General features: G+C 37.1%; 1 long non-coding RNA gene across 1 annotated transcript; it reads right to left on the reverse strand.

Annotated features, from left to right (window-relative positions):
- Positions 1 to 36149: 36149 nt before the first annotated feature.
- Positions 36150 to 39146, reverse strand: LOC107974630 (uncharacterized). Its single transcript, XR_008548309.2, has 3 exons — positions 38424 to 39146; positions 36752 to 36933; positions 36150 to 36603 (listed from the first exon to the last, which is right to left on the reverse strand). It is a non-coding gene; the product is annotated as an uncharacterized LOC107974630 (long non-coding RNA).
- Between the last annotated feature and the right edge of the window lie 32943 nt (positions 39147 to 72089).

Raw genomic sequence — 72089 nt, forward strand, 5'->3', positions numbered from 1 at the left:
TGCTGAAATCCAGAATGCATCATAGTCAGTTGGTCTAGGGGAGAATATGAGGAAAGATTCATTGAAAAATATAACATAGTGGGTGTTTGAGATGTAATGCTATTTCATAAGTACATGGACACACACATACATATATATACTTATATACATAGACACCCACATATATGATATATACATTTGATATATATACATATAACATATATATACACACATACATACATAATTATAATCAACTACTATAGCCCCTGATTCACTTGGACATTTTCAATTAAAACATAGGTAAACATCATTTTATGTTTTCTCATACATCCTAAAGGTCTTAAAAGGCACAGAAGTGATGAACATGAGTTAGTCAATTAAGATCATGACTAATTATGTAAATTGTCATTAATTTCCCTTCAAATTCTTAAGTAAAGTCACTTATTTTACTTGCTATATGTTTCTTAGTCCTAATCAGACTCACTTAGCTGCTAGTAAAATTTAAAACACATCTTAAAGACTAAGAGTGCCTACATGAACTTTAGATTGATTTACTCATTCACTTACAGATGTCAGAATATTGATTACACTTCTACCATGTACTAGATCCTCAAGAAATAGAAGTGGAAAAGGTAGATGAGGTTTCTACTTTCACAAATATTATACTGTAATCTGAAATAATCAGATAAATACTGGGTAAACTAGCAGTAGTATCTTTTGGGTTTTCCACTGGAAAGTAGTGTTTAAAAAGTATTTATTTTTAAAAGTTAATATAAACCTACTATGTGCTAGGCACAAGAGATAAAAGTACTTATAAGCCAGGGAGTATTCTGTCTCTTACATTGCTTGGTGTGTTTAATTACTATAGAGTTGCCTCTCAGTTGTAGCTTTGATCAGAAGATTGGCACATATGACAAAAAATCAAAGAAAGTCACATTACCTTAAAAATTCATCCGTAAGGGACCACATTAGCAATCACCATACCATTGCTCTATAAATCTATCAGAGACAGTCCCACAGCCCCTCAGCCCTGGCATTGCAACAGATCACAGTTTGGACTTAAAACCAGATGAAGTAATTTGTTGGCTCTGTTGTAAACCTTCCCTCCCCCAAAGTATACCTTTAAAAGTTAGTATCCTACTTAGCTTAGGTGAGGGCTTTCTATGTGATGAGAGGTCTGTAGGAACTGAGACTCTATGTGGTAAAAATTGAATCACATTTGCCATCTCATCCATTCCAGGGCATTATGAAGAATGGTGATTAGCAACACCTAATCTATTTAACTTCTCAATCTCTTTCTCTCCACTCTATGCTCCTCAAAAATATATAGATGATTTTGGCAGAAGTTAAATGAGACTGAAGCAATTCTACTATCTCAGCTATATAGAGTACAATTATTAGTTAACAAATAATTTTGAATACTACTAAATAATTTTTGCAAGTAAATATTGCCACAATGTTCACCATGCTTCTCCCTAACCACCACAGAATTTAGTGAACATAATTAAATCTTTTCTTAGTGTCGCAATATAAATTATAGGTCAGTAATTGTGCTTGGCTATAATATAGTGATTCTCTAAGTACAAAAAACAAAAACAGATTCAGCAAAATGATTTTATACAAGTCTCTTTACCCTGCCTAATTATTAATATTTATTTTTCAATTATCTCAATTTACCTACCAGCTGGCCTGTAGCATTTTTCTCCCTCCTTTATGATCTTCTGGGAAACCAGAGAGTCAAATTTGATAATATTTATGTAAAACAAGATTAAATAGACTTTAAGTGAGGGCCTGAAGTATTTTTTGAGAATGAAATATATGTGCATTAACATATAAACCTGTTAAGTTCCGATTTAGCTGCTCTAAATATGTCTACCACCACACTTCTGGGTTAGACTGCCGCATTACCAACATGAAACTATAACTGGTTGATTCATTTCAAACATTTAAATTGGTTGTGAGTAGAGATGGCCTATAGTAAATAAAATTATCTACAGCATAAAGAACCCACTTTCTCAGGAGATGTTCACAGGCTTATCTGCATCTGTGAACATTTATTTAGAGAATAGTGTAGTTGGAAATCTACTCTAGGAATGACCTAACCCTCTCTTGGCTTTTACTCAATCTGGTTTCCATACCACTTGTAGATCTATAGCTGCATTAACTGAAACCAATTAAAGCCATTGGCTTCAAAAGAGGGGAATATTTATTATTTATTTAAGAATATGTTTATTAAGTCACAAGTATTGTGTACTGTTACAGTTTGAATGTTTGTCCCCTGCAAAACTCATATTGAAATTGGGTTGCTGTTGTGGCAGTGTTAGGAGCTGAGACCATCAAGAGATGATAGGACCATAAGGGCTTCATCTTCACTGGTGGGATTAAGGCCATTAAAAAGGATGAGTTTGGCGCCCTTTTATATCTTGGCTTTTCTGCCCTGTGAGGATCCAGCCTTCCTCCCCTTCAGAGGAAACACCATGGATGTGGAAGAATCAAACATAGGGTTGAAGGTGGGGAATGGCATCACCAGACACCAAACCTGCTGATGCTCTGACCATAGACTTCAGCCTCCAAAATTATGAGTCAATAAATTTGTTTACTATATATTATCCAGTCTCAGATTTCTGTTTTAGAAGCACAAAGACATATACTGTTTTAGATTTTAAATATATAAAGATGCTAAGATATGTCCATACCTTCAGGGGATCAACACGTGGCAGAAAAGCCAAGGCAGATGTCTTTTTAAAATGACATTATAAGTCTGCACTTGGAGGTACCCCTTCTGTTCTAAACACAACAATATCAGAGAAAACACCAAAAAATGAGAATAATGTCTCTGTGATCCAGAAATTGGACAGAAATACACAGCCATGATCAGGGCTGGAGTTATTGTTTTGATAGACTTCAGGTGCTGAAGCAGGTAGAGATCACTGGGAGTTTGGCCCCTGTAGAGTCAGAGATTAAACATGTTCCATACTATGAGGTACTAGACCTTTCTCACTAATGGGATGAGTTACCCTGCTCACAAAAGGAGTATGAACAAATATGCTGCAGACAATCTCCCGAGTCTACAGCTTGGTTAACATTCTAACTTAGAAAGGTGACAGAATACAGACACAGTCTGTTGATCAGGAAGCAAACTAAATTGCCTGCAGATAGGGGGACAGGATTTATGACATCTAATGTATAACTCAGGAAGAAGTCCCATCTCTCAATATAAGACTGAGTAAAGATTAGTGTCCTCAAGGGCCTGAGTGGAGTCGATCACAGGTTTGAAGAGTAAGGGCAAAATAAAAATAAAAATTAAAAAAACCCAGAACTTCCCATTCAAATGAGTCTGCAATCCAAAATTCCAAAGAAAAATACTCTTGTGCTAATTGAGCGATGTTGTGTATTCAACAGTGTTGAAGAGTAAGGAAAAAAAAAAAGAACTTCCCATTTAACGTTTAATGAGTCTTCAATCCAAAATTCCAAAGAAAAACACTCTTGTGCAAATCCTTGATTTGATTTTGATGGCATTAAAATAACACAGGACATTGCTCAATTAGCACAATCTAAGAGGAAACTAGTGAATTGGGTGAGGATTTCACCAGAATTCTTATCCAATTCACCAATTTGCTAGTGAGATAAAGAGATAAAAGGGGAAGACATATGGAAGATAGACTGAGACACCTCTGAAATTTCAGAGGAAAACAGAGAAAATAGTGGAGATGCTGCATTTGCACACTCAAGAGCAGAATATTCTCCAGAACTGAAGAAAGATACGAGTCCTTAAATTGAAAATATACTTCAAAGTACCAAGCAGAATACCATTAAATCCACACCAAGACCCATAATAGTGAAGCTATAGACTATCAAGAATAAAGAAAATACTGCTTGAAATAGAGAAAAAGACATAACTCAAATATATTCCAGCTAACTGTTTATTAGCAAAAATAGATGCCAGGACATAATAGAACAATAGCTTCAAAATGCTGAGGAAAAATAACTGTCAGCATAGAATTTTATATCAACCCAATGACTATTCAAGAGTTTGAAAAAATGAGGATTTTTTTTTATCCAAGACAAAGAGAGTTTACACCCACAGAACTTCATAGCAAAGCATTTATTCAGTGAGAACAACAAAAACAAAAAGAGTTAGATGCAAGAAACAAGAGGAAGAGAAAGTAGGCTAGAACTACACCGCAGCAATTTTTAAAAAACTGAACACTGTACAGTATCTTTATTTTTATATAATTAACATAGTATCAAATGTGTCTTTAGACAGCCCTGTCCTTAATTTTTTTTTCTTTTTTTGTGTCTTTTCACTTTCTTTTATTGATACATAATGATTGTACAAACGTCTGAGGTATATATGATATTTTGATACGTGCATATAACATGTAATAATCAAATTAGGGTAACTGGAATATCTATCACCTCAAACATTTATTACTTTGTGTGGGTAATATTCCAAATCTTCTCTTTTATATAGCTATTTTGAAATATACAACAAATTGTTAGCTATAGTCATCCTACTATGCTATCAAACACTAGAACTGATTTCTTCTGTCTAACCGTATTTTTGTACCCATTAACCAAGTTCTCTTCATCTCCTACCCCACTCCTATAGTTCCCAACCTCTGGTAACTACCATTCTACTCTCTACCTACATGAGACTGTTTTCTAGCTCCCACATGAGTGAGAACGTGGTATTTGTGTGGTATTTATCTTTCTGTGCCTGGCTTATTTCACTTAATATAATGTCCTCCAATTCTATCCATATTGCTGCAAATGACAGGATTTTGTCATTTTGTATGACTGAATAATATTCCACTGTGTATATGTACCATATTTTCTTTATCCTTTTATCTGTTGACAGACACTTAGACTGACTCTGTGGCTTGGCTATTGTGACTAGTGGTGCAATAAGCATGGAAAAGCAGATATCTTTTCAATGTGCTGCTTTTCTTTCTTTTGGATGTATAATGAGAAGTAGGATTGCTGAATCATATGGTAGTTCCATTTTTAGTTGTTTGAGGAGCCTCCATATTGATTTTCATAATGGCTATCCTAATTTATGTTCCCGTAACAATGTATTAACAGTCCCCCTTTCTCCATATCCTTGCCAATACTTACCTTTTGTCTTTTTGAGACAGTCATTCTAGCTAGGGTGAGATATCTCATTATGATTTTGATTTGCATTTCCCCAATTATTTGTAATGTTGAGTACTTCTTTATATGCCTGTTGGCCATTTATATGTCTTCTTTTAGGAAATGTCTATTCAGGGCCAGGCTAGGTGGCTCACGCCTGTAATCCCAGCACTTTGGGAAGTCAAGGCAGGTGGATCACTTGAGGTCAGGAGTTCAAGACCAGCCTGGCCAACATGGTGAAATCCCATCTGTACTAAAAATACAAAATTAGCCAGGCATGGTGGTGGGCACTTGTAATTCCAGCTACTCAGGAGGCTGAGGCAGGAGAATCACTTGAACCTGGGAGGTGGAGGTTGCAGTGGACAGAGATGGCACCACTACACTCCAGTGTGGGCAACAGAGGGAGAGTCTATCTCAAAAAAATAAAATAAAATAAAAATAAATAAATAGAAATGTCTGCTTGGGTAACTTGTCCATTTTTAAATCAGATTTATAGATGACATCATCTTATAGTTAGAAAAACCTAAAGATTGGACCAAAAAACTGTTAGCACCAATAAATGAATTCAGTGAAGTTGTAGGATACAAAGTCAACATAAAAAATCAGTAACATTTCTATATGCCAACAGCAAACAATTAGACAAAAAAATCAAGCAATTCCACTTTCAATAGCTACTAAAATAAAATACCTAGAAATAAATTTAACCACAGAAGTGAAAGATCTCTATAAGGAAAAGCATAAAATGCTTATGAAAGACTTTGAGGAGGAGATCAAAAAAAAAAAAAAGAAAAGAAAACCAACAACAACACATGCTCATAGATTGGAAGAATTTATATTGTTAAAATGTCTATACTCTCCAAAGCAATCTACAGATTCAATGAAATCCCTACCAAAATACCAATGCTATTCTTCACAGGAATAGAAAAAACAAGTCTAAAATATGTATGGAACCACAGAAGAGCCCAAAGAGCTAAAGCAATCCTGAGCAAAATGAACAAAGCTGGAGGGATCTCACTACCTGACTTCATATTATGCTACAAAGCTACAGAAACCAAAACAGCATGCCATTGGCTTAAAAGCAGACACATAAACCAATGGAACAGAATAGAGAACCCAGAAATAAATCCAGGCATTTAGGCAACACATTTTTGACAAAGGCACCAAGAATATATACTGGGGAAAGGGTAGTTTCTTTAATAATTGGTGTTGGGAAAACTGGATAATCATATATGGGAAAATCAAGCTACACCCCTATCACTCACCATATACAAACATCAAATCAAACTGGATTAATAACTGAAAGGTAAGACCTGACCACTGAAACCACTAGAAGAAAATATTGGAGAAATGTTTCAGGACATTTGTTTGGGCAAGAATTTTTTAGATAAGTCCCCAAAAACACAGGCAACAAAAGCAAAAATACACAAGTAGGATTACGTCAAGCCAAAAAGCTTCTGCACATCAAAATAAACAATCAACAAAGTGAAAAGACAACATATAGAATGGGAGAAAGTATTTGCATACTATTTGACAAGGGATTTATAATCAGAATATATAAGGAACTTAAACAACTGAACAGCAAATAATCAAATATATATATATATACATATATATGTATATATATATATATACACATATATATGTATATATATATATACATATATATATGTATATATATATATATACATATATATGTATATATATATATATATAAAGGAAATTCTTTAACTGTTCAATACAGTAGCCACTAACTATATGTGGCTATTTAAGTTTAAACTGATTAAAATAAAATAAAATTAAAATGTATTTTTTTCTTTCATAGTAATCACCTTTTAAGTTCTCAGTACCACCTGTGGCTAACACTTATTTTACTGGAGCATGTGCAGATAGAAAACATTTCCCTCATTGCAGAAAGTTCTAGTAGAAGGCACTACTGAGAGTTTAGGCAACGCCAGAAAGCTATGTATTTTACATGCTGACAGTACCTAGGAAAGAGTATAAATAGTATAACAGATGATACATCCACTGAATTTAAGAATATCAGCTCAAGTCATTTTATAAAATCCTGTTTAAGATATAGTTTAATCAGTATGTAGTTTTATCGACTATATTTTGTGTGGCAATCAGTAGATGGAACAAACTAGTTTCAAGTGGCATATACAAATCATCTAATATTCTGTAAATTCTTATTATTCTTAGCAAATCAGCTTCAATTATAAAAATCTTTGCAAGATGGCCAAATAGGAACAACTCCAGGCTGCAGCTCCCAGTGAGATTGATGCAGAAGACCGGTGATTTCTGCATTTCCAACTGAGGTACCTGGTTTATCTCACTGGGACTGGTTGAACAGGGCTTGCAGCCCACTGAGGGCAAGCCAAAGCAGGGTGGGGAGCGCCTCACTCGGGAAGTACAAGGGGTTGGGGGATTTCCCTTTCCTAGCCAAGGAAAGCCATGAGAGACTGTACTAGGAGGAACAGTACACTTCTGCCCAGATACTATGCTTTTCCCATGGTCTTCACAACTGGCAGACCAGGAGATTCCCTCCGGTGCCTGGCTCAGTGGGTCCCACGCCCACAGAGCCCAGCAAGCTAAGATCCATTGGCTTGAAATTCTCGCTGCTAGCGCAGCAGTCTGAGAGCAACCTGGGACGCTGGAGCTTGGTGGTAGGAGGGGCGTCTGCCATTGCTGAGGCTTGAGTAGGCGGTTTTATGCTCACAGTGTAAACAAAGCTGCCAGGAAGTTCGAACTGGGAGGAGCGCACCACAGCTCAGCAAGGCCGACTGCCTTTCTAGATTCCTCTGTGGGCAGGGCATCTCTGAACAAAAGGCAGAAGCCCCAGTCAGGGACTTATTGATAAATCCCCCATCTCCTTGGGACAGAGCACCTGGGGGAAGCGGCAGCCATGGGCACAGCTTCAGCAGACTTAAATGTCCCTGCCTGACAGCTCTGAAGAGAAAAGTGGTTCTCCCAGCACAGCGTTTGAGCTCTGATTATGGACAGACTGCCTCCTCAAGTGGGTCCCTGACCCCTGTGTAGCCTGACTGGGAGACATCTCCCAGTAGGGGCCTATAGACACCTCATACAGGAGAGCACTGGCTGGCATCTAGCAGGTGCCCCTCTGGGATGAAGCTTCCAGAGGAAAGATCAGGCAGCAATATTTGCTGTTCTGCAGCCTCCACTGGTGGTACCCAGGCAAACATGGTCTGGAGTGGACCTCCAGCAAACTCCAACAGACCTGCAGCTGAGGGACCTGACTGTTAGAAGAAAAACTAACAAACGGAAAAGAATAGCATCAACATCGACAAAAAGGAGGTCCACTCCAAAACCCCATCCGTAGGTCACCAACATAAAAGACCAAAGGTAGATAATACCACAGAGATGGGGAGAAACAAGCACAGAAAGGCTGAAAATTTAAAAAATCATAACACCTCTTCTCCTCCAAAGGATCACAACTCCTCACAAGCAATGGAACAAAACTGGATGGAGAATGAGTTTGATGAATTCACAGAAGTAGGCTTCAGAAGTTGGGTAATAACAAAGTCCTCTGAGCTAAAGGAGCATATTCTAACACAATGCAAGACAGCTAAGAATCTTGAAAAAAGGTTAGACAAATTGCTAACTAGAATAACCAGTGTAGACAAGAACATAAATGACCTGATGGATCTGAAAAGTGCAGCATGAGAACTTCATGAAGCATACACAAGCTTCAATAGCGGAACCAATCAAGTTGAAGAAAGGATATCAGTGATTGAAGATTAACTTAATGAAATAAAGTGAGAAGACAAGATTAGAGAAAAAAGAGTGAAAAGAAATGAACGAAGCCTCCAAGAAATATGGGACTTTGCGAAAAGACCAAATCTATGTTTGATTGGTGTACCTGAAAGTGATGGGGAGAAAGGAACCAAGTTGGCAAACACTCTGCAGGATATTATCCAGGAGAACTTCTCCAACCTAGCAAGGCAGGACAACATTCAAACTCAGGAAATACAGAGACCACCCACCACAAAGATATTCCTCAAGAAGAGGAACCCCAAGACACATAACTGTCAGATTCAGCAAGGTTGAAATGAAGGAAAAAATGTTTAGGGCAACCAGAGAGAACGTTCGGGTTACCCATAAAGGGAACCCCATGAGTCTAACAGCTGATCTCTCAGCAGAAACCCTACAAGCTAGAAGAGAGTGAGGGCCAATATTCAACATTCTTAAAGAAAATAATTTTCAACCCAGAATTTCATATCCAGCCAAACCAAGCTTCATAAATGAAGGAGAAATAAAATCCTTAACAGACAACCAAATGCTGAGAAATTTTGTCACCACCAGGCCAGCATTACAAGAACTCCTGAAGGAAGCACTAAACATGGAAAGAAACAACCAGTACCAGCTACTGCAAAAACATACCAAATTGTAAAGACCATTGACACTATGAAAAACTGCATCAATTAACAGGCAAAATAATCAGCTAACATCATAATGACAGGATCAAATTCACATATAACAATATTAACCTTAAATGTTAATGGGCTAAATGCCCCAATTAAAAGACACAGATTGGCAAATTGGATAAAGAGTCAAGACACATCAGTGTGCTGTATTCAGGAGACCCACCTCACGTGCAAAGACACACATAGGCTCAAAATAAAGGGATGGAGGAGGATCTACCAAGCAAATGGAAAGCAGAAAAAAGCAAGGGTTGCAATCTTGCCTGGTCTCTGACAAAACAGACTTTAAACCAACAAAGACTAAAAGAGACAAAGAAGGCCATTACATAATGGTAAAGGGATCGATGCAACAAGAAGAGCTAACTATCCTAAATATATATCCAGCCAATACAGGAGCAGCCAGATTTATAAAGCAAGTTCTTAGAGACCTACAAAGAGACTTAGACTCCCACACAATAACAGTGGGAGACTTTAATACCCCACTGTCAGTATTAGACAGATCAACAAGACAGAGAATTAACAAGGATATCCAGGACTTGAACTCAGCTCTGGACCAAGCAGTCCTAATAGACATTTACAGAACTCTACACCCCAAATCAACAGAATATACATTCTTCTCAGCACCACATTACACTTATTCTAAAATTGACCACATAATTGGAAGTAAAACTCTCCTTAGCAAAAGTAAAAGAACAGAAATCACAACACACTGTCCATCAGATCATAGTGCATTCAAATTAGAACTCAGGATTAGGAAATGCACTCAAAACTGCACAACTACATGCAAACTGAACAACCTGCTCCTGAATGACTATTGGGTAAATAAAGAAATGAAGGCAGAAATAAAGACGTTCTTTGAAACCAATGAGAACAAAGACACAACATATCAGAATCTCATATAAAGCAGTGAGTAGAGGGAAATTTATAGCACTAAATGCCCAAAAGAGAAAGCAGGAAAGACCTCAAATTGACACCCTACCATCAAAATTGAAAGAACCAGAGAAGCAAGAGCAAACAAATTCAAAAGCTAGCAGAAGACAAGAAATAACTAAGATCAGAGCAGAACTTAAGGAGATAGAGACACAAAAAAACCCTTCAAAAAATCAGTGAACCCAGGAGCTTTTTTTTGAAAAGATAAACAAAATAGACTGCTAGCCAGACTAATAAAGAAGAAAAAACAGAAGAATCAAATAGACGCAATAAAAAATGATAAAGGGTGTATCACCACTGATTCCACAGAAATACAAACTACCATCAGAGAATGCTATAAACACCTCTATGCAAATCAACTAGAAAATTGAGAAGAAAGGGATACATTCCTGAACATATACACCCTCCCAAGACTAAACCAGGAAGAAGTCAAATCTCTGAATAGACCAATAACAGGTTCTGAAATTGAGGCAATAATTAATAGCCTACAAACCAAAAAGTCCAGGACAAGACAAATTCACAGCAGAATTCTACCAGAGGTACAAAGAGGAGCTGGTACCATTCCTTCTGAAAATATTCCAATCAATAGGAAAAGACAGAATCCTCCCTAACTCATTCTATGAGGCCAGCATCATCCTGATATCAAAACCTAGCAGACAAACACACACACAGACACACACTCACACACAAAATTTTAGGCCAATACCCTTGATGAACATCGATGCAAAAATCCTCAATATAATACTGGCAAACTGAATCCAGCAGCACATCAGAAAGCTTATCCACTATGATGAAAACAGCTTCATCCCTGGGATGCAAGGCTGGTTCAACATACACAAATCAATAAACGTAACCCATCACATAAACAGAACCAACAACAAAAACCACATTATCTCAATAGATGCAGAAAAGGCCTTCAACAAAATTCAACAGCCCTTCATGCTAAAAACTCTCAATAAACTAGGTATTGATGCAATATATCTCCAAATAATAAGAACTATTTATGACAAACCCACAGCCAATATCACACTGAATGGGCCAAAACTGGAAACATTCCCTTTGAAAACTGGCAAAAAGCAAGGATGCCCTCTCTTACCACTCCTATTCAACATACTATTGGAATTTCTGGTTAGGGTAATCAGGCAAGAGAAAGAAATAAAGGGTATTCAATTAGGAAAAGAGGAAGCCAAATTGTCTCTGTTTGCAGATGACATGATTGTATATTAGAAAACCTCATCGTCTTAGCCAAAAATCTCCTTATGCTGATAAGCAACTTCAGCAAAGTCTCGGGATACAAAATCAATATGCAAAAATCACAAGCATTCCTATAGACCAAGAGCAGACACACAGAGAGCCAAATCATGAGTGAACTCCCATTCACAATTGCTACAAAGAGTATACAGTACCTAGGAATCCAACTCACAAGGGATGTGAAGACCTCTTCAAGAACTACAAACCACTGCTTAAGGAAATAAAAGGGGACACAAACAAATGGAAGAACATTCCATGCTCATGGATAGGAAGAATCAATATCGTGAAAATGGCCATACTGCCCAAAGTAATTCTTAGATTCAATGCTATCCCCATCAAACTACCAATGACTTTCTTCACAGAATTAGAAAAAACTACTTTAAATTTCATATGGAACCAAAAAAGAGCCAGCATAGCCAAGACAATCCTAAGCAAAAAGAACAAAGCTGGAGGCATCATGCTACCTGACTTCAAACTATACTTCAAGGCTACAGTAACCTAAACAGCATGGTACTGGTACCAAAAGAGATATATAGACCAATGGAACAGAAAAGAGGCCTCAGAAATAACACCACACATCTACATCAATCTGATCTTTGACAAACCTGACAAAAACAAGCAATGGGGAAAGGATTCCCTATTTAATAACTGGTGATGGGAAAATTGGCTAGCCATATGCAGAAAGCTGAAGCTGGACCCTTTCCTTACACCTTACACAAAAATTAACTCAAGATGGATTAAAGACTTAAATGTTAGACCTAAAACCATAAAAACCCTAAAAGAAAACCTAGGCAATACCATTCAGGACATAGGCATGGGCAAGGACTTCATGTCTAAAACACGAAAAGCAACGACAACAAAAGCCAAAATTGACAAATAGGATCTAATTAAACTAAAGAGCTTCTGCACAGCAAAAGAAACTATCAGCAGAGTGAATAGGCAACCTACAGAATGGGAGAAAATTTTTGCAATCTATCCATCTGACAAAGGGCTATTATCCAGAATCTACAAAGAACTTAAACAAATTTACAAGAAAAATACAAGCTACCCCATCAAAATTGGGTGAAGGATATGAACAGACATTTCTCAAAGGAAGACATTTATGCAAGCAACAAAATTATGAAAAAATTCTCATCATCAAAGAAATGCAAGTCAAAACCACAATGAGATACTATCTCATGCCAGTTAGAATGGCGATCATTAAAAAGTCAGGAAATGACAGATGCTGGAGAGGATGTGGAGAAATAGAAAGGCTTTTACACTGTTGGTGGGAGTGTAAATTTGTTCAATCATTGTGGAAGACAGTGTGGTGACTTCTCAAGGATCTAGAACTAGAAATACCATTTGACCCAGCAATCCCATTACTTGGTATATACCCAAAGGATTATAAATCATTCTACTATAAAGACACATGCACACGTATGTTTATTGCAGCACTGTTCACAATAGCAGATTCTTGGAACCAACCCAACTGTCCATCAGTGATAGACTGGATAAAGAAAATGTGGCATATATACACCATGGAATACTATGCAGCCATAAAAAAGGATGAGTTCATGTCCTTTGCCAGGACATGGATGAAACTGGAAACCATCATTCTCAGCAAAGCAACACAAGAAGAGAAAACCAAACACCACATGTTCTCACTCATAAGTTGGAGTTGAACAATGAGAACACATGGACACAGGGAGGGGAACATCACACACTGGGGCCTGTTGGGGGGTGGGGGGGCTGGTGGAGGGATAACATTAGGAGAAACATCTAATATAAATGACAAGTCAATGGGTGCATCAAACCAGCATGGCACATGTATACCTATGTAACAAACCTGCACATTTTGCACATGTATCCCAGAACTTAAAGTATAATAAAAAAAATCTTAAAAAGAATTTATTTTATAATGAGTAAATTTAAGAAGTCATCTATTTATGTTAAAATAAGTCATATGTGTTTGTATTACAAATAACCAAATAAAAAGAAACCAAACAGAAAAACAACAGTAAATCCTCCCATTGATTTCATATGCATCTAGGCCTTATTTTTATTTTTTAATAGTATATAAAAATTGCATATGAAAATGTTTTGTTTTGAACCCTCTATATAGTTTCTATCTTAAATGAAGTTATAGCTTTGGATAAGTAGAGGACAAACTAATGGGATAGTTTTCAGTAGATTAATTAGACTTCACATTTTTCATAATGTGTAAGAAATTATCTGTTGCTCATTCATTTGCCCATCTATTTCATTTGTTCATTTACATAAAAATATGTTGAATGTCTATTATATTCCAGGCACTATGCTAAATCCTGAGAATTTATTAGTAATCAAGAAACAATCTTTGCCTTTGAGGGTTTATTACCTACAGTAAGAAACAAACAATATTGAATCATATGGAAAAGTTGCACTTACAGCTAAAAACTGGTTTTATATTGGTATGTTTAATTTAATGCATAGGCAATTTTAATGCAGAGTAAGAAATGTTATAAATATAGGGGTACACCGCTGTGAGATTATATATACTTCCCTATGTTATCCAGGAGGACTTCTTGAAATGAGGTCCAAGCTTCAATCTGTAGGGAAAGCAATGAATCTGAACTTCAAACCCTGGTGTAAGCCAAAGACTACACTTTGCTCTTTTCTCTCACTCTTGTTTTGTTAACTTTTCCCTCTCCATTCTTTCCTTCCTTCTTTTCTTTTTCTGGTTATAAGCTTAAATCTGTGGGGAAAGTAAGTTAGGTGAAGATGAAATAGTGCTCTAGGTAGAGAAGTCAACCTGTCAGTGGAGAGACTTACAAATTAATCTGTTCTGACCTACATGTGGAATTTGGAGATCCTCCTGCTAATAGTTATTAAGCACTTTAGAATTTTGTTAAATTTAAACTGGAAGTCACTAGCCTGAGGCTGTCTCTGAGTTCCTGTGTAACAAACTACAACTGAACCTGGTAATAAACAAAGCAAAACTTAACTAGCAGTATAGTCTTTGTAACAAATAGCCAGGTTTCACCCAATCACACTTGGCTGAGTTTTAGCCAATCATAGGCATCCAACTGATAAGATCATACCTAAATAAGGCAAATACCTTGTCACACCATGCCCACATAAGGTAGATACCTAGTCCATTGGGTGATTTCTCTATTTTGCTTCCATGTGTGAACTATAAATGCTTACCACTCACACTTATGGGCAGAGCCTTCTGAACTTCTTCAGGTTCTGAGTGCTGCCCAATTCATTAATTATTCTTTGTTCAAATAAACTGTCAAATATATTGCATCTAAAGCTTTACTTTTAATAATATACAGAATAATGCAGGTGTTTAAGTTTCCATGTATTTGCTATATACATTAAGAATTAATAATCAGTAAAATTAAAGAAGGAAGAAAGAAAAGAGGGAAGAAAAGAAGGGAGAGAAAAAAAAAGCAGCCGGTCGTGGTGACTCATACCCGTAATCCCAGCACTTTGGGAGGCCAAGGCAGGTGGATCACAAGGTCAGGAGTCTGAGCCCATCCTGGCCAGCATGGTGAAACCCCATGTCTACTAAAAATATAAAAAATTAGCTGGATGTGGTGGCACATGCCTGTACTCCCAACTACTCTGGAGGTTGGGTCAGGAGAATCGCTTGAACCCAGGAGGCAGAGGTTGCAGTGAGCAGAGATTGTGCCACTGCACTCCAGCCTGGTAACAGAGTGAGACTCTATCTCAAAAAAAAAAAAAAAAAAACCCAACAACAACAAAAACAGCAACAAAACAAGTGAGAGAAAAGAGCAAAATGCAGTTTTTGATATTAAACCAGAGTATGAATTCCAGTTTCATCATTTGTTGGCTTGTCACTTTGAGCAATTTACTTAATATATCTGAATTTCAGTTTGTCATGTTTAAAAAGGCATTGATTATTGCAACCCTTTTACCCTGTATTGGGAATGGAAAACAGTATGAAGATTCACCAAAAAATTAAAAGTGGAATAACCTACCATATGATCCAACAAACCTATTTCTAGGTTTTTATTTAAAAAATTAAAACCAAGATCTTGAAGAGATATTTACACTCCTATTTTCATTGCAGTACTTTTCACCATAGTCAAGATATGGAAATAACCTATATGTCCACTGATGTTGACATGGCTTGAATCTGTGTCCCCACCCAAATTTCATGTTGAAATGTAATCCTCAATTTTGGAAGTGGGTCCTGGTGGGATGTGATTGGATCATATGGGTAGAGTTCTCATGAATGATTTAGCATCATCCCCTTGGTGCTGTTCTCATGATAGTGAGTTATTCTGAGATTTGGTTGTTTAAAAGTGCATAGCACCTCTCCCCTGTCTTTTCCTCCTGCTCCAGCCATGTAAGATATGCCTGCCTTCCTTTTGCCTTCTGCCACGATTGTAAGTTTTTGGCAGAAACAGAAGCTACTATGAAACAGAAGCTACTCCCCAGAAACAGAAGCTACTATGCTTCCTAGACAGCCTGCAGAACCGTGAGCCAATTAAACTTCTTCTCTTTATAAATTACCTAGTCTCAGCTCTTTCTTTTTAGCAGTGCTAGAATGAACTAATACAGAAAATTGGTACTGAGGAGTGGGGCACTGCTATAAAGGTATCTGAAAATGTGAAAGCTACTTTGGAACTGGGTAATGGTCAGAGGTTGGAACTTTCTAGAGACTTCCTGAATGGTGACAACTAAAATGCTGATAGTGATATCGACAGTGAAGTCCAGGCTGAGGAGGTCTCTGATGGAGGTGAGGAACTTATTGGTAGCTGGAGCAAAGGTGACTTTTGTTATGCCTTAGCAAAGAGGCTGGGTGCATTGTACCCCTGCCTTAGGAATCTGTGGAACTTTGAACTGGAGAATGATTATTTAGGGTATCTGGTAGAAGAAATGTCTAAGCAGCAAAGCATTCAAGATGTGAACTGGCTGGTTCTAACAACCTATGTTCATATGCATGAGCAAAGAAGTCTCCTAAAATTGGAACTTATATTTAAAGGGAAAGGAGAGTATAGAAGTTTGGAAAAATGCAGCCTGGCTATGTGGTAAAAAACAAAACCTATTTTAAGGTGAGGAATTTAAGCAGGCTGCAGAAATTTACATAAGGAAAGAGGAGCCAATTGGTAATAGTCAAGACAATGGGGAAAAGGCCTCAAAGGAATTTTGGCGATCTTTACAGTAGCCTCTTCCATCATAGGCCCAGAGGACTAGGAGGACAGAATGGTTTTGTGCGCCAGGCCCAGTGTCCCAATGCCCTGTGCAGCCTCAGGACACTGCTCCCTGCATCCCAGCTGCTCGAGCTCCAGCTTCAGCTCAAAGGCCCCAGATACAGCTCAGGCTACTGCTCTAGAGGGTGCAAGCTATAAACCTTGGTGGCTTCCATGTGGTTTTAAGCCTGTGGGCTCACAGAATGCAAGAGTTGAGTCTCGGGAGCCTCCATTTAGATTTGAGAGGATGTATGGAAAATCCTGGATGTCCAGGCAGAAGCTTAATTTGATATATATGAAACAACTAAAACTTTGACTAATGGACTTCAATATATCCCCAATATGAAATTGCCACTTAGTAATATTTTAAAGGTACTTACTATGGAGATGAAGAGATAAATCATTAAACATCTAACCATAATATTTGGTTCTTACCACTTTCACAAGAAAAAGCAACATAAATAAATGTGTAAATAAAATGTATCCAGGATAAATTCTAAATGATGTCTAAAGTTGTAGGCATATTTCTTAATTCCCACCTACCAAGTCTTATCTCTCCCACTTTCTCCCACTGTTTAACACTTTCTTCAAATTTTGAGGGCTTTTTAAAAGCAATAAATGCAAAAATAGATATTTTTTGTTTTACATAAATGTGGCATGCTATACACAAAGTTCTTTTTGTTCAGTAAATATATGCTGAATATCTTTATATATTATGTATATAGATTTTCTCATTCTATTTACCTACCAGAAAATATTTACTATCTGAATAAAAATCTTAAGCCCTTACATAACTTAATTTTCTATTTGAAAAATCTGATGACATAATATAAAGTGACTAACTGTAAAATTTATCTTCAATTAATGGAGACAATTGTTAATAGCTATCATGCTTAAATATGAAAAGAAATACATTAAAATGACAAATTAATTTAGAACAAGAGTTAGTAATGTCAATGAAAAGTCTTATCACTGTTTTGTCTTTAGGCACAAACTTCTTAAGGATCTAGTAAGTCTAAAATAGGTGCTGATAGTTTTTCAGCAAATTTGTATCTTCTGATTTGCATTGGTCAGTGATATTGCTATTGCTCCCACAGTAGATAATAAATGTCAAAAATGTTTTGTGCATATTACATTTTCTTCATTAACCTTCTGCAAAAATGAAAATTAAGTACTTAGTTTTTTATTTAACATGTATTTTATTTTTTTATAGTTTGTTACTGAGTTTATTGGAAAAACATTTTTAATAAGATTATCAATAATACAATAAGTGATCAAACTACAAAGTAAAAGCTTTCAGATTACTCTCTCCACTCTGTATCTAATGACTATTCAGCTTTTATTTCATACACATATTTTACTTACACCTGCTCTTTAATTTCTCTTGTATCCCATCTTATGTGCAGCCAGGCAATCTTGCAGCTGTTGTATCTCACAGACCTCTGCACAGGTCTCAGCATAAATGGTTAAATGCCAAAATCTAGGCAAGGGGCAGCTGTTTCCCATACTTTTACTAAGATTGAATCTGAAGGAGTTAGCTGTCCCTAGTTGCTCTTGTTCTAATAGTCTTTATTTTATTAGTGGGCAGTCAAGGTGCTGTTTTTGAGAAGAAAGTGTTAGTTACTTTGGATCCAGAAAAGCTTGAGAAAAGAGAAAAAGATTACACATTAAAGCAAGAATTACATTCACTGCATTGCCCATGATGTTGACTCTCTCTCAATCATGCCATATGAGTAGGCTTTATAATGCTATCATGAAGGTTTTAGGCATTTCTTGCTGACTTATTGATTCTGTAGTACCGAGACACTTCAGTTCATTTGCTTCAGCTTGCAATGCAGTATTCAAGAGGCAAGAAGCTAGTGCCATGTTGATAATAGTTCAGAGCTCCACCACCCTGCTTCACCACCTGCAGTTTATGTATCTGTATAGCTCTTAGAGAAGGTGCCTCAAATGAGAGAATCCCTTTCTTCAGTCATCGAGTTTAACTCGACAACTAAAGAAGCAGGAGTGGTCAAAATAGATGTTGAGATATGTAATTCAATGAGTAATTCTGAGAGGGGTGAAGAAGACTCTGATGTTTTCCATGCTGGGAAAAGTATGTGCAATATTAGCAAACTCAAAGGAGTATTAAAAATTCCATTCATATTCACATTTTTAAAAACACTGAGCTGGATAAATAAAAATCTATACTGGCTAAATTCTACATAGGGACAATAAGTCAATGACTTATGAATTCAATCTTTAATTCCACAAATGAGGAGGTAGAATCCAAACAATTTTAAATGGCATGGCTAGAGGATATGATTAAACAGTGGCCATGCTAGGATTAGAAGGTGTACAGTCTTCCTATAATTGACTGCAAAATTAATGCTAACCCATATGTATCCCTGGCACTAATAAATGCTTCCAACTATATCTTACTGCATTTATATTTTTTGAGTAAGACCTCTTTTGGAGTAATATGTTCTATAAATTAATCCCTCTCCTTATAAAATACTACATTAATCCCAAATTGGCAAGAAACTATAGCCCCTCTTCAATAGTACATTTCACCAAGATTTTAAAAAAGTGGCCCTGTGGGTTTTCTCAAAAGCTCTTGATCTTGTTCTTGTAAACATAGCCCTTCTAAATATACTTCAGCACAAGGACAGTGCGTGAACTGATTATGCAAATGAATTCACCATTTTCTAGGTCACAGCAGGTCTTTTACATAGAATGCACCAACAGGAATATCAGGGGGTGCTTGTTGCCAGAATGTAAATGACTTCTACTGACAAAATTTACTGGAGATGAAAGATGTTATGTAACTCTTATCTTCCCACTCACTTAAATGAACTGTGATCTGAGACAATGTTCTGCCACTCCAGAAATAATAGTCATGTTGGTTTCCAGGCTAGGTGAGTTACAAAATTTGGGCCTAAAATTTATTCCTTCCATTCTGTCATTAACTCTGCAGGATCTTGTAAACTGCTTGGGTCTCAGATTCCTCATCTGAATAATCATGTTTATTTTTAAATGGGGGTAGGGAATAGATATTTAAATACTATAGCTAACACCTTGTTAACATACCCAGAGAGGACTTGGCAAATAACTGGTTGTTAGGTTTCCTTAGACGTAAAACAAACACCAGCATTGTTATTATTTAAGATCTTCAGGAGGGTTGCTCATATGTTCTCAAATGTTAAGAAAATTCACTAGAATTGTAATGCAAAGCATTTTATTATTCCCAATTTTTCTTCCACTGTGGATTAAAATATATCCTCTGCATATATAGATTTCCACGTATACTGAAAGGAATACATCAGTTTGGTTCAATGAAAATTGAAACTGCCTTTGCAAATATTATAACAGTGAGAAAATTATGGCAGTAAAAGATATCTAATCTAACCTCTCCCCCATCTTGTCTTTAGCCTTCAAACTGCCCTGAATTATTCCTGGGCTTGGGCCAAGCTAACTTTGGGAGAAATTTAGTTTATAGGTTAAATGATAATAGCTCTTTCCCAAAATTCAACTGCCTTTGTAAAGCTAATGAGAGACCACCAGGTTAAGAGGGTAAGAGAAGCCTGAATTCTGCTAAGGTGCAGACATAAATGATTACCTGCTATTATTGTGGAAGTCACAAGATATGCAATTGTCCCACATACTCCTGCAGATAATGTCACTCTTGTAGAACCTAAGATTAGCCTTTTGCGATGTCTTTTCAGATTTTTTGCATGTTTGACCACTAATGGCTCCACCTGGACACACCAGCCTCTCTTGTGGCCCCACCCAAAAGTGATTCAGCATACATGAGGATCATTTACCATATCCCTATAATTGCACCCTCAACCAATCAGCAGCAAGTTCCTATTGTCTAGTGACCGCTCTTTCTTCCCCCCAACTATCCTTGAAAAATTCCAGCCTCTGAATTTGCATTTTCTAGGAGACTGATGTGAGTAATAACAAAACTGGTCTCCCGTTCAGCTGACTGTGTGAATTAAGCTCCTTCTCTATTGCAATTCTCCTGTCTTGATAAATCAGCTTTATCCAGGGAGCGGGCAAAATGAACCCACTGTGTGGTTACAAAACACTGGACATGGACTAGGACAAGTAGGAAAAGGTGCTAGTTCCACTACTTACACCTGTGGGACCCTGGACATGCTGTTAACTTCACTGAGCCTCAATTATGTCCATAAAATGATCATTATTCCATGAAAAGATGCTGCTATACCAAAAAAAGGCATTGTTATTATGGTGTCATGTACAGTCATTTAAGAGCACTGAGGTTACATAAACATATTTTGTTGCTTCTTGCTGGCCTTTTATCTGCTGTCTAACTTTGATAAAATTTTGGAAGAAAATAATTAGTCCCCTTTCTGGAGAGCTTTGCATTTAGAGCACAGTCAACATATATTAAACAAACTTGCAGTTATGAGATGAATAAGTTCTGGATAGACCGTGTACAACATGGTGAATATAGTTAATAATAATAATTTATTGCCTACTTGAAATGTGCAGAGAGTACATCTTAAGTATTCACATCACATCTCTAGAGTTAATCTCCAGACTCATTTTAATGACAATAACAGTTTTGACCCCTGACTGAAATATCTGAAGTTTGACATCAGCTGCAGATGAAAGTTATGAGGAAAACAACAGACCCTTTTTCAGATAGGATGTAACAATCTTCTATTCAAGGTGAATCACTGACAAATCTCTACAGGAGACAAACTCTGCAAAGCATTATCTGTGGCTGAGCCCATCACAATTCAACAAAGATTACGCTTTGGTTTATTTTTCATTTCAAAGTGTGTGCATATATGTGTTTTTCCCCCTTCTACCCACACATTCCCCTGCCTGTAAACTCCTTTTTACCAGAAGGGTTTTGGCAGAACAAAGGTGTCAAAAGAAATTCAGGCAGCCAGACACAATGTTAGCTGAACACATAATGGGTGTTAGCTGCATGACTCAGGAAAAGAGAGTGTAGTTATTAAATCCCAGAAACTTTCTTTGATGAGAAAAATAAGTAGGAAACAAGGTAAAACAATGAAAATAGGATTTCAAAATTCATAAACCATAGGATTCCTTGGTTCAGAGACACTTTTGTCACTTGGGACTTGAGTTCATTGAAAATACTTATATTCACAACTGACCATCAAGCCAAAGACATGGAATGGGTATAGCAGGTACCTTTGTATCTGTGAAGTCTACTGATACCATTAAAAAATAATAATGCAATGAATGTTGATAGAGTACCTGCTATGTGCCAGGTAACAATCTCTAAGTAAGAGATTGTATTAGAGATTATGGTGGAATCAATATGTTCACATTTCCAGATTCAATTCTTGTGAGGTGGGATTACTTTTCCAGGTATTTCTACTTCATTAGTCCCTAATAACTCTGCTTCTTGCCATCTCTTACAACCAGAAATAAAAACCAGGAATTAGGCAGAAGTTGTGCAGGTGCTGCTTATTGTTGGGCTAATGGAAGAAGGCTTTGGAATATAAATGGGGTGTGTGTATGGGGTGGAATTGGTGAGGGTATGTGTTTTAGCATAATCAAGTCTAAGATAAGTTAACAGAAAGAATGGAAATCTTTTATGCAATCCTGGTCAAGTTTTTCTGGCAGGTTATCTAATCCTCACAGTGTGATCTCTTGTTTCATTTTTGTTTTTCTTTGGAGGAAAGACTAGGTAACAGCTAAGAATAGGGAATTTTCAAATTCCTTTTTTCTCCACCCACCAGGTCCCAAGAAGCATTCTTCCCTTTAGCAAGTAACAGACATTTAAATATGCAATTTATAAGAGATAAGACAGATATTGGTAGGTGACAATTTCCAAGGAAAGGAAGTTGTGACTTTACAAACACATAGGGTTGTGGTGAAAGAAGATATGGGAGAGTTGGGAATATTGACAGTCACGAAATTCTTATTCAAGAGATGAACTTTGGGAAAAAATAGGTGGTAAAATTAGGAAATGAAGCTGTATTCATGTGAGAATCTCCAGAGGCTAAGGACTGTCTTAGTCAACACCCAAAATATCTCTGTGGTGAGGCTTTATTTCTGTAGGGTAAAAAGATATTGATTAGTTTGCAGTAAATTTCTGAAAAAATAAAATAAGGACTCATGCAAATGTAAAACAAAAGCGCATTAAAGATTTCAACTAATTTATTTTCTTTCCCCTCCTTTTTAAAAAATGGAGGCAGGGTCCTGCTCTGTCACCCAGGCTGGAGTGCAGTTGCAAGATCTTGACTTACTGTAGCCTCAACTTACTAGGATCAAGCAATCCTCCTGCCTCAGCCTCCTGAGTAGCTGGGAGTACAGGCATGTGCCACCATGGCCAGCTAATTTTTGTACTTTTGTAGAGACAGAGTTTTGCCATGTTGCCCAAGCTGGTTTTGAACTCCTGGGCTCAAGCGATCTGCTCATCTTGGCTTCCCAAAGTATTGGGATTACAGACGTGAGCCACTACACCCAGCCTCAACTAATTTCTAAACAGGAGAAGCAGTAAGATAAAGTTCAAAAGAAAATTTGTGGAACTGAGATATATATGTGTGTATATACACACATATACACACATATATATGTATGTATGTGTAGTCAGTTGGCAATACTGAAATGAATTTGCTAATAGAAACCAAATTGCTTAATATTGTATCGGACAATAAACTGTAATGTTTGCATTATTGTTTCAACCAGGGGGGAATTCAATTTTATCTTTACTGAATAAATTTAATTTACACAGTTATGAATAGGAACCATTTATATTGCCATAAAGAGGAATCATTTGTAACTTCATTTCTACAATTTAGTCTCTAAACCTACAAAACATACAATAGCCTTGTCAACAACAAAAAAGCAATCTAAATTGTATTCTCCTAGAGAATCAAATTATCCTTGAGGAGTCCACTAGACAACAACCAGCATGCCACAGAAAGGTCATTTAAATGGTATCTTTTGCCCATTTTCAAGCTTAAACTTTTTCTTAGAGGTGAAACTTTTTTTCAGTCCTCTTTGTATAGTTTGACATCAATTTTAAAAATTGCTTAGATCTTCATGAAGGTTTAGCATCTATATTTACTTTAAAATTGTAGCCAAGAATTTAGAATAGATAACCTCTATTCTCCAGTCACCAGCAGGCATCTGAAAGAAAGTTTATTTCCTTGACTTTCCCCTCCCAAGAGAATAATTATCAACATATCCTACAGAAAAAAATATCTTTTTGCATGGTATTATGATACAAGGAACAGATTTTGTAGATAATCTAATAGCACATTCCTGGAATGCCCTCCTCATTATCTGAATGAACTCTGTCTAGTCTATTCAAGATGTTCTTTATATTTAAGTATCCTGGCTGCTTTTTAAATGAGATGCATGGGTCTTGTGAATTAATCCTTTCCGTCTTCCCACCTGAAAACACACTGTGGTTTTGGTAGAGTACAGTAAGTATGCTGCACCCTGGTTGCGGAAATTTGGTTTTGGTATTGTATAATACAGTTTAGTATGAAGTCAGTCCCAAGCTAGAAGCCAACCCTATGGGTAGGCGTAGGGGTCCTGAGCAATAACACAGGGGTAAGAAGTACTTCAACAGATATAGCTAGGCCAGATGTGGGGGAACAAGATTGAGTATAGCTACTCACCACAAAGAGTAAGTACATTCAACAGTCTAAATCTTTATGGAAGAAAAGAGGTATAATGAAGTCAGATATAGTTTAGGAAATAATCCGTATTAGGAAGACCAGTTTAACAACTAGACACTACTAGAAAGAGTTCTATTCACAAATCACGCTGATAGCAGGTAGAGATCTGACCATATGTGGATTCAGGGAATAGAACTCAGCTTCTTGGAAAAAAATAGGCTATAAAGATTTAATTCAAGCACTTGGTACTTATTTTAGGGAGAACACTAAGGAGAATAACAAAGGCTAAACTCATGGAAAGACAATCTTGGTATATCCATAAGCTTTGAGTAGTGTAGATTTTTTGGGGAATTATCACCAGGGAGTGAAGAGTATCTGGGCCGGTGGCACAGGGTAAAAGAATTTACCAAGACAGTTGTAGGTAGAGACAGGCAGATTTATTAGACAAAGTAGGAAAATACTTGTGATGAGGCAACAGGCAGGATCAGCAGAAGAGAAGCTGACTGCCAAAAATCAAAGGCTTGCTGGGGATTTTATAGAATAGTGTTTATGCTGTGTGCTGAAGAGGGCTTTGTGCAGTACTGATAATGCCAAGGTTGCAGTGAGCTAACTTGAAACAGTCTGGTGATAGTTGGATGCAGGAAGATTGTGGGTTATTTGCATAGGAGGGCTGTGTATATTTAAAATATTTGATCCTAGACCATGAAGAAAGGCAGACTTGTAGCTTATCTGCCTTCTCTTTTTGCTTTCCCATGCTCCCACCAGTCTGATTCTCTTTCCCTAATTCAGACTCCAAAGGAATCACGTTTTGTCTCTGACACATTTTATCTATATAGGGTTGGAATAATAAAAATTTGGTGAGTTGAACACAGGGGATGGAGAAGGGCCATGTGAGAGCCCTACAAACAAAACTGAATTTCTTAATCCCTAGCTAGAAAAAGTATGCTGGAATTACTAATTTTATTAAGTGTGGGGCTGATATTTGGATTAATTTTTTTTAAACTAGGGTGGGAATGAGTATGGGATGTGAGTAGGAATAGATGCACATTTAGGAAATCGTGAAAGTAATGGCACAAAATACAAATCTGGAACTAGATAACAACTAATTCATTATTCTATTATTTCTTCATCTTGAGCAAAACATAATAGAGTCGATCTTGTTGACTATCCAATCTAATATCCTGGGCTGCCTTCAGCTGGCTGTTGGTATAGAAATAATAGTACATGTGAGCTTATATTCATTCTGCAGTGTCTGTATATATTCTTTTTTATATCAACTTTTAATAAGTGATCACACAACCTCTTTTTGAAAACCCTGCTCTTTACAGACTTGTTACCTAAATTGACATGTATTTCATTTTTCATAGCTCCCTCACCTCTTCTCCAGGTTTCAATCTTCCAAGTTTTACAATTTAATATATCTTTTCCACCTATTGTTATGATTATTAATTCCATGGCTTTTGAAGTTAATGATCTTACATCTGGGTCTTCTGTTGATTTAAACCTAATTTTGACTCGCATTTAAGCATTATTTCTACCCTGAGGCCTTTTTAAGCATTATTTCTACCCTGAGGCCTCTTGCTTCCTGAAACTTTATTATCTATTTTCTTTAACCACAGTATGCTGGATGTAGCTTGTACTGATTCTACCAACTCGCTAGAGCTGATTATTAAATATTCAGGAATTTTGCGAGTGGATTGTTAAATTTGCCATGGTAGGAGTATTTATACCAAATTAATTTACAGTTCCTGCAGCTGAAATGTTCATAGACAAGAGAATCAAGGTACAGAAAGGTTTATTAATTTTCCCAAGATCAAAATGCTAATAAGTTCTGGAGATAGAACCAGAACTTGGATCTTTTCTATTCTAACCCATGTCATGGGCATTTTATGATTCTTAGGGAATGTTGAAGCAGAATTTAATAGTCCAATATAATGTTTGTAGCTAAAAATAAGGAATGTATTGGTATGATATGTATTTTAGTAAAAGATGGAAGATAATGATTGTAAGATAAATGCTTTTTCTGAAATAGGGTTCACATTATAAAACTAGCTTAAAGATTGTTTCTGGCTGGGTGCAGTGGCTCAAGCCTGTTATCTCAGCACTTTGGGAGGCCAAGTGGGGTGGATCACTTGAGGTCAAGAGTTGGAGATGAGCATGGTCAACATGGTGAACCTCCTCTTTACTAAAAATACAAAAATTAGCCAGGCATGGTGTCACGTGCCTGTAATTGTAGCTACCCAGGAGGCTGAGGTAGGAATTGCTTGGACCTGGGAGGCAGAGGTTGCAGTGAGCTGAGATCGCACCACTACGTTCTAGCTTGGGCAACAAAGTGAGACTCAGTCTCAAAAAAAAAAAAAAGGTATTTTCTACACAGTAACACAGTGTATAATTGATTTTTGTATAGTTGGTTCAAGCTTAATTATGGTTACAGAACTTGAAGGGTTAATGTCTCTGAATAAATGCAGTAAAATAATATATTTCCATACATTTCTATATTAAAACAGCAGCAGATAGAGCAGTTACACTAAATGCCAAAAAATGTATGTTATTAAGTCTTAAAAATATACAATGCAAATTGGGGACTTATTTGTTATACAAAAAAGATACTTGCACATGCATGCTTATAGCAGCACAATTTGCAATTGCAAAAATGTGGAACCAACCCAAATGTCCATCAATCAACAAGTAGATAAAGAAACTGTGGTATACATATACAATAGAATACTACACAGCCATAAAAATGAATGAATGAATGGCATTCACAGCAACCTGGATAAGATTGGAGACTATTATTATAAGTGAAGTAACTCAGGAATGGAAAACCAAACATCATATGTTTTAAGTGGGAGCTAAGCTATGAGAATGCAAAGGCATAAGAATGACACAGTGGACTTTGGGGACTCGAGGAAAGGGTGGGAAGGGAGTGAGGGATAAAAGACTACAAGTTGAGTGCAGTGTATACTGCTCAGGTGATGGGTGCACCAAAATCTCACAAATCACCACTAAATAACTTACTTAGGTAACCAAACACCACCTGTTCACCAATAACCTATGGAAATAAAGAAAATTTAAAAAGGGGGACTTCTTGCTATTATTAATATCAGTAATAAATTAAACCAATTGATTCCCCACCACTACTAAACCCCACAAACATTCACCCTAAGTTACAATCTGCTCCCCTCCCCGACTCGCTTTCTAGAGCCACTTGTTTCTCTTCAGGGACTAGCTACTTGTTCTTCTCAGAGAAATGTGTCACCATCCTTCCAGCAGAGCTAGTCTTGGCAGTATCTCTCCTCCCTTAAACAATTTCGATAGGAAACCTTGTTATCTCTTCCGACTATATGACTCACACTCATCAAAAGTCCCAAAAGCTATGATCTCATGTATTAGGTTTCTTTTCCCTGTGATTTTCTTCCCCTTTAGTGTTTCTGTTAGAACCATCTGTCAACTAACTTCTTGGTCATTAACTCTCACCCCTTAGCATGAAAAGCCAAACCTTATTTATCAGGTTATGAACGGCCCCTACTCCCTCAGATTAACTGAATTTGTAATCAAACCTCATTAATTATGATTTGAACTTTTCTCTCTTCCCTGTCTTCTCATTTCACTTACCACTGCTTTAATCTTAGTTCAAGCCTGTATCATTTACATCAACAGTAACAACAGCCTCTTTATTGGCCTCTTAGTATCAAGTTTTTACTTCCTTCACTATATTTTAAAATTATCTTTAGAGTAATGTTTCCAAAATATAAACCATATCACATTCAACCTATGCAGGGTTTTTGTATCCTCAGGATTCAACACTACTCAGGTTAAAATTTGTATGTTTAAAATATTTGATTCAAAGATAATCCATTGTTAAAATATTTTTATTACTAATAATGTTCTTCTGGTTATAAATGCAATAACAAAGTGCAGAAATATATGAAAAATATTAAAATTATTCCAAATACTATAATTTAGATATAACCATTATTAACATAGTATATTATCTGGTTTCAATCTGTAGAGATTTTTCTTGTTGCAAAGTTTGGTAATGTCATAAAACAGCTAAGCCCACCATGATGATGGTTGGAATGACGTTGTTCTCCAAATAGATGAAGTAAATGCTTCTCACTTTATTTAGAAATAAACTGCATTTAGTTTGGTTTTTTTCTCCTATTTTGGCAAGAGTAACAACTTCTTTAAAATGTTGACTCTGAATTTTTTCATTTATCACTTTATTCATCAAAAGCCATTATGCACCCATCATATAGGTAGCACACAATCATTTACACAGTAGGTGAATAGGCTGGGTTCTTGCCATACAGGACATACAGTCCAGCAGGGGGAGCTGTGACAAATACATAAACTATTTTAATACAAATTAGAATGGTACCAGGTATTTAGAAACAAAGTGATGGAGTGTTTCTGGAGAAATTGCTTTCTCTCTCCTAGGGTCATGGAAACTTTATGTATGAGTAGCGGTTGAGCTGAATTTTGAAATGTGGGTGTACATGTGGAGGAACTGCTAAAACAAAAGACTAAAGAAAGGAAAGCTGGGAGTCTTTGGGAAAAGCTATGGAATTGCACGTGCGGCGAGATTCAGTGAAAGATAAAGCTGTAAGATGGAGCATGCTGAGGCAAAGGAGAAACTTGAATTCAAGGAGTGGGTATTCTCAAGCTACTTGGTATAGTCAGGAATCCCTGAGTGTTTCTGTTCACAAAAATGACAAAATTATAGTTTTGTATTAGGCTTGCTACAGTAGCAGGCCAGCAGGCCATAATGTGGGTGGGAGAAGGAAGAGCTTACAGTTGAGAACAGTTTTCGAGTGCAAGTTAGAGGAAGCAAGAGCCTGAATTACAGTAGTGGCCATCGAGACTGGAAGACAGGAGAATTTAGGCAACATTAAGGACAAAAAAGTGACTGGACTTGCTGTCTGAATATGATGATTAAAGGTAAAGATGTTAAAATATCACCAGCATGTTAATTCAGGATAACCAGGTAAATGGGATGCCTTGAAAAGTAAAAGGGCCGAGGGGGAGGAGAATTTTGATGAAAGATGACTTGGTTTCACATACAGGAATTTTAAATATTCATTGGCTCAACATGGAGACATTTTTCAGCATCAGTTTCAACTATTACTTTCAGAACTTCTTAAAAATTTTATTAGTTTGGCTCAACTATTCCTCCTTGAAAAGGAAATTTAGAATTATTTATCACTGTCATGCCAATTTCCTTTTCTCACGTTACGCTCTTACCTCTAAGATCTTTATATCCTGTAATCATGCCTTCTTTCTTTACAGGGCAGATGGTTGGTTTGCACAGTCCCTTCCCCTTCATTCTGTCCTGTAATTTTTGTATTGTTTTGACTGCCCTCATTGATCGGCTAACCACGTTTCATCCTGTAACTATCACCTTGCTAATAGTATGCTGACTGTGACTGCTGGAGAGGAGGATGCTCAACTTAGAGAGGCATGTTTAAAATCAAAGTTCAATGAAATATTTTGTGTCATACTCAGTGGGGGTGAGTAGCAGGCATAATGCAGCTTCTTTGAAATTATTTGGCTTGGAAATCAAAACTCAATACTTGGGCAAGCTGCCATTTTCTGTTGTTATTGAGTGCTACAGCAAGGTGAGGTAAAACAAATCAGCTTAGTTGCTTTGGTGTGCTAAATGATCCTGTTCCTTCTATTCGATTAAAGAGGATTCTTAAAGTTAAAATTTCAAACATGTTTTGGGCTGGCACAGTGGCTCACACCTGTAATCTCAGCACTTTGGGAGGCTGAGGTAGGCAGATCACTTGAGGCCAGGAGTTTGAGACCAGCTTGACCAACATGGTGAAAAACAGTTTCCAAATGAAGGCAGAAATAAAGATGTTCTTTGAAACCAACGAGAACAAAGACACAACATACCAGAATCTCTGGGACACATTCAAAACAGTGTATAGAGGGAAATTTATAGCACTAAATGCCCACAAGAGAAAGCAGGAAAGATCCAAAATTGACACCCTAACATCACAATTAAAAGAGCTAGAAAAGCAAGAGCAAACACATTCAACAGCTAGCAGAAGGCAAGAAATAACTAAAATCAGAGCAGAACTGAAGGAAATAGAGACACAAAAAACCCTTCAAAAAATTAATGAATCCAAGAGCTGGTTTTTTTGAAAGGATCAACAAAATTGATAGAATGCTAGCAAGACTAATAAAGAAAAAGAGAGAGAAGAATCAAATAGACACAATAAAAAATGATAAAGGGGATATCACCACCGATCCCACAGAAATACAAACTACCATCAGAGAATACTACAAACACCTCTAAGCAAATAAACTAGAAAATCTAGAAGGAATGGATAAATTCCTCGACACATACACTCTCCCAAGACTAAACCAGGAAGAAGTTGAGTCTCTGAATAGACCAATAACAGGAGCTGAAATTGTGGCAATAATCAATACCTTACCAACCAAAAAGAGTCCAGGTCCAGATGGATTCACAGCAGAATTCTACCAGAAGTACAAGGAGGAAGTGGTACCATTCCTTCTGAAACTATTCCAATCAATAGAAAAAGAGGGAATCCTCCCTAACTCATTTTATGAGGCCAGCATCATTCTGATACCAAAGCCTGGCAGAGACACAACCAAAAAAGAGAATTTTAGACCAATATCCTTCATGAACATTGATGCAAAAATACTCAATAAAATACTGGCAAACCCAATCCCCCAGTACATCAAAAAGCTTATCCACCATGATCAAGTGGGCTTCATCCCTGGGATGCAAGGCTGGTTCAATATACGCAAATCAATAAATGTAATCCAGCATATAAACAGAACCAAATACAAAAACCACATGATTATCTCAATAGATGCAGAAAAGGCCTTTGACAAAATTCAACAACGCTTCATGCTAAAAACTCTCAATAAATTAGGTATTGATGGGACGTATCTCAAAATAATAAGAGCTATCTATGACAAACCCACAGCCAATATCATACTGAATGGGCAAAAACTGGAAGCATTCCCTTTGAAAACTGGCACAAGACAGGGATGCCCTCTCTCACCACTCCTATTCAACATCATGTTGGAAGTTCTGGCCAGGGCAATTAGGCAGGAGAAGGAAATAAAGGGTATTCAATTAGGAAAAGAGGAAGTCAAATTGTCCCTGTTTGCAGACGACATGATTGTATATCTAGAAAACCCCATTGTCTCAGCCCAAAATCTCCTTAAGCTGATAAGCAACTTCAGCAAAGTCTCAGGATACAAAATCAATGTACAAAAATCACAAGCATTCTTATACACCAATAACAGACAAACAGAGAGCCAATTCATGAGTGAACTCCCATTCACAATTGCTTCAAAGAGAATAAAATACCTAGGAATCTGACTTACAAGGGACGTGAAGGACCTCTTCAAGGAGAACTAGAAACCACTGCTCAATGAAATAAAAGAGGCTACAAACAAATGGAAGAACATTCCATGCTCATGGGTAGGAAGAATCTATATCATGAAAATGGCCATACTGCCCAAGGTAATTTATAGATTCAATGCCATCCCCATCAAGCTACCAATGACTTTCTTCACAGAATTGGAAAAAAACTACTTTAAAGTTCATATGGAACCAAAAAAGAGCCCGCATTGCCAAGTCAATCCTAAGCCAAAAGAACAAAGCTGGAGGCATCACACTACCTGACTTCAAACTATACTACAAGGCTACAGTAACCAAAACAGCATGGTACTGGTACCAAAACAGAGATATAGATCAATGGAACAGAACAGAGCCCTCAGAAATAATGCCGCATATCTACAACTATCTGATCTTTGACAAACCTGAGAAAAACAAGCAATGGAGAAAGGATTCCCTATTTAATAAATGGTGCTGGGAAAACTGGCTAGCCATATGTAGAAAGCTGAAACTGGATCTCTTCCTTACACCTTATAAAAAAATTAATTCACGATGGATTAAAGACTTAAACATTAGACCTAAAACCATAAAAACCCTAGAAGAAAGCCTAGGCATTACCATTCAGGACACAGGCAAGGGCAAGGACTTCATGTCTAAAACACCAAAAGTAATGGCAACAAAAGCCAAAATTGACAAATGGGATCTAATTAAACTAAAGAGCTTCTGCACAGCAAAGGAAACTACCATCAGAGTGAACAGGCAACCTACAGAATGGGAGAACATTTTTGAAATCTACTCATCTGACAAAGGGCTAATATCCAGAATCTACAAAGAACTCAAACAAATTTACAAAAAAAAAAAGAACCCCATCAAAAAGCGGGTGAAGGATATGAACAGACACTTCTCAAAAGAAGACATTTATGCAGCCAACAGGCACATGAAAAAATGCTCATCATCACTGGCCATCAGAGAAATGCAAATCAAAACCACAATGAGATACCATCTCACACCAGTTAGAATGGCGATCATTAAAAAGTTAGGAAACAACAGGTGCTGGAGAGGATGTGGAGAAATAGGAACACTTTTACACTGTTGGTGGGACTGTAAACTACTTCAACCATTGTGGAAGTCAGTGTGGCGATTCCTCAGGGATCTAGAACTAGAAATACCATTTGACCCAGCCATCCCATTACTGTGTATATACCCAAAGGACTATAAATCATGCTGCTATAAAGACACATGTACACGTATGTTATTGTGGCACTATTCACAATAGCAAAGACTTGGAACCAACCCAAATGTCCAACAATGATAGACTGGATTAAGAAAATGTGGCACATATACACCATGGAATACTATGCAGCCATAAAAAATGATGAGTTCATGTCCTTTGTAGGGACATGGATGAAATTGGAAATCATCATTCTCAGTAAACTATCGCAAGGATAAAAAACCAAACACCACATGTTCTCACTCATAGATGGGAATTGAACAATGAGAACACATGGACACAGGAAGGGGAACATCACACTCTGGTGACTGTTGTGGGGTGGGGGGAGGTGGGAGGGATAGCATTAGGAGATATACCTAATGTTAAATGACGAGTTAATGGGTGCAGCACACCAGCATGGCACATGTATACATATGTAACTAACCTGCACATTGTGCACGTGTACCCTAAAACTTAAAGTATAATAATAATAAAAATAAAAAATAAAAAAAGAAAATATTAAATATTTTAAAACTTAAAAAAAAAAAAAAGAAAATTAGCCAAGTGTGGTGGCCCATGCCCGTAGTCCCAGCTACTCAGGAGGCTGAGGTGGGAGGATCGCTTGAACCCAGAAGGTGGGGATTGCAGTGAGCCGAGACTGCATCACTGTACTCCAGCCTGGGCGAGAGAGTGAGACTGTTTCAAGAAAAAAATAAATAAATAAATTCTGTTTTGCAATCCAATGATAGTTCCAAACTGTAAAAAAAAAAAAAAAAAAATCTGTTTTGCAATCCAATGATAGTCCCCAACTAATTATTATTATCATTGCCCTAGTCTTCTAGCAGTATCTTGGTATTATAGAGGCAAACTACAAAATAGTTTTTCAGGATAGTGTCATGATTTCTCTGTTGTGATTCTGGTGCTGATTTCAATATTGCTCTCTATTCTTTCTCATAACTATATACTAGAGGAAAGAGTGGGGATAGAGTCTCTATTCTTTCTGATAACTATATAGTAGTGGAAAGAGTGGGGATAGAGTCAACCTGGTGTTTAGTAATTACACAGTGATACACAATTTACCTGGTATTGATAGCATGCCAAGTTTGCTTCCAATCTGTTCTTAATATTAACATCATCAACAATAACAGAGTTTTTGTTTCAAAGAATGATAGAAACTATCACTGATACACCTGGGATTTGTTCCCTCTTCAGAGCTTAAATATTGGAAAACACAAGTGACTGAGCAGTATGGTCACTTTACAGCTTTTCATATTTGTGTTATATAATTTTGAACCCCGCATGTCCTCTTTCTAAAGTGCTTCATTCCCCGAACCGGTGATTTCTTAACAATGTGGTCTTGATTACATTTTCCCTCTTTACAATAGTAACGCTGAACTATCTGTCTCTTTACTGTGTCATGCCCTCTCATTTATATGCTGGTTTTGGTGCTTGGCAGGTGTCTGCAACCTTACTGAGACAAGGCTATTTGAAACACCACAAGGGCAGGACTTGTGCTGTTCAGAAGTCTACATCAGGTGAAAGGTCAAGCAGACTTCATCAGAGTTGCAGAAGTTTCTTGCAAGTAATTCTAAAACACTTGGAATGTACAATAAGGTGAACTTTTGCTGGTTTCTGGTATCAGAAAAGTACCTTTTTATCATAAGAAAAAGGCAAAGAAAAAAGGAATAAAGAAACCAGAAAAGCGTTTCCTTACTATTGGAAAAAAATAAGAAACTTTAACATGAAACTGCTTTATGTCGTTCATATTAAAATAAAAAATAATAATTCATATCCTGCTCTAACTTTTGGCTGTTGACTTTTTGCTGTTAATCTTAACTCATAGGTCCCAACTGTCAAATTCATTCCAGGATTTTTTGACTAGCTTGCTATTTTTGCATTGACTTGATACAGGTATTCATAAAACTAAACTATTTTCCCACAGCTGGAATATTAAAGGAAGGCTGTGGACTATAAACATAAACCCACATACTTCTAGGTGACAAACCCTTTTCTAGACTAAAATGTTAAAAACATGTTTTTCTTTTTAATAAAATTATTGAACCTGAAACACAAATTATATCTGTTGGCACTGTTAGTGCTATATTGTTTATATTTGCTAAGGTTTTTTAACTCATAAAACATTTATTTTCAGGCCAGGCATGGTGGCTCACGCCTGTAATCCCAGCACTTTGGGAGGCCAAGGCGGGCGGATCACGAGGTCAGGAGATGGAGACCATCCTGGCTAACACGGTGAAATCCTGTCTCTACTAAAAGTACAAAAAAACAAAAAACAAAAAACAAAGAAAAAAATTAGCCTGGCGTGGTGGTGGGCACCTGTAGTCCCAGCTACTCGGGAGGCTGAGGCAGAATGGTGTGTACCCAGAAGGGGGAGCTTGCAGTGAGCCAAGATAGCCCCACTGCATTCTAGCCCGGGCAACAGAGCGAGACTGTCTCAAAAAAAAAAATTATTTTCAGAGGACAGGAAAAGAAATGATATAGAAAATTTGTGAACTTAAGACAGTAATTCTTTTGAATTCATAAACTGCATTAATCAATTTACAAATTACTGACCCAATATTTAATTCCATTGTCACCATGATTGACAATTCCCATCAGATGTGGAAAAGTATTGTGCTGTTCTCTAAAGGGGAATGTGAAAACATGAGGGGGCAGAAATGCTATAGCTTCCACAGTCTACCATATAATACCATGAAACTTGGTTCTGTTCCTCTTTGCATTAGCTGCCAGAAACCCTGGAGCCAAACACTTGGTAAGTGTGCAAATATTCAAGATGCATAGATTGTGTACTAACCTTCATGAGTCATTCCTTTTTTCCTTATCTTTCTCTTAAATGTATTTTAAATGTATTTTTACTTATATTGCTCATAGTTGTTTTTAAACCTTTATTTGGAGTTAGATGTAGGATACAATTTTAAAAGTTATATATTTACTTAAAAAATCAATTTTCCATATATGCATTTCAATAATTTTTAAACAATGCCCCACAAAAAATTAGAATCAAATCAGTATGATACAAGTTTATTAATATGTTTCAACAGCTCTGTAAAGTAACAATAGAAGATTTTAGACTTTGAGGTTCTAAGATAGCATCAGGATTTAATTCCAGGTTGGGCCAAAGAGCCAGTAGAATTTTCCAACCTTTTAAACACTGAGGATAATGTTTTCACAGCCAAAGTCCAAATCAGCTAAGCTGAAGGAACTACAGTGAGAATACTTTATTGAATATTTCAGAACCTGAGGCAATTTATATTTGGTATTGTTGGGTTTCTCATAACATCTTTTATTCTTCAGCTCTTTAGGGACTACCCAGTCAATTCAGTAACATTTGCTGAGCATCCTTAAATTGTATAGCTTTATACTTGAGTCTTGATGTGTGTCTGGTAATTTCTGTCACCACTTGTTTAAAATTGCTTGGAGTGTTGGCCTCAGATATTTCAACTGAAAGTCATAGATATCTCTAGAAATATTAGACAGTCTATATTACTAAATATTACAAAAGCTGTATTTTTCCCTGAGAAGCTGGCAGAGGGCACATCTTCCCATATTATTCCCCTTGAACATACTATTTGTCATAGATTGTCACAGTTCTTTGCAGCTTCTCCTACCTGGAGATGGAGTGTATTTCTTGACCTTCTTGAATTTGGACTTGTCTTGCAACTTGCTTTGGCCAAGAGAATGCAATGGAAACCAGATTACATAGGACTGAATCTGATATTTTGGAAACTTTTCACATTTATGCTGACTCTCTTGGATGCCTGTAACCACCCTGTGAGCAAGCCTCCTCCTGCTAAAGGATAAAAGACACAGAGAGCATATCTCAGCCGGAATGCCTACAGTCAGCCCCTAGGTGATTGTCAGCTATCTGCAGAACAAGAATGAACATAGCTAAAATAAGCCTAACCAAGCCCAGATCAGCAGGAATGTTCAGCTGACTCAGAGACTCATAAGCAATAACAGATGATTGCTGTTTTAAGTCATTATGTTTGGGGGTGGCTTGTATATGGCAATAGGTGACTGATTACGTTGCTTTCAGGTCCTCTGAAAGTGGTCTGTTTTTAGCTTAACTCTTCTCTCTTCTCCATAATGATAATTGTGAGTTTGAGCTGTCATAAACTTGAAGGTAGTTATGTGAAAGGGAGGCCTGTAGGCCTAATTAAGATGCTATCAAGTATAAACACTGAATCTTGCTATTCTCACGTGGCTGAAAACTCAAGGTAGTAGACTTTCTGGTTTTTCAAAACACATTGCCTAAAAATAGTCTTATGACCAGCAATCAATATATAAATATCAGGAATCAATATATAAATATCAATATATAAATATCAATATATAAATATCAGCAATCAATATATAAATATCAGGAAGAAGTCATTTTATCTTGTTGTTGTCCTATTATTTAATAAAACTTACCTTCAAGAAGTTTGTCCTTATGTTATTACTATAAAAGTACTGTCTATTTCCCTGACACCTGTTTGTGAACCAGGCTTTCCTATTTGTTCGGTTTTTTTTTTTTTTCAGCATACACATTTTTCTCAACAGGCTATTTTGCTGAAATGTTTTCAGAAAGTTCTATTAAAAATAACTGATGTCTTATACTTAATAGATTTTCAGTAACTTCGTTAAATGAATGTCAAGCACAATGCTAATGCTGATATTTGGAAATGATGTTGAAGTTTCAATAAGGACATCTAACGTTATGGATGGTAATTCAGTCTTACTGTAAATTACTACCTGACTCTGAAACTTAGTAAGAGTAAATGTAGCTCTGTAAGAGGAATAATAAAGATATAATTGTCAAAAAAATGTTTGTTCTTGTGTCTTGGCTCAAATTCCCTTTTTATATTTTAAACTCATATTCTGAAGTCTTTTTCCAGAAGTGAAACTTGTTGGCTTCAAGTACCCTCAGGGTCCATCTCTTGCTCTGCAATACAATCAGCAGTACCAAGGGCATGGTCAGTGACTTTCCCTGCATATTAGGCTTCTATTTTGTGCTTGCTTTTTATAATGCTCTGAGGAGTCTAAAATGTTTAATACTTGTGGCACCTATTCTATCTTTTTGGTAAAATATACCAAAGAATACCAGAGACAACATAGCTCATGAGTATAGGAAAGTATCTTTAAGTCCATCATTAAAATAAACCTAAGGAGAACACTCTGGTATCAAACCATTTCCTTAGATTTCCCATTTCCTTTGGAAAGCCACTAGAAATTTGCCTTCCTGCTTCACAGGAGAGAGAAAAGCAGCTTGTTCCCAGCAAACTAATAAATACAACCTACCTGGAGGTTCATTTCAATATTCGTTAAACCTCTCTTTAGTCTCCTTCATCCACAATTGGTCTATCCATGTGCTATTCTCAGTTCAGTACCTAAACTTGTTTACTCCATCTACAACTACTCTCCAGAAGAAGAGCTCTTTTTGCCTATGTTATTACCTCTTTCATTGCCTCAAGACTTTTATTTCTAATTTCTAACCAGCTTGTCAATTTATTCATACACATTATATTAATATGTGATAACTTTTACGTTATCTCCTTTTCAGAGAGATACCATGTTTGTAGTTGTTTCAGATTTTCAACCCCTAAACTTGAAGAGGTGGCTAATCGATGAGAAGTTTTGGCTCTGTGTATTTGTCCAGGGAGCCCTCTAATATGATATCCATTACGTGCCATCTCTATTTTTACACAAAACCGTTTTTTAAGAAAGACCTCCCTTTTTCTCTTACTATATTCCAACCATATCAGTGTCTCATTCCTAACTGAAAGCAGCCAAGTCCCCTACATACTCATTATGTACTCCTTCTATAGATCCTGTTAGTAGGCAAGAAAAAGGGGGCATGTGTGTGCATGCACTCCCAGCCGCCGGGATGAGCTGTCCTTTCCATTCCACTTGGCTCCTCACCATAACAAGTCTTGGATATTTTGTGGCATAGTACTTTGAAATGTCCAAGAGAGAAATAATCCTTTTTTGCTATTGCTTGAACCATTCAGACTCAACAAAGACATTTTGTAAATGATGACATCCCTTTAGAACATGATTCTAGAATGTAGGAATCTGCAATTTTTTGGTTGCTATGGTAATTTGGGTAGGGGTACTAGCTGAAAAGTGGACATAGCTTTTGTCCAAATATGAGTCTTGGATTTCCTGGGCACATAGTCCTGCCAGTGGCACTACAGTCAACTAAACAGACATATTCAAAAAGTGAAGAACAAATGGAATTCCAGATTAATAATGATGAGCCCAAGGCAAGAGTAGGAAACGCAGAATGGCCTTGTATGCACATGATGAATTGTTATCCTTGGTCGTAGTGACTTTGAAAAATTAATAAAGAATGCTAAAATGCTTAATTCCTAGTAACCCATCAAAAGAAAGGCTACATTCCAAGAAAATTACTCTCTGCATGATATTATATATGCACAATTAATTTCAGCATAAAATTTTGAAATGCTTATGCCAAGGCCAATTCCAACTGAGGTAATTTTCTCAGATTAAGTTGCAATGAATGTCACATTTCAAAGAAAATTACATTGTGATATAAAAGAAAAAAGTCCTATTGCAAAGGCAGATCACAGCTCCTTCTATAATAAAAAGGAATAAAAAGAATTCTGATTAGTAAGAATGAGTAAAATTTCCCCTGTATGAAAATGTAAGATACATGAGGTTAATTTTTACCCATAAGGTTCTAAAATTGCTTATAGAAATCTCCTCATTTATACATGTAAACTGGACTACATGTTGTGTGAGGGAAAAATTAAGGATTCAGCAAGGAACAATGCACATTAAATTTATGGTTGCAATTTTAGAGATTGAATGGAAGTTGTTTGAACATTGGTCTTGGAGCTGCTCTCCAGTGGTTTCAAACATGGAAAAAAAATAACCAGAAAGGGGCCTGAAGGTGAATTAAAATATTGACATTCATTTTGTGTGTACCTGTCACTGGGCCTGGACAACTCATCAAAGAATTGTAACTGTCTATGTTGGACTTCCCCCAGTTGTGTGGTGGACTTACTGAAGTAGAATTACCTGGGTTGCTTATTGAAAATGCAGACTCCAGACTTTACCTTGAATACTCTGGATCAAAATCTCTAGTGGGTGCAGCTTGAGAAAATGCATCTTTAACAAGCTGTCAGGGTGATTCTGATGCACGTTCAATTTGAATACCACTCCCTTGTGGAACATTAGTAGATACTCTGTTGCATGCAGTTTTATAAAATACGGTTTCTTAGATTTAATAAATACCACATTGATGAGAGTAGTGAGAAATAGGAATTATGGCCATTATTCAGGTGCAAGTTGCTCTGGGTATTAGAATATGGCCAAAGTATTATATATGCTTAATATATAAAGTCTGTCTCAATCATTCTCTTTCTTCAACCTTAACTTGATCCAGGCTTGACAACCAGACTTCTCTAATTAGCACCACCAGCAGAATCCAAGAATCTCTAATTTGTAAAACTTGTCATTGCCATATTTTTTTTGCCTTTTTTGTATTCAGCCAGTTTAAAGTTCAAATTCATTTCATACTAGATGTCAACATTTTATGAGCATTTATTCATGCATATTTGCTTATCTGCCTCCCTGGAAAGATAGAATAGGCCGGGTGGCTGGTGGTATCTCATGAAATTTGATGAATGGGAGATAATATATACTTTTTAAATGTCATGCATGTGCATATTGCCCATTCTATACATTGATCAAATTGATTTCAAAATGTAATAAAAATTAGCTCTATATTCTATATCCTACCTAATATTAAACTCCTTAATGACTTAGACCTCTGAATTTTCTTTTCTAACCCCAGTAAGTCTGTATAGGAAATGAAAGTTCCATAAATGTTGTTGAACAGGAGTTTTGAAACAGACAAAGGTAATTTCAAAATGCAGGCTTGTATTTTTAAAAACATGTATTGTATTATTTTGAAACTTAAGTATATTTCCTTTGAAGTGCTGCATTGCCTTTTGCAAATGATATTATTAGACTGCACACCTTTCAGTACCAATAACATAATTTACCCTGACACTCTTTCAAGGAGATAACATCTCTGAAAGATGGATTGCTGAAGATATTTGAAAACCTCATCCTAATTAATAAATACTCTAAATGGCTGCAACATCTTGGGCTAGGTTTGAGACACAAACAACTCTATATTAGCTCTGAAGTTTCAGAAAGTTTACATTTTGCTTCTGCAGTTAAAATGGTACCACCAGGGAAAAAATCCACACAAATGAATGTTTGCAAAGTCCCTTCTTATGTCAACTCAATACTATGCAGCATCCTTATTCAACTGGTTAAGGCATTAAGATGACAAGATTTTTTTTAAGTAAGTATATAAAAAGCTGCACAAATCTCACTGATGCTAGAAAAAGAGTTGTTAGTTTTTGGGCTTAGTCATTGTAAATAATAAATCCATAGGAACATTAAATGAAAAAAAAAAAGTCCCAACTTCTCACAAACATCAAGCCATAGATGCACAGGCTAAAAATGTTTAAAATACCAAATAGAATCAGCACAGGTAATGATGTCCTGCATTACATTTCTGATTATTTCAGCTCATGCTGATCTTTTCCTTCTCTGAAATTTTATAGTATTTATCTAAATGATATAATTTAGCATCTAAACATTTAAATATTTTATATGAACATATAAATATATATCTTTAAAATATAAATATAAACAAATATATTGGCATATTTATTGTTAGTATACTGTATAGAGAAGGAAACATAAAAATATACTGCTTAATAGAAAGTGCCATTAAACGTATGACAATTGCCTTCCTATGTCAACATTACCAATAAAGACTTTTAAGCCAATAGAATATCAACCCAGCAATTTCTTTCCATCCCCATTTCCTCCTACCCAGTTATTTCTTGCTGAGAATTTTCACCAGTTCTTTAATATTTGTTCATATTTAGGAGACTGGTTGCCTTGGCATTGCTTTTTTAAAAGTTGCCTTTCTTGGAACAGATCAAGTTTTTAGATAGAAAACTACATTTTAACATTAACTATATTTTAACATTAAATATTTCAGCTCACCATGTTTTTCAAGCAATAAAAATAGCATTGAACTGTTACTTTTATGCAAATTCCAACAATGACTTAGGGGCAATGTGAATAATTTTTAATTTAAATAAAGAGAAATTTGTTGACATTTCAATCCTTAAATGCAAATTTACTGTTTAGGCTGACCAATCTTTATTATATTTCAGGAACACTCTTCATTATTTTATGAAATTAAAATGTGCACAGTCTTTCTTAAGTAGGTTATCAGATTTTAACAATGGAGAAATGGAGGCATACAGGGTTGGGATTTGTTACAGCAAATAACTCAGCAACTTTGGGGGTTGTTTTCAAAATAATGGAGGGTAGTGAGGAAATCACTAAAAACATTGCTGTGTAGATCCTATATGCTAAGGGGTGGGGCTCAGAAACCTTCATTTTCAGCAGCAGTTCCTAGTAATTCTGTTTTAACCTCTAAGAACACACTTTAAAAAATGATGCTATGGAGAAACCAAGGATACTTTAAATCTATTCTATAGAGAATACTCTGCATAAACACAGTTGAAAAACTTTAAAACAATTCTAAATTTTCTCTTTTGCTTCAATCAGTTGGCTAAGGTTTTGGTGATAAAACTGGAAATAACACAGATAATGTTTCCCTAATCATATAATGTCTTTTTTTTCTGATGAATTTTCCACACTGGATAAATACAAATTTTAAACTGGAATGTTTCTGCACACCAAATCATGTTGTTGCAGTCTTACTTCAGGAACACTCCTTTATCTACAGACAGAAGCAAAATGCAAAAATTGGGCAAATGGAAATGAAGATGGCTAAAATTTTTTAAATGCTTACAACAATCTATGTGCTTTACATGTATTAACTCTCAACCATCCTCTAAGTTGGTTGTTTCTGCCATCCTTCTACAGATGGAAAGAAACCAAAACATAATTAAGAAAGTATCTTGCTCTTGTAGGAAATGATGGTGCTAGGCTTGGAATACAGAGTTAGCCCATGTTGTTCAGACACTCGATCATTATGCTTTTATATGACCAGTAAACTGTGTGTATGTTTATTCATTTTTAATTGGGGGAAATATGACAATTGGAAATGTTATCTCTGTGGTACCTGGGAAGGAGGACTCATTGAATCAGGTTTCCTAAAAGCAGAACACTACACATTTTGTGGCATGAAATGACACGAATTTATAATCTCATAGTTCTGGAGGTCAAAAGTCTGAAACAGGTCTCACTAGGCTAAAATCCAGGTGTTGGAGTGGGTTGTGTACCTTTCTTGAGTCACTAGGGGAGACTCCTTTTCTAGGTTCTAGAAGCTGCCTGCATTATTTGGCTCCTTGTCTCTGTATTAGGCCCTTTTTATGTTGCTATAAAGAAACACTTGAGGCAGCTGGGTGCGGTGGCTCTCCCCTGTAATCCCAGCACTTTGGGAGGTTGAGGCAGGTGAATCATCTGAGGTCAGGAGTTCAAGACCAGCCTGGCTAACATGATAAAACCCCATCTCTACTAAAAATACAAAAATTAGCTGAGTGTGGTGGCGGTCACCTGTAATTCCAGCTACTCGGTAGGCTGAGGCAGGAGAATTGCTTGAACTCATGAGATAGAGGTTGCAGTGAGCCAAGATTGCACCATTGCACCTCCAGCCTGGGCAACAAGAGTGAAACTTCATTTAAAAAAAAATAACTGAGGCTGGGTAATTTACAAAGAAAAAGATTTAATTGGCTCATGGTTCTGCAGACAAAGCAAGAAGCACTGAGCCAGCATGTACTTCTGTGAGTACCTCAGGAAGCCTACAATCACGGCAGAAGGCAAAGGGGGCGCAGGCACAACACCTGGTGAGAGCAAGATAGAGAATGGGGAGGTGCCACACAGTTTTAAACAACCAGATCTCACATGAACTCACTTATCACCAAGGGGATAATGCTAAGCCATTCACAAGGAATCCACCCCAATGATCCAAACACCTCCCTCCAGGCTCTACTACTTCCAACACTGGGGTTACATTTAAGCATGAGATTTTGAGGGGACAAATATCCAAATCATATCAGTCTCCTTCCACTATCTTTAAACACAGCAAGGTTGCACTTCTCTGGACATTCTCCTATAGTTACATATCTCTCTGAACTCTTCTCTCTTCTACCTTTAGGGACCCCTGTGATTACATTGGGTCTACTTTGATAATCCAGTATAATTTCCCTATTTTATGGTCAGCTGATTCACTATCTAAATTCCATCTGCAACTCTTCTCCTTTACCCAGGTGACCTAATATATTCACAGGTTCTGGGGTTTAGGTGTGATACTACTGGGAGCCATCATTCTGTGAACCACAGAGATTCTTTTTCAAGTGATTGATGAGAGTACTCTCAGAAGAACAGGAACCAGGGAAGCAAAATAGGTCTGAAAAATGGAGCTTCACTGAGATGTGATCTCAGCTGGAGACTAGCTTCAGCCTGATCCCAAGTGGAAGCCCTGGAGTACAAAGTGCACCCCTAAGTTAGCCCATCCTGAGGCAAAGGGCCTGGCAGAGGTCTGGGGTGGTTGCAGCCTACAAGCTGAGGTGGCTGCCATTTGGCTAAAGGCAATCTTCAGAAGTGCAGCTGTGAGGCTTTTACAGGCAACACTCACAGCAGCTGGGTAATGAGTGCCACTTCTGGTAAAGAGGATTTGGACAGAGAAGCAACAGCATCCACTACAAACCATATTATGCAGTTAGTTGTGTCCTCTCCCAAAAGATACATTGGAATCTTTGGTCTCAGTACCTAAGAATGTGACCCTATTTGGAAATAGGGTTTTTATAGAGGTAATCAAGTTAAAATGAGGTCATTAAAGTAAGCCCTAATCAATATGACTGGTGTCCCTGTGAAAAGGGGATATGTGGACATAGAGACAGATATGCACTGAGACTAGATGACATGAAGGCACACAGGGAAAATTCCATGTAAAGACAGAGAACCACAATAATGCATTTATAAGCCAAAGAACACCAGAGACTACCAGAAGCTAGGAAAGAAAGAAGAGAGACTTCCTTCCATAGTGCCTTCATAGAGAGCACAGCCCTATGGACACCTTGATTTCAGACTTCTAGCCTCCAGAACTGTGAAACAATAAATCCCTGTTAAGTCACACAGTTTGTGGTATTTTGTTATAGCAGTCCTTGGAAACCAATACAGACCCTAGGTCACAACGCCTAAAAGAGAGCAACTTCATAATCAGAAGTCAGCCTCCCGATAATTTCCCCCAAGGGTTCTTTATTACACGTTGTCAGTGGGAATATTTGAGATTTCCTTTAGCTAAGAAATCATTAATCTAAATTCTTCAGGATAGATCCTTTTCTGACCCTTGTACCCTACTGGCAAATGTTATGAATTTCACTTCTAGATTCCCATTCTTCCTTGCAAGTGCTTTGACAATAGGTGCATAGCCCTTTAATTCATTACATAATTTTCTTATGTATAAACCAGCAAGTTCTGTGAGGACAGTTCTTTACATAGTCATATCTATTGTATCTAGCACATAGCCTGATATGATAGAAAGGTTGAGGGAACTATTGAATAGTGTTTTTCCTTCTTAGGAACCCCAAAGAAACATTAACAGTACTTTTGTGTTACTCAAAGATAAAAATAAAACACAGAGAAAAGAAGATCTTGAATTATTAATGTAGTAAGCCAGGATATAATGGATTGGGTCAGCAATAGCATAACATGAGTTTTACCAGCCCTGCCCTTTGACCCCGGAGGCAATCTCAGAAATAATAAGATTATTTCTGAGAAATTATAACTGACAGGCTTATGAAATGGAAGCATGATTAGAAGTAACTTTGGCCCAAACAACCCAGAAACACAATAATAGTTTAACACAGTTGACAGAAAAAACTTCAGCCAAATAAACCACCTGGCATTGTTAGAGAAGAGAAATTTCGCCAATGCACTGAAATTATATAATTGTATGGCTCCTAAGAGATATTGAATCCTACCACTCTTGACTCAGTCAGTGGGGCATAAACACAGCCTAGGTTTTATGCTGACCTAATACTACTTTAAAATTATAATTGAATTACTTAAATGTCTTCTACCACTGTGCTAAAAGCAGAACCTTGGGAGTACTAAAAAATAACTTTAAATGAAAGGACTAGGGTACCATAATTTCTATTCCAATTCAGGCAGCAAATAAAATGCACAGTTGCCAAGGCCAGATTTCTTCTACTGAACTTTGAATAAATTTCATCCCTATAAGAAAAGTGTGTAAGAATCTTAGTGAAGGAAAATTGAAATACAGATTTTCCCATCTATCATCTCTCTCTCTCTCTCTGTCTGTCTGTCTGTCTTTCTCTCTCTTTCTCTCTCAAATTTCTGTAATCCAATAATGTGCTTTCAGGCCTATGACATAAATTTTGTCTTAGCCTTCCAAACCCATTATCACACATAAAACTAGAAAAGATACATCTTAGAATTATCTTAGAGAGCACTCACATATTCAGGGGGAAAATACAAGTAATTTAAAAAGGGAAAAATATCATTATTGAAATGTTGCAGTAACAAAAACGGATTTTACTACATCTGTTCAAATACAGAACTGTAACATTTAGCTAGGGAAGAACGTCAAGACGGCTGACCAGAGGCATTTGGTACTCATCTCCTCCACAAAGACAAATCAAAATAGTGGGTAGATAATCACACTTTGAAAACATCATCTAAGAGAGAACACAAGAATTGAACACAGGAGTGACAGAAAACACCTAAGGAAAGGAATAGAGGGAAGTGAGGCAGCCTGCTCAGCAGGACTTAGCCTGGAATGTAGAAAAACTCATCAATGCAGGGAAAGGGTAAGTTTGAAATCCCCAGCAGTCTGCATCCCCACCAGGGACACGTGCAATCCTAGCCATAGGAGAATACCCTAGACCCTTGTGAGCACTGAGATTAACATACACAGCTGCCTAAAGACTGCATGGTGGCATTGCTCCAAAAGGGGAGCTCACACTGGGTCTTATACACTCCTTGAGTACTAAGCAACTACAGCATAGAACTATTTTGAGTGTAAAACTGCCACTAGACTGCATTCTGCACTGGGGCCCAATAGCCTTTGCATCTCCATGTCCGTAGAAAACCATTGACATCCCCTTCCTGAAGCTGCCACTGCTGTTGGCTGCTGCCATCAGAACCAAAATGTGAGCCATTAACAGCAACCACATTGGCCCCAGCAGTGGAGCTGCCATATATTTTCACATGCCCTGAGCACAGACTTCCCCAACCACAACCTCTGCTGCTACTGCTGAGTGCTGCTTCCAGGGCTGAAGTACAAGCCACAGACAGCAATCCCACAGCCCCCAGCAGTGGAGTCACTGCACATTTACAAATGCCCTGAGGGCAAGCTATTGCCTACAGCCAACACCTGGGGGCAAAATGCACACTTCCCAGCTGCCTGTCTATGGCTACTGCCACTGAAAGCAATTCAGGATATGAATGAGAAATTTGCCAAGCAGGTATTATAAAACAAGGGTCCCCAACCCCTGGGCCACAGACCAGCCTGTTAGGAATAGGCCACACAGCAGGAGGTGAAAGTGGGTGAGCAAGCAAAGCTTCATCTGTATTTACAGCTACTCCCTATCACTCTCATTACTGCCTGGTCTTGGCCTCTTGTCAGATCAGCAGTGGCATTAGATTCTCATAGAAGAACAAACCCTATCGTGAACTGCACATGTGAGGGATTTAGATTGTACACTCTTTATGAAAATCTAATGCCTGATGATCTGTCACTGTCTTCTGTCACCCTAGATAGGACCATCTAGTTGCAGGAAAACAATCTCAGGGCTCCCACTGATTCTATATTATAGCGAGTTTTATAATTATTTCATTATATGTTACAATGTAATAATAATAGAAATACAATGCACAATAAATGTAATACACTTGAATCATCCCAAAACTATCCCCCCACAACTGGTCCACAGAAAAACTGTGTTTCACAAAACCAGTTCCTGGTGCCAAAAAGGTTGGGGACCACTGTCATAAAGAGAACCAAACAGAAATTCTGGAAGTGAAAAATTTATTGAATGAAATATAAAGTACGTTCAAATGCTTCAACAATCAACTAGATCTAAGAGTAGAAGGAATTTCAAAACTTGAAGTTGGGTATTTTGAAATAACCCAGTCAGACAAAAACAAAGGAGAAAGAATAAAAAGGAAACGTACAAAGTCTATGTGACATGTGCAACATGCTAAAGTAACCAAATATTCAAATTATCGGGGTCCCCAGAAGGCCTACAGAACACCAAAGGGATAAAAACCTATTTAATAAAATAATAGCTGTAAGTTTCCCATGTCTAGTAAGAGATTTAGAGATCCAGATACAGGAAGCTCAAGGATTCACAGTGAGTACAATTCAAAAAGGTCTTCTCTACAGCAACTTGGTCAAACTGTCAAAAGTCAAAGACAAACAGAGAATTCTAAAAACAGCAAGAGAAAAGCATCTAGTTACTTATGAGGGAAACTCCATTAGACTAACAGTAAATTTTTTTCAGCAGAAATCATATAGTCCAGTAGAGAAAGGGATGATATCTCCAAAGTGCTGAAAGAAAAAAACAAAACAACAAATCTGCCATCCCAGGATATGATACCCAGCAAAGTTATCTTTTATAAATCACAGAGAAATAAAGTGTTTCTCTAGCAAGCAAATGCCAAGGGAATTCACCACTAAACCTGAACTACAAGAAATGCGTAAGAAAGCCCTACACCTGGAAGTAAAAAGACAGTATTAGCCATCATGAAAATGCAAGAAAGTATAAAATTCACTGGTAGAGTAAACACACAAGGAAGAGAAAGGATTCAAATGTTACTACTACAAAGAACTTTGTAAGCAAAGTGATAAACAACTGCAGAGACAAAGAAATGAACATATACAAAACAAGATACAAGATATAGAAAACAACCAGAAATCAATTAATAAAATGACAGGAATACGTCCTCACATATCAATAATAACCTTGAATGTAAAGATTAATGTAATGTAAAGATTAAACTTTCCACTTACAAGACATAGACTGGCTGAACAAATATATAAAAAGACCCAACTGTATGCTACCTACAAGAAACTCATCTCAGCTATAAACACACATATAGGATGGAAGTAAAAGGATAAATCAAAATATTCCATGCAAATAGAAACCCAAAACTAGCAGGACTAGCTATTCATGTATCAGATAAAACAGACTTTAAATAAAAAACACTAAGAAAAAGACAAAGAAAGTAATTATACAATGATATATGGATCAATTTAGCAGGAGGATGTAACAATTCTAAATATATTTGTATCCAAAAATAACACCCAGATACCTAAAGCAAATAGTATTACATACAAGGAAGAAATAGGTTTTAATACAATAATAGTGGGGGACTTAAAATCCCACTCTCAGCATTAGACAGATCTAGACAAAAAAATAAAAAAGAATAATTGGATTTAAATTGCACTTTAGACCAAATGGACCTAACGGACATTTACAAAACATTTCATCCAACAGCCTGTAGAATACACATTCCTCTCATCAACATATGGAATATTCATTAGAGGACAGGAGTTCAAGACTAACCTGGGCAAAATAGTGAGACTATCTCTAAAAAAAAAAAAAAAAAGAAAAAAAGAAAAAAAATTTGAAAATTAACTGGGCATAGCCGCACATGCCTGTAGTCCCAGCAACTCAGAAGGCTGAGGCAGGAAAATGGCTCAAACTCAGGAGTCAGAAGCTGTAGTGAGCTATGATTGCACCATTGTACTCCAGTCTAGGCAACAGAGCAAGATCCCATCTCCAAAAAAAATTTTTTTTAACTTTTATTTTAGGTTCAGGGGTACTAGTGCAGGTTTGTTATATAGGTAAACTGCATGTCATGGGGGTTTGGTGTAAAGATTATTTTGACATTTAGGTAATAAGCCTAGTACCCAATAGGTATTTTTTTCTGATCTTCTCCCACCTCCCAGCTTCCACCCTCAAGTAGCACCAATGTGTATTGTTCCCCTCACCGTGTCCGTGTATTCTCATTGTTTAGCTCCCACTTATAAGTGGTATTTGGGTTTCTACTCCTGCATTAGTTTGCTTATGATAATGGCCTCCAGCTCCACCCTGTTGCTGCAAATGATGTGATCTCATCCTTTGTTTATGGCTGTGTATTCCATGGTGTATGTGTGCCACATTTTCTCTACCCATTCTATCTTTGATGGGCATTTAGGGTATTCCTTGTCTTTGCTGTTGTGAACAGTCTATGATGAACATATATATGCATATGTTTTTACAGTAGAATGATTTATATTCTTTGGTGTATATACCTGATACTGAAATTTCTGGGCCATATGGTAATTCCATTTTAAGTTCTTTGAGGAATTGCAACACTACTTTCCACAAGAGCTGATCGAATTTACACACCCATCAGCACCATATAATCATTTTCTTTTCTCTGCAACCTCACTAGCATCTTTTATTTTTTTGACTTTTTAATAGTAGTCATTCTGACTGGCATGAGATGGTATCTCATTGTGGTTTTGATTCGAATTTCTCTAATGAGTAGTGAGGTTGAGCATTTTTTTCTATGCCCATTTGCCACATGTATGTCTTCTTTTGAAAATTGCCTGTTCATGTCCTCTGCTCACTTTTTCATTAAAGTTTCTCACTTTTTCATTTAGTGAGAAACTTTTCATTAAAGTTTCTCACTAAACCCAAACTCTACCAAACATATGACGTTTGGCCTTTCTGTGTAAATTTGTTTAAGTTCCTTATAGATTCTGGATATTAGACCTTTGTCAGATGCATAGTTTGCAACTATTTTCTCCTACTCTGTAGGATGTCTGCTTACCCTGTTGATAGTTTCTTTTGCTGTACCAAAGCTCTTACATTTAATGAGGCCCCATTTGTCAGTTTTTGTTTTTGTTGCAATTGCTTTTGGCATTTTAGGTTATTTTCCATCAATTTTTTCCATCTATTATTTCCATCCATTAACCAACTAGGTTATTTTCCAGGAGTTTTTATAGTTTTAGATTTTACATTTAAGTCTTTAATCTATCTTGAGTTGATTTTTGTATATAGTGTAAGGAAGTGGTTCAGTTGCAATCTTCTGCATATGGCTAGCCAGTTATCCCAGCACCTTTTATTGAATAGGGAGTCCTTTCTCCATTGCTTGTTTTTGTCAGCTTTGTTGATGATTAAATTGTTGCAGGTGTGTGCATTATTTCTGAGCTTTCTATTCTATAAGATTTTAAATAAAAATATTATCAAGTATCATCTCAGACTACAATGGAATAAAACTAGAAATCAATATGAAGACAAACTTTGAAAACTGTATAAATATGTGAAAATTAAACAACAGTTCTGAACAATCATTGGATCAATGAAGAAATTAAGATGAAAATTTTAAACAGCTTTTAAACATGAAAATGGAAATACAACATATCAAAACCTGAGGGATACAACAAAAGCAGTGCTAAAAAAGTTTATAATGCTAAATGTGTACATCATAAAGTAGAAAGATTATAAATTGACAACCTAATGTCATACCAAGGACATTAGAAAAGAACAAAGCAAACCCAAAATTAGCAGAAAAAAAGATATAACAAATATCAGAGTAGAAGTAAATGAAAGAGATAAAATTACAAAGGATTAAGAACAAGTTTTTTTAAAAAGAAAAACATTGAGAAACCACTAGCTAGACTAACCAAAGAAAAATGAGAAAAGACCCAAATAAATAAACCAAAAATGAAAAAGGAGATATTATAAGTGATAACACAGAAATACAAAAGAAAAAAATCAGCATAGGCTTATGAACAACTATACACTAACACCCTTGAAAACCTAGAGGAAGTAAGTAAGTTTCTGGAAACATACAACCTACCAAGATTGAATCAGAAGGAAACAGAAAATCTGAATAGACCAATAACAAGTAAAGAGACTGAATCAGTAATGAAAAGCCTCCCAACAAAGAAAAACCCAGGACTGGATGGCTTCACTGTCAAACTCTACCAAACATATGACATGGAGTTAGCATCAATTCTCTTTAAACTATTTTAAAATATTGAAGAAGAAAGATTTCTCCCTAATTCATTCTATGAGGCCAGCATTACACTAATATCAAAAACAGGCAAGGATGCAACAAAAAAAGAAAACTGCAGGACAATATCCTTGATGGACATAGACACAAAAATCCTCAACAAAATACAAACAAACCACATTCAACAGCACATCAAAAAGATAATTAATACATGACAATCAAATGGGATTTATCCCAAGTTTACAAGGATAGTTCAACATATGCAAACCAATAAACATGATACATCATATTAACAGAATGAAGGACAAAAACAACATGATCATCCCAATAAAGAAAATGCATTTAATAAAATCCAACATTCCTTCATGAAAAAAACTGTCAACAAACAAGGTGTAGAAAGAACACATCTCAATATAATAGATGCCACATATGGATAAACCCAAAGCTCACATTCGACTGAGTAAAAGCTGAAAGTGTTTCCTCTAAGAACTAGAATATGAGAAGAATGTCCAGGTTTACCATTCCAATTAAACATCGTACTGGAAGTCTTAGAGCAATCAGGCAAGAAAAAGAAATAAAAGGCATCTGAATTGGAAAAGAGGAAGTCAAACTGTCCATCTTTCCAGATGACATGATCTTATATTTTAAAAAATCTGTAGACTCTACCAAAAACTCTTAGATCTTATAAATACAGTAAAGTTGCAAGATACAAAATCAACACACAAAAATCAGTAGTGTTTCTATACACCAAAAATGACATAGCCACAAAAGAAGCAAATTCTTACAACAGCTAAAAAAACCCAGAAAACAAAAAACAAAACAACAACAACAAAAACAGAAATGAATTTAACCTAACAGGTGAAAGATCTCTATAAGGAAAACCAGAAACTACAGTTGAAATAAATTGAACAGGACTCAAACAGAAAGACAACCCATCACCCCAAGGATCAACTGAATTAATACTTTTAAATGACCACACTATTAAAAGGAATCATTAGATTCAATGCAATCCCCATCAAAATACTAATGTCATTTTTCACTGAAATAGATAAAACAATTCTAAAATTCAGATGGAGCCTAAAAAGAAACAAAAAATAAAGCCCAAATAGCCAAAGCAATCCTGAGCCAAAAGAACAAAGGTGGAGACATCATATTATCTGATTTCAAAATATATTGCAAGGCTATAGTAACCAAAACAGCATGATATTGTTATAAAAACGGACACACCAAGGGAACAAAGTAACAGAACCATAAACAAATCCACATATTTACAACCAAGTGATTTTTCATAAAAGCACCAAGGATATATGTTGGGGAAAATAAGTCTCTTCAATACATAGTACTGAAAAAAATTAGATACCCATATGCAGAGGAATGAAACTAAACCCATACCTCTCATCATATTAAGAAAACCAACTCAAGATAGATTAAAGACTTACACATAAAACTCAGAAAGCAAAAAAATGCTAGGAGAAATAATAGGTAAAATACTTCAGGACAATGGTCTAGGAAAATACTTTATGGCTAAGATCTCGAAATCTTAGGCAACAAGAACAAAAATAGACAAACTCGATTAAAGCCTCTGCATACCAAAAGAAAAAACAGAGTAAAGGGTTAGCCTGTTTGAATGGGAGAAGATATTGGCAAACTATTCATCAGACAAGCATCTAACATCTAGAATATATTAATACAAGGAACCTGGGGGGTGGTTCCAAGATGGCCGAATAGGAACAGCTCCAGTCTACAGCTCCCAGCATGAGCAATGCAGAAGATGGGTGATTTCTGCATTTCCAAATGAGGTACCGGGTTCATCTCCCTGGGGCTTGTCGGACAGCAGGTGCAGGACAGTGGGGGCAGCCCACTGAGCGAAAGCTGAAGCAGGGCAAGACATCGCCTTACTCAGGAAGCTCAAGAGGTCGGGGAATTCCCTTTTCCAGCCAAGTAAAGCCGTGACAGACAGCACGTGGAAAATCGGGTCACTCCCACCCTAATACTGAGCTTTCCCAAGGGTCTTAGCAAATGGCACACCAGGAGATTATATCCCATGCCTGGGTCGGAGGGTCCACACCAATGGAGCCTCACTCATTGCTAGCACAGCAGTCTGAGATCTAAATGCAAGGTGGCAGTGAGGCTGGGGGAGGGGCGCCCACCATTGCTGAGGCTTGAATAGGTAAACAAAGCGGTCAGGAAGCTCGAACTGGGTGGAGCTCACCGCAGCTCAAGGAGGCCTGCCTGCCTGTGTAGACTCCACCTCTGGGGGCAGGGCATAGCAGAACAAAAGGCAGCAAAAAACTCTGCAGATTTAAATGTCCCTATCTGACAGCTTTGAAGAGAGTAGTGGTTCTCCCAGCATGGAGTTTGATATCTGAGAACGGACAGAGTGCCTCCTCAAGTGGGTCCCTGACCTGAATAGCCTAACTGGGAGGCACCCCCCAGTAGGGGCAGACTGACACCTCACATAGCCAAGTACCCCTCTGAGACGAAGCTTCCAGAGGAATGATCAGGCAGGAACATTTGCTGTTCAGCAATATTTGCTGTTCTGCAGCCTCCGCTGCTGGTACCCAGGCAAACAGGGTCTGGAGTGGACCTCCAGCAAACTCCAACAGACTTGCAGCTGAGGGTCCTGACTGTTAGAAGGAAAACTAACAAACAGAAAGGACATCCACACCGAAACCCCATCATCAAAGACCAAAGGTAGATAAAACCTCAAAGATGGAGAAAAAACAGAGGAGAAAAGCTGAAAATTCTAAAAATCAGAGCGCCTCTCTCCCTCCAAAGGAACGCAGCTCCTCACCAGCAATGGAATAAAGCTGGACAGAGAATGACTTTGACGAGTTGAGAGAAGAAGGCTTCAGACGATCAAACTTCTCCAAGCTAAAGGAGGAAGTTAGAACCCATCGCAAAGAAGCTAAAAACCTTGAAAAAAGATGAGACGAATGGCTAACTAGAATAATCAGTGTACACAAGTCCCTAAATGACCTGATGGAGCTGAAAACCATGGCACGAGAACTACGTGATGAATGCACAAGCTTCAGTAGCTGATTTGATCAACTGGAAGAAAGGGTATCAGTGATTGAAGATCAAATGAATGAAATGAAGTGAGAAGAGAAGTTTAGAGAAAAAAGAGTAAAAAGAAATGAACAAAGCCTCCAAGAAATATGGGACTATATGAAAAGACCAAATCTACGTCTGATTGGTGTGCCTGAAAGTGATGGGGAGAATGGAACCAAGTTGGAAAACACTCTGCAGGATATTATCCAGGAGAACTTCCCCAACCTAGCAAGACAGGCCAACATTCCAATTCAGGAAATACAGAGAAAGCCACAAAGATACTCCTTGAGTAACTCCAAGACACATAATTGTCAGATTCACCAAAGCTGAAATGAAGGAAAAAATGTTAAGGGCAGCCAGAGAGAAAGGTTGGGTTACCCACAAAGGGAAGCCCATCAGACTAACAGTGGATCTCTCGGCAGAAACTCTACAAGCCAGAAGAGAGTGAGGGCCCTTATTCAACATTCTTAAAGAAAAGAATTTTCAACCCAGAATTTCATATCCAGCCAAACTAAGCTTCATAAGTGAAGGAGAAATAAAATATTTTACAGACAAGCAAATGCTGAGAGACTTTGTCACCATCAGGCCTGCCCTGCAAGAGCTCCTGAAGGAAGCACTAAACATGGAAAGGAAAAACCAGTACCAGCCATTGCAAAAACATGCCAAATTGTAAAGACCATCGATGCTAGGAAGAAACTGCATCAACTAACAAGCAAAATAACCAGCGAACATCATAATGACAGGATCAAATTCACACATAACAATATTAACCTTAAATGTAAATGGGCTAAATGCTCCAATTAAAAGACACAGACTGGCAAATTGGATAAAGAGTCAAGACCCATCAGTGTGCTGTATTGAGGAGACCCATCTCAAGTGCAGAGACACACATAGGTTCAAAATAAAGGGATGGAGGAAGATCTACGAAGCAAATGGAAAACAAAAAAAGGCAGGGTTTACAATCCCAGACTCTGATAAAACAGACTTTAAACCAACAAAGATCAAGAGAGACAAAGAAGGCCATTACATAATGGTAAAGGGATCAATTCAAACAAGAAGAGCTAACTATCCTAAATATATATGCACCCAATACAGGAGCACCCAGATTCATAAAGCAAGTCCTTAGAGACTTACAAAGAGACTTACACTCCCACACAATAATGGGAGACTTTAACACCCCACTGTCAACATTACAGATCAACAAGACAGAAAGTTAACAAGGATATCCAGGAATTGAACTCAGCTCTGCACCAAGCGGACCTAATAGACATCTACAGAACACTCCACCCCAAATCAATAGAATATCCATTCTTCTCAGCACCACATTACACTTATTCCAAAATTGACCACATAGTTGGAAGTAAAGCACTCCTCAGCAAGTGTAAAAGAACAGAAATTATAACAAACTGTCTCTCAGACCACAGTGCAATCAAACTAGAACTCAGGATTAAGAAACTCACTCAAAACCACTCAACTACATGGAAACTGAACAACCTGCTCCTGAATGACTACTGGGTACATAACAAAATGAAGGCAGAAATAAAGATGTTCTTTGAAACCAATGAGAACAAAGACACAACATACCAGAATCTCTGGGACACATTGAAAGCAATGTGTAGAGGGAAATTTATAGCACTAAATGCCCACAAAAGAAAGCAGGAAAGATCCAAAATTGACACCCTAACATCACAATTAAAAGAACTAGAGAAGCAAGAGCAAACACATTCAAAAGTTAGCAGAAGGCAAGAAATAACTAAGATCAGAGCAGAACTGAAGGAGATAGAGACACAAAAAATCCTTCAAAAAAATCAATGAATCCAGGAGCTGTTTTTTTTGAAAAGATCAACAAAATTGATAGACTACTAGCAAGACTAATAAAGAAGAAAAGAGAGAAGAATCAAATAGACACAATAAAAAATGATAAAGGGGATATCACTACTGATCCCACAGAAATACAAAATACCATCAGAGAATACTATAAACACCTCTATGCAAATAACCTGAAAATCTAGAAGAAATGGATAAATTCCTGGACACATACACCCTCCCAAGACTAAATCAGGAAGAAGTTGAATCCCTGAATAGACCAATAACAGGCTCTGAAATTGAGGCAATAATTAATAGCCTATCAACCAAAAAAACTCCAGGACCAGACGGATTCACATCCGAATTCTACCAGTGGTACAAGGAGGAGCTGGTACCATTCCTTCTGAAACGCTTCCAATCAGCAGAAAAAGAGAGAATCCTCCCTAACTCATTTTATGAGGCCAGCATCATCCCGTTACCAAAGCCTGGCAGAGACACAACAAAAAAAAGATAATTTTAGACCAATATCCTTGATGAACATCAATGCAAAAATCCTCAATAAAATACTGGTAAACCAAACCCAGCAGCACATCAAAAAGCTCATCCACCATGATCAAGGGGGCTTCATCCATAGGATGCAAGGCTGGTTAAATATACGCAAATCAATAAACGTAATCCAGCATATAAACACAGCCAAAGACAAAAACCACATGATTATCTCAATAGATGCAGAAAAGGCCTTTGACAAAATTCAACAGCCCTTAATGCTAAAAACCCTCAATAAATTTGGTATTGATGGGACGTATCTCAAAATAATAAGAGCTATTTATGGCAAACACACAGCCAATATCATACAGAATGGGCAAAAACTGGAAGCATTCCCTTTGAAAACTGGCACAAGACAGGGATGCCCTCTCTCACCACTCCTATTCAACATAGTGTTGGAAGTTCTGGCCAGGGCAATCAGGCGGGAGAAAGAAATAAAGGGTATTCAATTAGGAAAAGAGGAAGTCAAATTGTCCCAGTTTGCAGATGACATGATTGTATATTTAGAAAACCCCATCATCTCAGCTCAAAATATCCTTATGCTTATAAGCAACTTCAGCAAAATCTCAGAATACAAAATCAATGTGCAAAAATCACAAGTATTCTTATACACCAATAACAGACAAACAGAGAGCCAAATCATGAGTGAACTCCTATTCATAATTGCTTCAAAGAGAATAAAATACCTAGGAATACAACTTACAAGGGATGTGAAGGACCTCTTCAAGGAGAACTACAAACCACTGCTCAAGGAAATAAAAAAGGATACAAACAAATGGAAGAGTATTCCATGCTCATGGATAGGAAGAATCAATATCGTGAAAATGGCCACATTGCCCAAGGTAATTTCTAGATTCAATGCCATCCCCATCAAGCTACCAATGACTTTCTTCACAGAATTGGAAAAAAACTACTTTAAAGTTCATATGGAACCAAAAAAGGGCCCTCATCGCCAAGACAATCCTAAGCCAAAAGAACAAAGCTGGAGGCATCACACTACCTGACTTCAAACTATACTACAAGGCAACAGTAACCATAACACCATGGTACTGGTACCAAAACAGAGATATAGACCAATGGAACAGAACAGAGCCCTCAGAAATAATGCCACAAATCTACAACCATCTGATCTTTGACAAACCTGAGAAAAACAAGCAATGGGGAAAGAATTCCCTATTTAATAAATGGTGCTGGGAAAACTGGATAGCCATGTGTAGAAAGCTGAAACTGGATCCCTTCCTTACGCCTTATACAAAAATTAATTCAAGATGGATTAAAGACTGAAATGTTAGACCTAAAACCATAAAAGCCCTAGAAGAAAACCTAGGCAATACCATTCAGGACATAGGCATGGGCAAGGACTTCATGTCTAAAACACCAAAAGCAATGGCAACAAAAGCCAAAATTGACAAATGGGATCTAATTAAACTAAAGAGCTTCTGCACAGCAAAGGAAACTACCATCAGAGTGAACAGACAACCTACAGAATGGGAGAATATTTTTGCAATCTACTCATCTGACAAAGGGCTAATATCCAGAATCTACAAAGAACTCAAACAAATTTACAAAAAAAAAAAAAAAAAAAAAAAAACCCATTAAAAAGCAGGTGAAGGATATGAACAGACACTTCTCAAAAGAAGACATTTATGCAGCCAACAGGCACATGAAAAAATGCTCATCATCACTGGCCATCAGAGAAATGCAAATCAAAACCGCAATGAGATACCATCTCACACCAGTTAGAATGGCGATCATTAAAAAGTCAGGAAACAACAGGTGCTGGAGAGGATATGGAGAAATAGGAACACTTTTACACTGTTGGTGGGACTGTAATCTACTTCAACCATTGTGGAAGTCAGTGTGGCGATTCCTCAGGGATCTAGAACTAGAAATATCATTTGACCCAGCCATCCCATTTCTTGGTATATACCCAAAGGATTATAAATCATGCTGCTATAAAGACATATGCACATGTATGTTCATTGTGGCACCATTCACAATAGCAAAGACTTGGAACCAACCCAAATGTCCATCTATGATAGACTGGATTAAGAAAATGTGGCACATATACACCATGGAATACTATGCAGCCATAAAAAAGGATGAGTTCATGTCCTTTGTAGGGACATGGATGAAGCTGGAAACCATCATTCTCAGCAAACTATCGCAAGGACAAAAAATCAAACACCACATGTTCTCACTCATAGGTGGGAATTGAACGATGAGAACACTTGGACACAGGACGGGGAACATCACACACTAGGGCCTGTAATGGGGTTGGGGCACATGACATAGCATTAGGAGATATACCTAATGTAAATGACGAGTTAATGGGTGCAGCAACCAACATGGCACATGTATACATATGTAACAAACCTGCACGTTGTGCATATGTACCCTAGGACTTAAAGTATAATTAAAAGAAAGAAAAAGAAAAAGAAATTGAATCCCTGAATAGACCAAAAAAAAAAAAAAAAAAATACAAGGAACCCAACAGGGAAGACCCAAATAATGCCATTTAGCAAATGGGCCAAGGACATGAATAGACATTTCTCAAAAGCAGACATAACCATAGCTAACAGGTGCACGAAAAAATGCTCAATATCACTAATCATGAGGAAACGCAAATCAAAACCATAATAAGAGATCCTCTTACCCCATTTAGAATGGCTATTTTTAAAAAGATAAAAAGTAGCAGATGCTGGTGAGGATGAGAGAAACAGGAACTCTTATACATTGTTGCTGGGAATGTAAATTAGTAGAGCCACTGTGGAGAACAGTATGGAAATTTCTCAAAAAAAAAAAAAAACTAAAAATAGAACTACAAAACAAACCAGCAATCCACTATTAGATATTTATCCTAAGAAAATAAAATCAGCATATCAAAGAATATCTGCGTCCTCATGTTTATTAGGGAATCAACCTGTGTCCATCAATGGAAAAATGGATAAAGAAAAATGTGATGTATACACACAATGGAATACTACTTGGCTATAAAAGAAAATGAAATCATGTATTTGCAGCAACAGGGATGGAACTGGAGGTCATTATTATTATTATCATTATTTTTTTTTTTTTGAGATGGAGTCTCGCTCTGTCGCCCAGGCTGGAGTGCAGTGGCATGATCTCAGCTCACTGCAAGCTCTGCCTCCCGGGTTCACGCCATTCTCCTGCTTCAGCCTCCTGAGTAGCTGGGACTACAGGCGCCCGCCACGACACCCGGCTAATTGTTTTGTATTTTAGTAGAGATGGGGTTTCACCATGTTAGCCAGGATGGTCTTGATCTCCTGACCTTGTGATCTGCCTGCCTCGGCCTCCCAAAGTGCTGGGATTACAGGCATGAGCCACCGCGCCTGGCCTTTGGAGGTCATTATTTTAAGTGAAATAAGCCAGGCACAGAAAGGGAGACAGCAAATGTTCTCACTCATATGTGGGAGCTAACAAAGTTAATCTCAAGGAGGTAGAGAGTAGAATGATAGATACCAGAGGCTTGGAATAGTTTTTGTATTGTCTGGTGTGGTGAGGGAGATGAAGAGAGGTTGATTAATGGGTATTAACACACAGGCTGGGCGTGGTGGCTCAGGCCTGTAATCCCAGCACTTTGGGAGGCCGAGGCGGGTGGATCACGAGGTCAGGAGATCGAGACCATCCTGGCTAACACGGTGAAACCCCGTCTCCACTAAAAATACAAAAAATTCTCCGGGCGTGGTGGCGGGCGCCTGTAGTCCCAGCTACTCCAGAGGCTGAGGCAGGAGAATGGCATGAGCCCAGGAGGCGGAGCATGCAGCAAGCGGAGATGGAGCCACTGCACTCCAGTCTGGGTGACAGAGCGAGACTCCGTCTCAAAAAAAAAAAAAAAAAAAAAAAAACCACACACACAGTTAGATAGAGATAGAAGAAATAAGTTCTAATGTCCTACTGTAAGTAGGGTGACTACAGTTAACAATAATGTATTGTAATGTATTGTATATTTCAAAATAGCTAGAAAAGAGGACTTAAAGTGTTGAAGTGTACCCAACACATAGAAATGATAAGTATTTGAAGTGATGACTAGATCGTTATACAATCTATGAGTGTGACAAAATTCACGTGTACCCTATAAATAGGTACAAATATCATGTTATCAATTAAAAATGAAATTTAAAAATAGAGTTAGAAGAAAATAAGTGACTTCTGAATAAAGACCATAACTAATTGATATCCCAGCAGCAACAATGAAAACTAGATACAGTGGAATATCTTCAATATTCTATAATAACTATTGATTTAAAAAAATCATAAGCATTATTTATTTATCCATGCATCTGTTTTTGTTGGAGTGTCAGTGCCCAGACAGATGCCCAATAAGAGTTTTATCCTCTCTACCTCCATGGTATGACCTTGTTCTTTTCTTCAGTCTATACCTCTTTTCTTGCTTCAGGATTCTACAGCTGCACCAAGCCCCTCTTGGCATCCTGTACTTTGAACAAAGATTTCTACACATGTTAAAGCACTCCCCAATTAGCCCATTAGAGCTGATATTCTAAGGATTATTGTGTGACTGCTAAGCCCTACAGATAAATTATTTGATGTATAAATATATATACAAAAACACATGAAATGGCTGGGCACTGTGGGTCACGCCTGTAATCCCAACACTTTGGGAGGCTGAGGTGGGCAGATCACCTTTGGGTGGAGTTCAAGACCAGCCTGACCAACATGGAGAAACCCCATCTCTATTAAAAATACAAAATCAGCCGGATGTTGTGGCACACGCTTGTTATCCCAGCTACTCGGGAGGCTGAGGCAGGAGAATTACTTGAATCCAGGAAGCGGAGGTTGTGGTGAGCCAAGATCGCACCATTGCACTCCAGTCTGGGCAACAAGAGCAAAACTCTGTCACAAAAACAAACAAATAAACAGCAAAACAAAACAAAAACACATATTTTTGCATAAGTTTAAACCTTTAAGTTAAAATTGTAGTCTACTAAAATATCTTCAAATATCCACATATGATGATCCTTAGGGTTTCTCTCCACTGCAGGTGAATATTAGGATTTTTAATTATTAACATTGATGCCAACTTCTTTCTTCAGTGACATTTTGGTTGAACCATTTTAGAAAGCGTGAGAAGCATAATATGTCTGAGTCTTAGAGACGGATAACTCTCAAGTGCCTAGTAAACTGAAAGTATCCTGTCAAATAAATGCAAGCCCTTTACCAATCCCTAAGATTAAATCGACTTTCAGGCCCTCTGTGGAGTTACAACATAAACCAACTGACTCTGTGATTATCTTTCTGAGTAATTTGGTTCAGTCGTGATGCTTAATTATAAAGATCAGTGGTAACCTTTCATTATTTTTAACATTTAAAGTCTTAGAAAAATTTTAATAAATGACTCCCTTATTTGGACTTTCTAGTCTTGTCACATTTAGATGTTGTTATAGTTTGAATCCATACCCTCTCCAAATCTCATGTTGAAATGTAATCCCCAATGTTGGAGGTGGGGCTGGTGGGAGGTGCTTGGGTCATGGAGGAGGATGCCTCATTGCTTGATACTGTTCTTGTGATGGTGAGTGAGTTCTCAAGAGACCCGGTTGTTTAATAATGTGAGCACCTCCCTGTTACTCTCTCTCTCTTGCTCCTGCTTTCACCATGTGATGTGCCTGCTCCTGCTTCACTTTCCGCCATGATTGTAAGCTTCCTAGGGCCTCCCCAGGAGCAGATACCAACAGCCTGCTTTCTGTAAAGACTGTAGAACTGTGGGCCAATTAAACTTTTCTTTTTAAATCACGCAGTCTCAACTATTTTATTATAGCAGTGCAAGGATGGCCTAACACAGATGTCATTGAGGATTTTCTCAAAGAAAATCTACTCTAGGTGATGAGATTTAAAATGAATCCAAAGAAACAAATCTTATGAAGGGTACTTTGGGGATACAGTCAGTCCTCAGCATCTGTGGGTTTTGCGTCTGTGGATTCAACCAACTACCAATTGAAAATACTTGGAAGAAATAACATAACAATAAAAATGATACAAATTTAAAAAGAAATACAGTATAACAACTATTTACATAGCATTTACATTGTATTCGATATTATAAGCAGTCTAGAGAGGATTTAAAGTATATAAACGGAGAATGTGAGTACATTATATGCAAATACATACCACACCATTTTATATAAGAGACTTGAGCATCCCCACAGATTTTGGTATCTGTAGGGGTCCTGAAACCATGAATACCAAGGAAAGACTGCATTATCAAAATAAGTGTGTAACTCTTTGCCCGATAATTCCTGGGTAAGAAAACTGAGAACTTATGCTATAAATACTAGCATGTGTGAAAACGACACACGTGTTACTTACTTCTGCATTAATAATTGTAAAGACAGAAATTCACACAAATGTCCAGCATTAGTGGAGTAGGTAAATTATGACACCCCCCCAAATTTTATTTATAATATCTTCAAAATATATTGTTAAAGTAAAGAAAGAAATAAAGATATTGAACAGTGTGTATATGAAGCTGTCTTGGGAAAAAAGGAGTGGGGTTAAGACAATATAGTTATAATTGCCATAGATGCATCCAAAGTATCAAGAACCTAATAATTATTACCTATGTGTTGAGAGATTGCTTGAAACTGAAGACACAGAGGATAGGGAGTGGGTGGAAGACTTTTCACTATATTTATTATTATATTTTGTGACTTCTGAACTAGGAGTAATTACTAATTCAAATATTTTAGGAATCATGACACAAAAAGTTAAGCAACAACAACAAAAGAATTCCAATGTAACAGAACATACTAGGATATCTGAAAACCCTCGTTCACTGCCTGGCACCTAAGTACTCAACACTATACAATCTCCAAGAGGATTGATTTCAGCTTGATTTAATCATTCAGTGATGGAAACATACCAAAATATTACATTGTACCCTATAAATATCCAATATATACAATTATTATCTGTCAATTGGAAATAAAAATTTAAAAATATTGAAAAGGTGTTACCTCTAACACATCTTATATTTGGTATAGCTGGAAAAACCTCTCATTTTTCTGGAGAAATATTATGGTATTATGATATAGATTATCTCTTCAAATGCAAATTTATCTTTTTCAAGGGTTTTCTTCTACCATATTTGATATCTCCATTCCTCTCAATTTACTACAAATATCTGCTTAATATGAACATGCTCACTCTCCACCTTTCTTTGAATCATGACTTCTGAAGCCTTGTTCGCTGACTTGACCTTCATAAATATAAGTCTCCCTCTGAAGGCTCTAGTCCATGTATTTCCCTATTCTCCTACTCCAATATCACCAATAGTGTTCTTCAATTTTCATTATTTTAACAAATATGTGGGAAGCAAAAACAATGGATCCAAAACTGTGCTAGGTGTTATGAGGAACGAAAGAAGATTAAGGTGTGCTCCTGCCACAATAAGGTTATGATCCAATCACCTTGCCTCCAGCTTTAATCTATGATTTTTTTTTTAACAAGTATTGATTGAGACCCTTCTTGTTACCAAGCACAAGCTTTTTGATTTTCTTAAACCTCCAATTCTTTCCACCTCACGAATTCTCCTTCTTGATAGTAATACAAGCTATCTTTTATAGATCTAATTTTCTGTGCCAGTCACAGGGCTTAGCCCTTTGTAAGTATAGAAAGTCCAAGTTTTACTGACTATAAATTTAGTGAACTAGAAATGTAACCATTTTTTTTCTATGACTGAACTTTTATTTCAAAATTGATTCCACTGGTGGCAGAGATGGAATCCTAATCTCTGGATGAACTAAGTCCATTCAGGGTTTCTTCCACTCTCCCTTCAGTTTTATTGATATTGTGGTAGGCACTGGAGGGCAGCTGGAGATATTTATGCAGTATCCAGTTTTTGGGCAAAGAAAGTATTTTGTCCTCAGCTGTGTTCTATCTAGGTTAACCTCTCCTGGGGTCTTCATTGTCTCATTTGATTAAGATGGTTATTTTTCACTAGCATTTTTTGGTCTTACTTGATTCCCTGGCACCTACTGTTGCATTCTCCACCTGCACCGCAATAGCCCTCCAGATCTAGAACTCTCAGTGTCCCCTCTGCTCCAGTGCTGATTACACTGGGAAACAGTCAGCTGCTCCTGTACCATGCATGGGTGGGAAGTTGTCAGCCTCAAAATCCTCTAACATAACATTCAGTGCTTCTACTCTGCTACTCTTACAACATGTTGCTGTTCTCTATAATCTGAGATTACCAAGCATATAGGAGGGAACTATATTTCTCTATGAAGGTCAAGGAAGGGTGTGCCCTCCTTCCTACATTTTCTCAGGTTTTCTGTCTCATTAACATCAGTACTCTCCTTTCCACCTTGCCCATCTTTTCTCCTATCCCAGGGTATGCTTCAGCCTCTGTGACATAAAGATCTGACTCAGTAGATATTCACTCACATCTATTAGGTACTCCAAGAATAAGAATTTACATCTGTAGTTTGACATTGTGCTAAATTCTCCCTGGAAATATATCAGCTAATACACCAAAATGTTATCCCAGATGTACAAATATTAACTCATTTACTGTTCACAGCAGCCCTACAAATATAGGTACAATAATTTTTTCTCTTCTGGGAACTGAGGCTTGGTTGTTTTAAGTTAGTAAGTAAACAGAGTTGGAATTGGATCCAGATCTGCTCCCAGGGCTTAACCAAATCTTTTATCAAAAAACTTTTTTCTGGGACTGTAAACTAGTTCAACCATTGTGGAAGTCAGTGTGGCGATTCCTCAGGGATCTAGAACTAGAAATACCATTTGACCCAGCCATCCCATTACTGGGTATATACCCAAAGGACTATCAATCATGCTGCTATAAAGACACATGCACACGTATGTTTCTTGCGGCACTATTCACAATAGCAAAGACTTGGAACCAACCCAAATGTCCAACAATGATAGACTGGATTAAGAAAATGTGGCACATATATACCATGGAATACTATGCAGCCATAAAAAATGATGAGTTCATGTCCTTTGTAGGGACATGGATGAAATTGGAAATTATCATTCTCAGTAAACTATCACAAGAACAAAAAACCAAACACCGCATATTCTCATTCATAGGTGGGAATTGAACAATGAGATCACATGGACACAGGAAGGGGAACATCACACTCTGGGGACTGTTGTGGGTTGTGGGGAAGGGGGAGGGATAGCATTGGGAGATGTACCTAATGCTAGATGACAAGTTAGTGGGTGCAGTGCACCAGCATGGCACATGTATACATATGTAACTAACCTGCACAATGTGCACATGTACCCTAAAACTTAAAGTATAATAAGAAAAAAAAAACTTTTTTTCTCCTAACTTCTCATGAAAATAATACTTTTCTTAAATGATTCTGTACTCATTTAGTAGGAAGAAAACATCCAAATTTATTTTCATATTTGGCCACTAAGCACCTTTTTTATAGTATACAGATTTTACAGTTTTTTATTTCAATCAGATCCAAATCAATGCTGTTGGTTATCAAATCTGTTAGCTGATGTTGCTTCTTTTGCATTTAGTGTTTTATCTATAGATCATATTTTGCTCAACTTTGAGGCTTTTTAAAAAGCAGCTTACTTTACCCCAGATTTTTTTCTTCTCAGCATTGATGTGAATTTTCTTCTCTCTCTCTTTACTGATAGTGTCCTTGACTCAAGTTGCTCCCCAGTGTTCCAGCCCATTTTGGGTGAGTTTTCACTGTTCACTGTGGCCTTTCCAACTTTGAGCATTTTCCTTTCAAGCAAAATTTGCAGACAAAGGTCCAGCATGTGGGCACAGCCTCAGCTGCATAGTCCAGCTGATCCTGCAATGCCTTTGATGCTCATGTCTGAGGATTAAGCAGGTGGATAAGCCAAAGCAGGATGCTCTCCTCTTACCTACTATGTACGCTTCTCCCTGTCCATGGCTTTGGAAGGAGTAAAAATGAAGAGATAAGATCTAGGGAGGAGAATGATGGGAGAAGGAAGAGAGAGAAAAAAAGGAGGAATGGGGAAGAGGGAGGAGGAAGGAAGGGGGAAAAAGAACAGATAAACAACGGAAAATGTGCTTGGAAAGCAGAAGACCAGAGCAGAGCTTCAAGGGAAACAGAATCAATCTCTCTGTGGGAGCAGGAATACTAGCACACTGTGGAGTGTTCTGACAGGTGGATTTTCATAACCCACTAGAGAGGAATACTGCAGCACACAAACTCCCATTAGGCACATATGACAGTGACCACATGATTGAGAAGTTACAGAGGTGTGAGGTCAAAGAATTTCATAGCTCTGAGTTCAGGTTTGCTCTTCGAGAGAAAAGTACAGTTAATTTCTGGGGATCAGAACATTACACTCAGTTGTTCTGGGCTGAACAAAAATTCTTAAGTGGAGGCATTTTAAGTGATGACCACGGAACTATTTACAGTTAAACTAACCAGACTGTCATCTAAGCTATGCACTGCAGTTGAGTTCAAGTCAATAAATATTTATGTACAGTTGCTATTTGGGGTACTAGAGATAGAATAGTGTATAACAGTCTTTCTCCTCATGGAACCTAAAGTCTGGTGGTAGAGAAGGATTCATTTATGACCCTTGACCTGAATAGAAAAGATTTGAGATGGGAGCACAGAAAATACAACTCATATGGCCAGGAGCGGTAGCTCAAGTCTTTAATCTCAGCATTTTGGGAGGCTGAGGAAGGCGGATCACCTGGGCCCCGGATTTCAAGACTAGCCTGGACAACATGGCAAACACTATTGCTACAAAAAAAATTTTTTTTAAATAGCTGGACATGATGGCACATGCTTGTGTTCCCAGCTACTTGGGAGGCTGAGGTTGGAGGATCACTTAAGCCCAGGAGGTCAAGGCTGCAGAGAGCCTTAACTGCCACTACACTCCAGCCTGGGAGACAGAGTGAGATCTTATCTCAATCAATAAATAGATGTCATTCTTTAAAAGAGAAAGAAAACACAAGTCTTAAGTTCTAAAGGTAACTAATGCATTCTGTTTACAGGTGCAGAAATGGCAATTTACCACTTAGGTGACAGGTTTTTGTTATTCATTCTTCATTCTGTTGTTCAGTTAACAGCTGAACAACTTCTGTGTACCAAACACTGTGTGCAATGCTATATGTAGAATAATTTACCTAAATTTCCCTGACCATTAGATTTGCCTTTGTAAAAACAAAACAAAACCCCACAGAATTATCTTGGAGATTCTTATTTCGTACAGAAATAAGAATTAGAGTTGATCCCAGAAGTATGTATGTTCAGCATGCACTTCAGGAGATGCTTATAAGCAAAAAAGTTTAAGAAATCCTGCTGTGGAAAATACAAAGATAAAGTAGATATGGGACCTAGTCTCAAAGACTTCACAACTTCTCAAACTTTTCTGATTTTCCTCTGTTTGAAGGGTTAATTCACTTTATGTCAGTTAAATAGGAACTATAAAATAATGTCACTTTATTTTTTGGTGACTCTGAAACTGGCTCTGCAGGAAATTCCAAAAGCACAGTCCCTAATATATTTGGAGTAGTGAATTTCCAAGGTGACTAATTTAAATTGCAGAATTAAAAAAAAGTTTGGTATTAGAAAAAAAAGTATTACTTTAGAGTCATATGCTTCATAGTTATAAGCATGTAATTTTGAAGGTCTTAGAAACCCTGATAATTCTCTCAAAAATTCACGGGAAAACTGGACCCAGATAGGCTGTTTCCCACATTCATTCATTCAGAACTAGTCATAAGAGAAAGAGAACTAGAACCTCTATCTAATTCTAAGAATATATTATTTCCATCTTATCATTATTAATCCCATCATTCAGCTGCTGACAGAAAAGACAAAGGGTCTTCCACAGACTTCAAGCTTCGCAAGGAGCATGGGGTTGAACATCTTAAGCTCATCACTGTATCCCAGCAGGGAGCACAGTGCCTGGAGTGCTTCACAGGTGAGGAACCATTTCCTCTCACCCCATTAAACCAAGGGTACATGTGGAATGCGTATCAGATTACCCTCTCTCTTCTTCCCAGTTTTTCTTGGCAAACATCCCAGCACCCACCTTAAACCTCCCTCTCTCCACCCTTACCCTTCCCTGGAGCACTAGTACACAAATATGATTACCAGGTCCTTTTGAAGCCTTTTGGGTAACTACTCCAAGTGTGTTCCCCATCTCAGCAACATCAGCACCAACTGGGAGCTTGTTAGAAATGTGGAGTATATGGACATCCCAGACCTATTGAATCAGAATCCACATTTAACAAGATCCCAGGATGATTCCTATGCACATTAAAGTTTGAGATGCACTGGTCTAGGGTCCATATCAAACACACATTGAACAAACTTTACTTTTTGTAAAGATGTAATGGCAAGGGAGTAAATTATAGTTTAGGAAAGAAATAGAAGATGGCTGACCTTTTTGGGGCAGACTGATAAAAATATTTCCAACCTATAATTACATTAATTAACAGCTTTATCTTTGGAAACAGTTTTTTGGTCCTGTATCTAATTTGTTTAATAATAATTAAGTCCTGAAAAGATTTATTATATTGTTACTTTAGCAGGATTTTGGCAAAAACAAGTGAAGCAAAAGGCATTTCTTGAGGATTAATGAAAAGTTAGAAGGAATGGCTGGCTTGAGACAAGCCTGAATGCAATGAATCCATCCAGTTAGTAATTCTTAGCACACACCTTATGTTGAAGTTGCTATTGTTTCATTCACAGAGCACTGGGAAAAGAAAGAAAGAAACAGTGCTCTATTGATCTTTTCTCATGCTCTAGGCAGTTTCATTTTGTTGTTTGCTAATATTTTCTGGAGGCCCTTACAGAGAACCATTGCTTTGTTCATTAACCTTTCAAATTGCTTAATGTTTGCAGCATACAGTGCAATATGATCTAGTGCTGTTACCTCAACATTTCATTTAATTCACTCTACTATTCTTACTACATGTAGAAAATGTAGTGTCAATTCCAAACTCATTATGCAAATTTTTCACTTAGGTGCTGTTATTTTGACTTCCATTACTTCTACTCTACCATTATTCCTGCCTCCGGTGAATCAGAAGTGTCAAATTACATATGTAGATTTGTGGGATTTTTTTGGGTTTTGGTGTGATACTGAATGTCTCCCACAGACTCAGCAGAATATCAATTGTATTTGAATCAACCACTGCATTCTGCATTTTCAAATATTACAGTTCTAATATGTCCTCTCAAGAAAAGTCTTATAGCATATAAGCCTTAAGAATTAGCTTAGGAAATCATTTCATACTTACAGAGCCAGGAAACATCTTCCCTCAAAACACATACATGTCTGTATGTTCACTGAAACTTCTATCTGAAGATGGTATTTAGTTCTAGGTTAAACTATGGAAGGATTCCGTACTATAAAAAAGTTTAAAAGATGAAACAAGACACAAGGGCTTACCTTCTATACATAAGACTTTTTTTTTAATACAACAGGCTTTACTTTACATGTTTATAAGTAATAAGTAGTATACCCTAAATAAAGCTATCTGCCTTTATGTACAATAAAAATGTATTTGAATTTCCTCAAAATCAAGTTCACATTCTTTGTATTTCAAGGAAATGTCCCTGTCTACAAGTCCATATGTTAGATCACTCTTTTATTCAAAACACAAGATATTAAAATACAAAAAGTCATTTTTCATAACATAAATAGAATTTTGCTCAGTTTGTTCACTGCTATTCCCATGTTGGTTTAGCCTCATATATGCACTCATAGCTGTGCATATGAGTAATGCACAGCTGACCTAAGAGTGTTCAGGTGAAGTATTTTTCCCCTTCCCCCAACTCCTCATTCCAAAACCCATTGATTCCATCTCTAGCTGGTTTTAAGCACCCTTATTAATGGTGGGTAAAATCTAAACATTTTTTATCAAAGGATACTCATGATCTGAGTCCAATTTAATCTTTTGAAAGTCCTCACCTCACCAAGATGAGTATTTCATCAATTATTGCCTGTATATTGAATAATTTCTCATATATGTGTATATGTGTGGTTCTTTATCTTTAAATATATGTAGATGTAGTTGTGATTAATAGAATAATACACTTAAAAGTATTCTCACATTAACTTCTCATTATGTTTTTAAGCTATTGGATGTTCGTCTCTCGTAAAAATAAATTTATCATTGTAAAAAACAAAATACTAGATTTCATTATTGAAAATGTGGATAAAACTACTCTAGAGAAGAAGAAAACATGAAGTGTATGTGTGCCTTCTTTTGCTGCACAAATGAAATCCCCGCTAACCAATGAGCATCTATTATCTAGTTAGTGTCAAGCAACGTACTAGGTATAGATGACCACACCAAAATGTATATGACCCAGTCTTTGTTTGACCCAAAGTAGCTTATAATAGGTCTAGACTTGTGAACTGAGGCATGAGTTTTCATTTTTAAGTTTTCATATGATTTAGTCAATTTTAATGCAATCAGATGAAGGCTAATATGTAAAACAAATGCATTATGGATTATATTAAAACTTTATACAGAAA

Source organism: Pan troglodytes, chromosome 4 (assembly GCF_028858775.2).
Source record: "Pan troglodytes isolate AG18354 chromosome 4, NHGRI_mPanTro3-v2.0_pri, whole genome shotgun sequence".
Lineage (NCBI taxonomy): Eukaryota > Metazoa > Chordata > Mammalia > Primates > Hominidae > Pan > Pan troglodytes.